The sequence below is a fragment of the Haliotis asinina genome, chromosome 1 (assembly GCF_037392515.1).
Source record: "Haliotis asinina isolate JCU_RB_2024 chromosome 1, JCU_Hal_asi_v2, whole genome shotgun sequence".
NCBI lineage: Eukaryota > Metazoa > Mollusca > Gastropoda > Lepetellida > Haliotidae > Haliotis > Haliotis asinina.
The window spans coordinates 54410437-54482322 of record NC_090280.1 but is presented as its reverse complement, the minus strand read 5'-3'; the positions used below and the strand labels follow the sequence as shown (position 1 = coordinate 54482322).

At 41.4% G+C, this 71886-nt stretch overlaps 3 protein-coding genes across 3 annotated transcripts in view; all 3 read left to right on the top strand.

Annotated features, from left to right (window-relative positions):
- Window positions 1-15806, top strand: part of LOC137273781 (NACHT and WD repeat domain-containing protein 2-like) — a 20692-nt gene extending 4886 nt beyond the window's left edge. The window contains exons 2-27 of the mRNA XM_067806634.1: window positions 94-410; window positions 1212-1414; window positions 1841-1956; window positions 2716-2927; window positions 3037-3165; window positions 3400-3528; window positions 3624-3835; window positions 3971-4113; window positions 5034-5142; window positions 6131-6343; window positions 6444-6774; window positions 7110-7412; window positions 7588-7804; window positions 8126-8451; window positions 8576-8938; window positions 9161-9415; window positions 9819-9953; window positions 10538-10745; window positions 10923-11040; window positions 11232-11400; window positions 11673-11785; window positions 12385-12655; window positions 13654-13815; window positions 14213-14376; window positions 14648-14810; window positions 15254-15806. Coding sequence (XP_067662735.1) covers window positions 94-410; window positions 1212-1414; window positions 1841-1956; window positions 2716-2927; window positions 3037-3165; window positions 3400-3528; window positions 3624-3835; window positions 3971-4113; window positions 5034-5142; window positions 6131-6343; window positions 6444-6774; window positions 7110-7412; window positions 7588-7804; window positions 8126-8451; window positions 8576-8938; window positions 9161-9415; window positions 9819-9953; window positions 10538-10745; window positions 10923-11040; window positions 11232-11400; window positions 11673-11785; window positions 12385-12655; window positions 13654-13815; window positions 14213-14376; window positions 14648-14810; window positions 15254-15414 — 5242 coding nt within the window. The 3' untranslated portion in view covers window positions 15415-15806. The remainder of the gene's footprint in view (window positions 1-93; window positions 411-1211; window positions 1415-1840; window positions 1957-2715; window positions 2928-3036; window positions 3166-3399; window positions 3529-3623; window positions 3836-3970; window positions 4114-5033; window positions 5143-6130; window positions 6344-6443; window positions 6775-7109; window positions 7413-7587; window positions 7805-8125; window positions 8452-8575; window positions 8939-9160; window positions 9416-9818; window positions 9954-10537; window positions 10746-10922; window positions 11041-11231; window positions 11401-11672; window positions 11786-12384; window positions 12656-13653; window positions 13816-14212; window positions 14377-14647; window positions 14811-15253) is intronic.
- A 222-nt stretch (window positions 15807-16028) lies between these two features.
- Window positions 16029-36863, top strand: LOC137273773 (NACHT and WD repeat domain-containing protein 2-like). The gene is made up of 28 exons (XM_067806621.1): window positions 16029-16036; window positions 17149-17253; window positions 19618-19937; window positions 20342-20544; window positions 20792-20907; window positions 21151-21362; window positions 21472-21600; window positions 21825-21953; window positions 22059-22270; window positions 22929-23071; window positions 24032-24140; window positions 24334-24546; window positions 24652-24982; window positions 25413-25715; window positions 26032-26248; window positions 26622-26947; window positions 27309-27671; window positions 27853-28107; window positions 28438-28572; window positions 29113-29335; window positions 29897-30014; window positions 30188-30356; window positions 30969-31081; window positions 31456-31702; window positions 32642-32803; window positions 33295-33455; window positions 33729-33891; window positions 36026-36863. The coding sequence occupies exons 1-28, from the start codon at window positions 16029-16031 to the stop codon at window positions 36307-36309; spliced, it is 5469 nt and encodes a 1822-aa protein (XP_067662722.1). The 3' UTR covers window positions 36310-36863.
- Window positions 36864-42026: 5163 nt separating this feature from the next.
- Window positions 42027-71617, top strand: LOC137281007 (uncharacterized). Its single transcript, XM_067812173.1, has 17 exons — window positions 42027-42068; window positions 52785-53074; window positions 54328-54833; window positions 55471-55582; window positions 56439-56613; window positions 63308-63368; window positions 64126-64261; window positions 65062-65250; window positions 66052-66180; window positions 66627-66700; window positions 67278-67371; window positions 67752-67813; window positions 68302-68428; window positions 69199-69332; window positions 70083-70253; window positions 70450-70572; window positions 70927-71617. The coding sequence occupies exons 2-17, from the start codon at window positions 52858-52860 to the stop codon at window positions 71119-71121; spliced, it is 2505 nt and encodes an 834-aa protein (XP_067668274.1). The 5' UTR covers window positions 42027-42068; window positions 52785-52857; the 3' UTR covers window positions 71122-71617.
- The last annotated feature ends 269 nt before the right edge of the window (window positions 71618-71886 follow it).

Sequence of the window (71886 nt, the reverse complement as noted above, 5' to 3'; positions counted from 1 at the left end):
TGGAAAACCAACTCAATCATTCAAGACAGAGCCACTCAGGGAATATGCATGAGATCTGTCATATCCTTTCAATGACATTACTTCTATTTACAGGGTCACTCAGTATCCAATTGAAGCCCCTACGACAGAAAAGGGAACCAGATTGGATTTTGTCTCTGAGAAGACGGAAACCAGGACTGAAGATGTGGTCAAAGCTAGACCTGCCATCAGTAAAAAGAGATCTGAGTTAAAGTCACGGCGACAAGACGGTAGAAATCCAGTGAGACCTGGAACAAGCCATCGACACAGAGATCAGTCAAAACATCATGGGAAGAAATCAGACACAGATGAGGTCATACGTGGTAATGTGACAGTGGAATGTCCGTCCACAGCCAAAATTGTCCGGATCTTCACAAGCAGCACATTCACAGGTACCTTCAGCTTTTCATCTCTGGCAATGTCAGTGTCAGGTATCTGGACATAAAATTCATTTTAACTTATTTGATGCCACTGTTTAGTTTGACGTACACCTTCATGCTCGTGTTGGATCTTTTTTATGTTCTTAGCATAATTCAGGACGTTGAATTCAGTATATTCTATAGCGGTAACGTATTATCATTTGCAAAAACCGCAGCTCTCCGTGGGCTTCTGTAAATGATAAGGCCCTGTGAAACAGTGTTACAGCTAAAACGGGTGGAATATGTGCTAAAAAAGAAAAACAGTAGTCACAAATTATATTGTAATCACAAAATATGTTTGTGTCAAACAACTCGCTACGGGTTGTTGTCCTGACGGTGTTAGGTCAAAGAGCGTCATGACGTCGTTGTGATGTGACGTCACTGGACAACAGAGCGGACAATAACGCGCGTCAAGGAATCAGCTTGTCATTATCATTTGCATCAATTAATCATCTTTTATTTGTCATTACCATTTCTAATACCTAGTGAGCGGTTTAACAAATACATTAATCCCAACTATATTCTGGACTTCAACTTAACGTTAGCATTGCAGACACAAGGTCAGTAAGCTATCCGTTCGTTACAGACAACCTACAGCTGAAATAGAGGAGTAACAATATCGTAATTTTCTGATAATAGCAATGCAAAGATTCTACTGGTACTACACAACACATTGGACATGTGTGAATAAGCATGTTCTAGTTGATGTTTCTGAACATCTGTTCCTGTAAGTTTTGTTCTTATTAATGCCACTATGTATAACTTATTGCATAGACACATGGCACGAGAGGAACGCCCTGATGGAGAGAGCGTACCCCGCCCTGAAGGAAGTGTGTCAGCAGCAGGGATACGAGTTCCAGGTGGTGGACATGAGATGGGGCATCAGAGATGAGGCCACGGATGACCACATGAGGACAGAACTCTGTCTGCGGGAAATTGACCTTTGCAAGAAGCTGTCTACTGGGCCTAGTTTTGTCGTAAGCGTTCAAACTTCTGTTTGTCGATTTTGCATCAGATGCCGATTACGTTTTCCTTAAATACATTCCGGTTCAGCTTCTTCTGTGGTTGAGCTTCTGGTCCGGTAATTGATGGTGTGCAGGTTATGGATTTAAATCATCTTCAGCTACGTTCCTGTTTATTGATACGTAGCTAGAATCTATACAGTATTAAAAGTAAGCATGATAGGGTCATTTCATCTCCATTGTGGACTTGGGTGTTTAAATGTTTTGAAAGGCATTCACCTGATGAGGTGACAAGAATTAGCTCCGAAACGTCGTATAAACAATTAAAATGAAGGTGTTATCCACAAAAGTAACAGTGGCATGATATAATGACGGGTCTTCTAATGTTGATTTAATTTTTCGCATTATTTGATTCACTTTGTTCATAAACGTTTTTTCCAGACATTTTTAAGTCACAAATATGGTTACCGTGACTTCCCTAATAAGATTGAGGCCACTGAATTTGACAAACTGTTAGCTGCTGTGGAGGAGAAAGAGGCATTGGTGCTCCTAAAAACGTATGTACATGCCAGTTACTTACAGGCTTTGACAGAAATAGGGATGAGCTGAGAATCGAATGCAGGGCATTGGATTGTGGACAGAACTGCAACGATCACGATTGTTGTATCTATATAATGACGAGCACGCGTTGGTGCGTGTGCGTGTGCGTGTGCGTGTGCGTGTGCGTGTGCGTGTGCGTGTACGTTTGCGTATATAGTTTAATGCGCTGTTCACGAACACCGCGGCAGTGTTCTTAACCCTGAAAGGCTGCAGGCCGTATGGAGTCAGAACCATAAATAGTTGTGGTTCCTGATCAGAAAGTGTAGGTACTATGATTTAATATGGAAATAACACTCTTGAGCGACCTTCACTAAAGTTTGGCAACACGTGTTATATTACTCGAATTTGAGAGTGTGAACATTCCAACGACTTGCCACCAATATCAATTTCAGAGTTCAAGAGACACGTAAGGTGTTGACGTGTGAAGCGTTGTAAAACTCGTGTTGTTCCATTCTCAAGTCAAAGAAATTGTTATGTGATGTTTTGGTTGCCAACTCGACCTACGAAAGAGACATGACATGCTAATCACACGAAAGACTGATAACATGTTTTTGACGTGTGAAAACACGAGTTGACAACAATTGAAAATAAAAACAAGTGTTGTCAACTGAAGGTTTCCATGTGGAAGCCCGTTTTAGTTAGTGGAAGTAATGTAGTTTCAAAATATTTATTTTGATGAATTAGCAGTAAAAACTCTAATCTCTGTCTAACATCAGCTGGTTCAAGAGAGATGCCAACGCCGTGCCACCGACCTATATTCTTCAACCCGTCAGTTCCATCCTACCAGACTTCAGAGATGAGAATGAGGCAAAACAGAAGTCCGCGAAAGCAGCTTGGTACGATCAGAATGCTATCATGCAGAAAGCCCTTGCGAAAGCAGCCAATAAGAAACTTGATACAAAGACAGCTCATCGTTACGTCATGTCCGGTATGAAACACTGACTTGTACTCTTTGTGTTTTGTTTCCTGATAACGATTCTCTCATGAGCATCCCCTGGCATTGGGCTGGAACTAACATTGGTCTTGTATCTTTACAGTGACCGAGGCTGAAATCACACGAGGGGTAGTGGAATCTGAAGATAACTCGTCAAGCTGTTTGTGGTTTCACCGAACCATTGATGACATAGACAAACAGGAACCAAGTTACATCCTAAGCAGATATAAGGGTAAAACGTCTTCCCCACTGTGTTACTAATATGATAAGAATATTGACTCTTTACAATAAACAGCTAATTAATAAAACAAGTACAATATTTAGGACAATGAGCGGGTTATCATTTCTTAACAATAGGTTCATTATGGGAACATCACATTATAGGACGATAACATTACAGGAACATAACACAGAAACATAAAACGATGACCACTTTGTGTGATGCACGATATCGTCATTTTTACAGAATGCACTGGACCTGAGGAAAACTTCAAAGAATCTCAGGATCTTTTAGTTGATCTACGAGACACAAAACTTCCAAACTTGTTGTTACCTGACAATCACAAAAAATATAACATCGAATGGACAGAAAATGGTGGGTACTTTTCACTTGGTCAGCTATTTTACATTTGAACCAGGAAACCTATTGTGGGAAGACATTCAAATATTTTTTGTCGGTTTTGTCAACAGGTGTGGATCCCACAAAGAGCAAAAAGCACGAGGCCTATATCAAGCAGTTGTGTCAGGATTTCACGGAGGAAATTTCAAAGAAAGTGATGAAGGCCATTGAGGACAGAACGAGAACCGACCTGGCCAACCCTTTGTACGCAGAGATTGTGGAACATACAGTCTTCTGTCAGTCCAAATGCAAAGCTTTTCACGGACGACAGGAGACACTGGACGTATGTTTGCGTTTCTTTTCAGTTTCAACGTTCCGACTTTAAAAACATTCAAAGATTGGATTGTCAGAATCACTGAATATTTTCATTTGCGTCGATGCATTCCTATCTAAGCACTACCACTGTCTTTGACTTCAGCTCATATCCAAATACCTCAAAGGAACGTCCAGAACCCCTTTCATTGTGCATGGACAATCAGGTTGTGGGAAGACATCCATCGTTGCCATGGCAGCTACATTAGCACTGAAGAGCTTCAACAGGAAGGCTGGGGTGGTCATAAGGTATGAGTACGTGAGAAAGATGAACACTATTGCATATATAATATCTCTAATGTAAAAATGTCTTTCAAGTAAACATTGTTATATTTAGAAGACAGAGAGTGCACAAATGAGATTGGGAACAAATTTAAGTTCCCTCAGGCACTCTTATTGAATCATAATATTCATAGGAAGTATTTAGAAATGCAGGCAAAACTGTTGGAATCAAAGGCACCTTAACAAGAATTCAAAATAGACGGATGTGGTTTAAAGTTACCGTTGTACACGTGCTTGAGAATTTGTGGTCAACTGGCGATAGACAGACCTGCTTACTTTGTGTACTGTCTTATTTGTTGTTCATGTTCCGAGAGACAGGAATGCCTTTTGAAGTATGTCGTTGTTGTGTAAATCACCAAACCGTGGTTCTTTCTATTAATACTGTACAAAAAATTATTGCAAACGTGGTGGAGTGTGTTCGTAGAATTTAAGAAATAATAAAACTGACAACAAATGGTGTGAGTGGGTGAGTGAGTTTAGCTTTATGCCGCACTCACCAAATATACTAGCTATATGGCGGCGATCTGTAAATAATCGAGTCTGGACCAGACAGCGTGAGCATCGATCTGCGCAACTGGGAACCGATGTCATTTGTCAACCATGTCAGCGAATCTGACCATCCGATCCCGTAAGTTGCCTCTTACGACAAGCATGGGTTTGCTGAAGGCCTATTATTCTAACCCAGACCTTCACGGGTCACAAAAGGTGTAACGAACTTTTCAGTAGTATACCTGTTTGATACAGCCTGCTGCACCTGCCCTGAGAAGTAAATGTTATCACCCAATTTCAGTGTTTCAAACTAAATTTTCAAAGGGTCAATAATAGTATATAAATAGCTGTTGCAAGAATATCCCAATGGAACTGATGCGTATGCCCCAACTCTTCAGATTCATTGGAACTACTCCAGATAGTTCAACCATTGGTGCCTTGTTGTCCAGTGTGACGTCACAGATTTGCAAGCTTTATGGCGAGGACATGGATGAGGAGCTGCCTGCTGTAAGTTTCAGTGTCTGCTCCAAATGCTGACTCTCATCTTCGAAATATTTTTGGACTCTTTTTCTCTAAAGTGCACTTTAATAGTTGACAATGTCGCCTCTCTTTCTGGGCTCGCAAATTGGGAACTTAGTATAGGAGTCATGTTCTTTTCAAGATAGTCAAGAGGGAAACGGCTTTTGTGTGTCACCAAACGACTTGTATTTTCTTCTTAGGAACTTCAAGTCCACAGATATGTCCCTTTTCTGCAAAGCTATATTCAGTAAGAGAGATTTCTCTCCTTTAAAGTTCAATATTATGGAAAGAGTTCTGTCTATTATTTATGTTAACTAGTTAGTGTATATCTCCTCTCACAGAGTAGCGTAATTGGAAGATGTTTAAGTCTTCTTCATTAGATTGTGTCTTCTTCAAAGTTTGGTAGCGTCATCTTCTTCATCTTCTTAACAACATCGCAATTGGGTAGAGATGTGTCTGTTTTTCAAAGTACAGTCTTTCTTTTACAAAATCTGTCTCTTAAAAACTCTTTAAAACTCAAACTGCTCAAGGGTTTGCTGAAAAAAATAGAATAAAGGACGAGTCTGGTCGATAAAGTTCTGGAAGTATAATATCATGGGCAAGTATCATTGTTAAAGTATTTCTGAAACTGAACAAATAAGAACGCTTATTAATTCATTGTAGGTGTGGTACATGACAATGCTCTAGATAAGAACATAAAACGTTAAAGGTTTTAATGTAATCTATTAATTTCAATCTACACTTTTGTTCTCTTTCATTCAAGAGATAGAAGAGATGCTTCCTGCTATAAGGACTTGTGTCTGCTAATCTTTGTGTAGTCTAGAAAAACAAGTACTTTGAAAATTGTTATGCAGATGGATTCTCATTTTCACAAAGAGACACATGTCACTGGTAAAAATCAATAATCCACCAAACATTCCACATAATCCATAGTCAGCCATTGGCTGATTTTCTGCTCTGCTCTGTTATGTCCAAGGATACAAAGGAACTGACCAAAATATTCCACGAGACTCTGAATTTGGCCAACAGTGATGAGCCTTTGGTTCTGCTGCTGGACTCACTTGATCAGTTTGACCCATCAGGGGGCGCTCGTCAACTCCACTGGCTACCTCAAAAACTCCCCGACAATGTGAAGATGATCTTGTCAACGTTACCAGAACCTCAGTATGAGAGCTTTCCTCGATTACAGGTAAGTGCAAGCAAATTGGATGAACACTGCCTTTACAAAAAGGAATTATAGACTGATTAACGAATGATGTACATTTTGCATTCTACATATTCCTTTGCAGGAAATGTATTCTCACAGGAACAATTTCCTTGAAGTGCCAAAACTCGCAGACAGAGATGTTAAGGGTATCCTTTCCAAATGGTTGACTGCGAGTCATCGTGCTCTCACGGAGCAACAGAGGCAAACTGTCCTTGAGGCCTTCCAGAAGTGTCCACTTCCTTTGTTCCTGAAACTGTCATTCGATGAGGCATGTCGATGGTCATCCTTTGCATCCCAGTCGGAGACAACTCTCCAAACATCCATTCGAGGAAGTATCAACGCTCTGTTTTCAAGGATTGAAGCACTTCATGGAAAAGTCTTTGTGTCAAGAGCTTTACTGTATCTGACATTAAGTAAGTCTCTTGATAACTCTAAGACTGGGAGTTCGAATGAGACACATCCACTAGAGGACTACACTCTAAACTTGACTGAAAGTATATTCTCAAATACAGCAAATTTTACGTTAAGTCGTTTTTGTTATATGATAGAAGTATCTCATTGGTGTGTGGTGGGGTATCCTAACTTATTCAAAATCCTGAAATGTGAACTGTGTACCGAGTTTGAATTGAATCGGTAGCCTTTTGGAAACAACTTTTGTAGCTGTGCACTGTTATTTGACATAATATAACCTATAATATATAATTTGTACTCAGAACTCAGATGACGGTATGAGTTGTTTCGCCTTCAGGTAAAACAGGCCTAACGGAGAGTGAGCTCGAGGACATCCTGTCATGTGACGATGATGTGCTCAATGACGTGTACATGTACTGGACTCCACCTGTCAGGCGACTTCCACCTCTACTCCTAGTCAGGCTGAAGGCAGACCTTGGGCAGTATTTGGTGGACAGAGGAGCTGATGGAGTGAGGGTCTTCTTCTGGTACCACAGACAGTTCATCGAGGCTGCTGCAGATAGATATTGCTCTGATCCTCAATTCAACCAACTAATACATAGAGCTCTGGCTGAGTTTTTCGCTGGAACCTGGGCAAATGGTAAGCAACAAGATCCAAGTGAAGCAACACCACTGACTGCTTTTATTTTCATTTGTGTAACTGTCATTAACATTTAGCCTTGTACCCCCAATGGGAACTGTTTCGGCAGACATTTCAGACTTAGTATTATCCTGCGTTGTTTTTGTATATTCATAATGGTCATGTTGAAATTCAGGTAAAACTAAACCATATGTAGACAAGAAGGGCAACACAGTAACCGCTGACCGTAAGCCTGCATCGCAACCTGACAAATTCAAGACAGGGTATAACTTAAGGAAGCTAAACAACCTTCCTCACCATCGAACAGAGGCTAGGCAGCTGGATCTGCTGAAGAAGGAGTGTTTGATGAACTTTCCTTTCCTTCTGTCAAAACTAAACGCATCAGGTATAAGGTAAGTTGAATGGCACTCAAAGGTGCATTTAGGTACAAAATGCTTCGTGTGGAATTTTACGTTCTCAGAAAGGTACAAATTATAGTGGTGTGGGGAATCTGAACCATGAAAACTGTAACTAATCAACCAAAAACTAAGCCTAAAGAAATAGGAGTAATATGAGGATATCAGTATTCCTATTAAATACTTCCATGATATCTCCATGAATCCAGGTCTATCTTAGAGGACACTAAGACACTGACACCATGTACTCATCAGCCTATATAAAACAATATGAGTATTATTGTGTTAATATCCGGTTATTGCATCAATTGAATCCAGGCCTATCTTAGAGGACTTCATCGCTGCCAGAAATATGTACCCAGATGACCAAGAATTGAAAACTGTAGGAGAGAGTCTTCAGTTGTCCCAAGACGCTCTTGTATCATATCCCAACGAGCTGCCATCTCAGCTGCTAGGCAGGATCAAAGTATGGGATGGCCTGGAGAATCTCCGAGCTGGTTGTGAGAAGTCACCAGAGTACTTCCTTCAGCCTGACAGATCAGTCTTAACAGAACCCGGTGGACAGCTTGTGAACTGCCTTGCCGGACACAAAAAAGAACTGAATGGAACTGATATGACCAATGACTCAAAATTTATTGTGACATGTAAGTCCTGTTATTGGTTAGTTTCGTACAGTTTAGTGCATAACATTTGGATGTACAAAAGGAGAATGTTAAACTATCTTTAATATATTTTGTTCTCCATGGTCAGTTTTACTCATGTTTCCAGGTTCGTATGACAAGTCTGTGAAAATCTGGGATACGGGCAGTGGAAAACTGGTTCGGTCAATGGATGACATCGGGGAAGACCCAGAGGAGGTTCTACTATGCTGTAATGACTCTGTAATAATTGTTCATCCAGAAGGACACATACTTGGTTATGACTTTAAAACAAGCACCAAACTTTACAATATACATACAGCAAACGGGAGAATTCTCTTCTGTGTTGGAGGAAAGGGCAAGAATATCATTGGAATCTTTCATGAAAAGTCAGTGTCACTTTATGCAGCTGACAGAGGGACTCTTCAACAAACTATTGTGTGTTCTCTGCTTGAAGATGGCCAGGAACTGACAACCAATTCTCAATGTGCTGGTGAGTACCCAAGGCTATATATTTAAGTCGTCTTACAGGCTCTTGACTGGTCACAAGAGTAACACAAAACACATTGTAAAGTATCAATATTACGACATACTTAAACTTTTGCTGAAAAACATTGCAAGACAGTAAAGCAGAAGACTAAAATGACCATGTCATAATTCCAGCGTCTACTCCGAGGGAGAATTCTTTATGAAGGTGTTTTTCATTTTCAACCAGGGAGCGAGAGGTACATGGCAGTGACTGATAGGGACCAGCACTGGATATTTGTCCTTGATCTAGAGACATCACAATTCATTCAAAGGAAACAGATCTTTGAGAAGTTCATATCTGAATTTGGTGATGAAGATCAGTACACAATTGATGCCCTCACCCTTTCCCGCAGCGGCCACCGGCTCTACTTGTCTGAGATATATAAAAACGACCTTTATATATACAACACACACACAATGGAGCAGGAAAAAGTCTATCCGGGTATGTGAAGTATATCCTCAAGAAAAGAAGATGAGACTTGGTCGCAAAATGTTATATTCATGAAAGTGAACATTGCTGAGTGTGCTATAACTTCTTCATCCATTCAATCCTTTAATTCCTCGGCCACTCCTCATTCCTTCACTCATTCACACGTTTATTCGCCCACTCATTTACTCAACCCACTCACTCACTGTATGACTATTCTATTACTCATTGCCCCAGCAGGAAGAAAAGAATATCTAGCGCTTGACCATAAAAATTACCATGGGAACAAATCATTCCTCACATTCACAGGACGAAACTGTTCATAATTACAAGAATGTATGAGTGCCAAAGGAAATTACATTTATAGATCTGCATCTTTTAGCATGCGTTCGATTTTAGTGCCGTTGTATTCTCATAGGCAATGACAAGGACACCTCCGACAAGTTCAAGATTACAAAAGATGAGAAGATCCTGTACTTCCCCAACACGAACCATGTTGTTTTATGGGATTTACAAACTGGAACAAGATCTACAGCTCTTCAACAAGGCCTAAGTAAGTTTCCGTTTATGTTGACATCCGTTTTACTAACGACTGGAATTATCACAGACAGACATATTTTTTATTTAGTTGCCATGAGACCAAAGGTACGGTGACATAATTGTCTTTACAGCGCTGGCATGGAAAATACATTGGTATTTTAGACACAATCATAAAGGATTGTGGATTTTTTTAAACAATATGGATAGGCGTAACATAATATTTGCATTTTGAGTATTAAGTAAATTTACAAACTTCTGTATGTTGGGATTTGCACAGTAATATTGGGGTATATAGCTGATGCACAATTATCACATTTAGGTTTGGTTTCAATGTTATGTGTTTTCAATGCATGAATAACTGCATAACAGAACAAACAGGACACTTCTTTTTTGCCCTTTACAAAATAAATATCAGCATGTCAAAGTACAAAAAGTTTGAATGGTTCAAAGTAGTTTTCTTGATCTTGACCGTTTTAGCGCTTGAACGTTCTATGTATCATTTCAATTTATCACTCCCGTGTAGGGTTACATTTTAAACAAACGGTAACATTTTAGAAACCATGTCTTTGGAGAATGTTCCTTTATTCTCTTTGCCAGGCATTACTGATGTGGTGATGAAGGATCTAACGACAGCTGTGTCCTTCAGCGATGACAAGGTGGTTCGAATCTGGGATTTAACGAGGGAAGCAAAGTCTCATAGCGACGAGGAAGACGTTGTAGACTCGGAGCATCTTTTGAGCAAAGAAGAAATTACTGCAGGGAAAGCTGACAAAGAGGAAAGGAAAGCAAAACCTATTGAAATCAAGTATGTTCCTGAAATAGTTTTACTTACCGTATTATTTAGACTAGCACGTACGGCCTTGTAACCTGTGGACATGCATAACTGATACCTAACCGACTTTTACACATTAGTCCAACGAGACTTATAACATTTCTGGTAGTGTACAAGTAAATACTATTTCACGTTTGTTGTATCTTGTAGGAGTCTCATGACCTTGTCAAACCCACGATATGTGTTGCTGAAAGTTAGTCGATCCCCAGTGAGATATCTTCAAGTTTACGATCTGCCCCTGAAGAAAGTAGTCAGGCACATCAAAGTGGTGAGTACAACAATGAACATTAAAATCGCCTTGTAATGTTTTGACGTTTATATTTTTTTTAAAAAAAGACAACAAACGAAATTCTTCAAAACAATGTCACAACGGGCCTTGTATCACAGTTCAAATGGTATTTTCATGTTGTTTTGGAGCATTTGTATATAATAAGAAATTCTGAATAACTGGCTTTTCAGGATCTCGCGCCTTCAACAATTATCCCACTTGAAGACAGCAGACAAGTCCTATTACGAGTTAGAAGAAAGCTGAAGGTTATAGACCTATCAACTGGAACTATCATGAGGACGTTCAAAGGGAAACTGTCCGAACAAAGTTTTGAGTCCACTCTTGTAGCTGGAAAGAAAGGTTTGTTTAAAAATATGGGAAAATGATTAAAAACAACGTCAAAGCATATTTAAATAATGCAAGATCGTTAGTTATATAGTTTTCTGGATGTGACGTTTTTTGTTTAAATGCTTTTAGTATTTTTTTGGGGGGTTAGTTAAGATGTTGTTTTCTTCTGGCCATGGTTGCAGCATTCTTTTGTCTTACTATGGACGAGTAGTCTTCTACAGTCTTACTTTGTGGTAATCTTCAGTATGATTCGATAAGTCTCGTTTCTTTTTTTCATATACCAGAAGTGGCATGTCTCACTAGAGGACGCAATGGAATCAAGTTATACGATCTTGCAAGTGGAAACACACTGGCCGTTATAACAGCAAATAATACAAAGAAATTTGATGATCTGAGGGTAAGGTGTATTTGACCAATACCTTTGAGTGAGTGATTTATTTTTATTATTCCAGTGACCATTATCACAAGTACAGGAGCATTGCTTGGTTACAATAAGGTCAGAAATTTTCGGACTATTCTTGAGATTCAGCATGCCTTTGAGGAGAAAAAACTATTCTATTGCAGACAACAGCATAAAACGTTCGTTTAAATGTCCTTTCAGAATCCATAACGTTTCAAAAATGGACAATGACATCTTATTGTAGTATGGAGTATGGAATTTCTTCTGAAAGCATGGACAGTTGTACATAGAAACTAGATGACAAGTACCTCAAGTTAAAATCAGGAATGTGGGGGTTTTTTTGTCTTATTTAAACTTTTATTTCAGAATAAATACAGGCATCAATCACACAGTACAATTACATGGATAGAGAATGACAAGAAGACCAAAATTGTGAATCTATTTGACATCTGAAAATAAGGAATGTCATCTTATACCCTCTGGCTTTCGTATCTGTTCAGTTTTCTAACTGTAGACAATATGTCTAGAAGAATATGTCTAGAAGAGTATAGTCATTGTGTCTACGACTTATATGATTGCTATGATATCTCCTTCAGGCTAGTGACAAGGGCACTGTCCTGATAGCGACAACGGATGACGGTCCTTGTTACGTGTTCGACGTTCTGGCAAGGATATTTTTGTATGAAATCAACCCTGAACTGCTCAAAAGTGATGACATTCACATCCTCGACACCGCTATCACCAACGACGACGCCTACTTCGTATGTGAAACACACAAACGCCCCCAACAAGCGCCAGAAGGAGATCGCAAATACTATATACCAGTATGTTGGGACTTTCTGTGTAAGTACAATATCACACCAAATAGTTATTGAATTAATTATGTCGCCGCTTTGTAGCAATATTCCACCAATATCACGAAGCGGTGCAACAGAAATGGGCTTCCCACCAAAATAAGTATCATTTCCTGAATAATAGCTGACTGTGTATTGAGTTATCTGCCCCTTGTTATTTACACGGCCATGGAACACCTGGTCGTTCTGGATCTAGCAGCTTCTTAAACGCTGACTATAGGTACCCAAGCACCCCAAGAATTCACATCTTCCGTATGTTACAACTATACTGGTTCGACTCTGATGGACACGATTAATTAAATACCTTGAAAACTGTCAAACATAAAGATGGAGATATTTTGTTCTTGGGAAGGCTGCAAAAGGAAAATGCAATGGCCGCTTCCAAATATGACAGGGAGTGTTTTATAAATAAAAATACATTAAATGTTGTGAAGTAGATTTGGCGATGTATGGATTGCGTAAGCGCTTCTAACCCATGAGTATTTGTAAACATATTGACCGAACACTTACAATTTAGAATTTTGCGTAAAAGACTTTCTCATTCAATATGTTGCTAAAATTGTATGTCTTTGATGGAAAATGTGATCAAATATTATACTTTGTGAACAATAGGGGTTGATATCTTTTTAAATGTGGACACATATGGCACTGTAAAAACATTTTCCGTAAATGTGTTGCTTATGTTGATGATAAGGTTATAAGGTCATGTTAATATATATACACTCTGTTATTTAGAAAACAAACTGTCAGTTCACGAACAAATGTTACAGCAACGGCTACACAATTTCTACTACACCTGTGCTTAACAAGCCAAAGTGTGTGTCACTTTATATATGTGGGTACATGTGAGATATATATTTGGTGAATATATTCTGTTCTGCGAGTTTGATAGTCTTCATTGAAATAAAACCTGTCTGTCTGTTTAGAAAGTTACGTTACCGACTCATCAACTTCAAAGCGTTTCATGTTAAAATCTACATCTCTATACATAAGTGTGTCTACTATTTTCAGACTGTCAACACAAGGAATTGGTTGATTATGAATACTACCATAAATACGAGAAAGAGGGTGGCAGCGAGGATATCGGGGTTGATAATTTCAAGCTGCTTGACAACAACACACTCATCTCCAATCACGAAGATGCCTTCATTCGAGTGTTCGATTTAAATACAGGTAGATAAATCATGCCTGCTTGTATCAATCATTGGCATTACACAAGGAGAATCAACATTTATCCCCTGCATCGTGATAAAGACAATGAAGTTGCTAAGAGGATTCAGTCTGCTCTCTGTTTGCTTAGGTTCCTCAAACGAAGGTTATTTACATCATAAGGCAACTTAAGAAATTTTAATATGATCATTAATTGAATGATTAACGAATTACATAAATTACAAACTCGTCTACTTTGTTCTACATCGTAGAGGGGTCATTATGATGCCATATTCATTTGATATATTCTGTACAGGAATGAAGCATGCATGAAAATTTAGATTGCATATTGCACTCGGGACGGTGAATACTATCCTTGAGTGTCGCAAATATGTAACCATGTTTCTTTGTAACTTTGCAGGAGAAGTGAAAAGGAGAATTGAAGGTCACCTCAGTGCTGACCTTTCAATCGTCATGGCTGGACCTTACTTGATGTCACACGGCACCTACAGTGAAGACAATGTGATTAAGCTGATTGACAGGACAACGTTTCAGACCATAGCCACCTTTTCACCGGATTCTGACGTTAGTTCATCAGCCTATGCTGTGTACATAATCACCGTTGCTAATTAAAATCTTTGGTGTCAAACGTCTGGACATTGACATACCAAATGATTATTAATGTGTCAGTTATCTGCGGGGTTTCCCTCTCTCATAAATTCCTTAAATTCCTTTATCCATCGGATCTAGCGCTCATTTCAAGCTCACTTTAAGTTTTATGCGAAATGCATGCAAGTTTTCAAGGCACTGTGATGTTTAAACGTTGTGGTGTAAATATGGCCTTATGACATTCCAGGCACGAGATTTGTCGCTCACCGAAGATGGCTACCACGTGGTAGGTTACTTCCGAGAGTTCAGGAAGCCAGTGGTGTGGAGTCTGACCGGAGGATCTGCAGGTGACCCAAACAGGAAAGCTTTCAAGCCTTTGTCCAGTTTCCCTGGCATCTATGGTTCTGAAAGTAAGTGTGCCACACAACTTTATCTTTAATGTACGTATGTATGTACGTATGTATGTATGTATGTATGTATGTGTGTGTGTGTGTGTGTGTGTGTGTATGTATGTATGCGCGAGCGCGTGTGTGTGCGTGTATATATGTGTGTCTGTCTCTTTATCTCTCTCCCTCCTCTCTCTCTCTCTCTCTCTATCTGTGTGTGTGTTTGTGTTTGTGTGAAGCATAGCGAACATAACAGTCCGTTTTACTTGGAGGAATACACCGATTGCACTATAATAACCTTATTATTTGTTTCACCAATAGTTTTGAAGACGGATTATTTAAGTATCCTTATGTCTCTATAATATATTAAAACATGGCCTATGTCTGAATTTAAAAACAAACAATTGTCAAATTCCATACTCTCAACATTATAAAGATTGTCTAAACATATGATTAACTATGTTCAGCGGTTCAGCTGAAACTACAACTGGCAATGGAGACAGACGAAGATGAAGACCCGGATGACCTGGACAAAGACATCGATGAGGAGATCGATGACATCAACTATGAAAGTGATGGCTCGAGCTATATGTCCTCCGTGTCGTCATGGGCTGACTCTGAAGCCTGATTGGTTCCTGTTGGATGGAGATATTCAGACGACATGTCTGATTCAAACTTCAGACAAACTCTGACAATCTGAAACAGTTACAGAGTCAGTGTTGTAATATGAAAAACAAGAACATGTTTCATAATGAGTATATCTCACTTGCTTGGAGACCTTCCTATGTTAGTATTCAGATACCTTTAAATGAATGGAACCAGGTTAATCTTCGTGAATGTGAAAGCCTACATGATGTACAGAGGAAATATCATTAAAACTTTTCATCAGGGATAAGTCAAGCTTTTCAATTTCAGATTTATGACCAGCTACCAATACAGTACTCTGTATTGTACTGGACTGGAACAGGTCACTAATTACTAAACATGATTTCACAACTTAATCGTGCATTGTATATGAACTTTATATTTAAGTGACAAATGTTCAGACAGATTATTCTGTGTTTGTTTCCTGAACACATAATAATCATAATGCTGCATTTGGCTGAAGGATTCGTGGTTTGTTTGTTTTCAATTTCATATTCATCATGTCATTCAACGAGAAAGACTGTGATACATGTTTCTTTACGAACAACTTTACTGCAGGAATAAAATCCATACAGACGTCATGTGTGTTATGTGTACATGACAAGGTTGGTAAGAACCTGTATACACCATATTTTATATCGAATCAGAACCAAATGACCATGTCGTTCAACTTATTTTGCAATTAAAGCAGACTATGAACATATGAAGGGATTTGTTTTTGTTTTGTTTTGTTTTGTTTGGGTTTTGTTGTTTTTGTTTTCTTGGGTTTTTTTTACAAAATCCTTTGTAATTTGAAATATGAATGGAATAGGTGGGCATATTTCATATCAGTGATATACAATAAATAATTGTCAGACTGTATAAAGTAGTGACCCATTTATTGAGTTTTGGTGAGTGAGTGAGTGAGACTTTTGCAGCTTCCTGGTGATATTCAGGAAACATCGCGGTGGGATGAACGAGGAAAGACATTCTCACTTTGTATTTATCTAAAGAATCAATCCTGTGTACTCTTCGTGACGAATGAACCATTCCACTACAGAGTGTCCAACCCCAAGAGAGAGTAAAGCTTAAAAATGTTTGCGTGATTTTGATACTCGAAATGTGCATGCTAAAGGAAATATCTGCATATACCGAAAACATTATTTCTTTTTCTTAAATATATCATTTACAACATTCTCATTTTCTCACATGAGCCCAGTATGACGAGAGGAGTATCAGCTATGTTTTTGAAGATGACATTAGTATTGGGAACTGAAACCCACAATATATGAAATCTTCAGTGCATTACACTTGTGTATCAAAAACTGAAGTGAATTTGCAGTTGGCTTTTCTATAATAAAACGTTTCTTCTCATACTCAATACAAATCAAGAGCTATAACCAACACCAAATCAGCTACAACACTGAACTGAGACACACCTCTAGCTCAATTATGAAATCCTTCGGCACTGTTTGAGTTTGTTTACACGCCCTATCAACGTACGTGCGGACCGCGGGTCAATGACGCTTGACAGAAATCTTCCTCGTGTGAAGGGGAAAGCCTGAGTGGTAACCGTACTGATATGCCTTAGTGAATACCCAAGCAGATTTCAGGTGATGGATAAACATCCCACAGACTGACTACATTTACCTGTTCAAGCGTGTATGATCTAACTTGGGATATTGATCACTCCACGCAGGAGCGAAATGGACACGTGTGGTGGTGACATTATGTGAAGACGTAGCGGCATAGAGTACACCATGTATACCGCGTTATATCGAAGGAAACCAGGACAGTCGCCCGTCGCATCTAACCCTCTCCTCAATCCCACTATCAATGCAAGGTAAGACAGAATTCTTATGGCCGTCGATCTAATTTCCTTCCGTTATTAACATAGTGGAGCACATGGACCACGACAAAACAGCAAGCAGAAGGTTATTGACAATCCAACCACAGAGTATCCTTCCTTTAGAAGTGTATTCCAGATTGTCAACATTCACCAATTATATAAAATTATACGGCATGCGTCACGTACGTTTCATTGTTTTTGTTGTACATGACGTCATGCTATCAATGCACACATGACTGGACGTAACAAATCTCGATCTAAGATATATCAGTATAAATGAACTATTTCCACCACGGCAGAACGTGTTTGTTTACATGAGAGCTCCCTGTTGTCATAGCAGCACATACACACGCGCGTTACAGCACTATGTCTTTCATTCATTGTTATCGGCCTCCGGGTCGGTATTCCATTCAGCCAGCCCGCCATCAGACCAACTACCTCAACACAAGTATAATCGTTCCGGGTGACTGACGGTGTTGTCGTCTACATTTGGTCTGTCGATTCTATGTTCGGCTCACGGGGTAATAGACTTGTCCATTAGGCGCCCGTAGACGATGTCATTGAGCGTCACCAATACGTTGTGGTAACACTGCACAGAAGCCCCACCCCCACCCCCACCCCCACCCCCAGGCAACTGACTCTGGCAAGACGGAGTAAAAGAACCAGTGAACGTGTCAGTAAAATGATGGGCCCAAATGGCGTAGCGAGTGCCACAATTTTCACCAGAAGTCTGTATCGGGATATACAGTTTGATATTCAATTCATTTGTGTGTGCGTGCTTGCATGGATACGTGTCAGTGCACCGGGCTGTGGACCTTACTCACAACATAGGAATTCAGTTGTAAGAAAAGCAACATTGATTTCTATCAATCGTTATTTCCGTGTAATTTCACAGTGGTATCTGATCTACCCCGGAAAAAATGTAAATGACAGTTTCAGAGTACGTATCGGAGAATACTCATACTTTTTCTCAGGCATTTTCAAACAGTTCCTTCACAACGCAATGTATTACTGAATGTATGACTTCGTTGTTCTTCATTTGATTCAGGTTTGTCAATATATATGACAGTAACCTAAAACCCGTAAAACAGGAAAATGTTCTGTTAAAAATACTCAAAACAGACATGTTTAAGTCCTGTGTAGCATGTGTGACTGCAATACAATGCTTCCATTATTACCACTCTTCTTCAACAAGACGTATAACTGACGCCGGTCAGTTGTACCCAATATAAATATCTAAGGAAGTAAAGTTGACAGTTTGTTTATTGATTTCAACAAGGAAGGTCAATGCATATGAATGCCTAGTCTCGATTATCCTCAGAAACAAATTCGATTGGTCTAAAGTGAAAACTGGCTGTGTAAACCAGCTTAGGGAAGGTTTGATGCGGCTGAAATGAGATCAATACGGTATTTACACATTGCATCCATCCACTGAAACGTATATAATCCAATAGAATATTCGGATCACAGTGTGAAAATTTTATTTGACACGACGTATGGTGTTTGATAAGGTTGTACGCGCTCATAATTACTGTTACTCTCTGAATATAACTGAACTTTACACCCTGGCCGCGCTGTGTGGTATATGTTTATATCATTATCATGTTCAAAGTTTATATGTTATATACACGTATGATACAGAAGATGGTAAATGGTAATATATACATATCGGTTGGTTGCGAAAATAAACTGTCTGTACATGCATTGAACCAGTCAAATTATTGATGGTATGCGTTATTATTGGTTGGTTGGTGCTAAAAGACATTATTATGTTGCAAATAGTCCTAATTTACGAACAGTTCCCAGTTTATTAGATTGAAAGGGTTTGTTCGTGTTGTGCGTATTCGGGTTTCTGTAGCAAAGGTTGTTGCTGTCCTTCTGTATGAACTATTTTGTGGTTCTCGTATACACAAAGGTAAAAATATAGATGGAAATTATGGGAATGGATCACTGAAAATCAGCAATTACATAAGGGTTTCCATATCCGCCCTCAAACGTTGAACCAATCACTCACCCATGTTTCATATATAGTACGTGGTCGTTGCCAAGCGTCACACCCAGCGACTCGCCTACCATTCAGTGTCAACAATCCAGGCGGGTCAGTTATCAAGAGCAAACGTCGTCGTTGTTGTTATGATACAATGCCAACTCTGATCCATTAAAATCCACTACGTTAAGTGCAATTGAATAATGATTCGAAACACACTCTATGAAAAGGTCCTGATATAACTGAAATACTGTTACAAATCAAAGCTGTTACACTCACGCAATCACCCTTTCACCCACCCACACCCACGAACCCAAAGATCCACTCACTCACTCACTCACTGAGATCGTCAGTGTATTTTATCATTCCAGGGTTGATCGTGACCCAAATGCGAACGGGAAGACAGCCTCTGCAAGAGAGAAAGGAGACACGTTGGATAAGGTCTCTGAAAAGCCTGCTGAAGATGAAGCCAAAGCTCGACCAACTATTATCAGAAAGAAAACAGATTTGAAATCACGGCGACAAGACGGTCGACATGCAGGTAGACCTGGAACAAGCCATCGACACAGAGATCACACAAAGCACCATAGGAAGATATCAGCAACTGATGAGGTCATACGTGGTAATGTGACAGTGGAATGTCCGTCTACAGCCAAAATTGTCCGGATATTCACAAGCAGCACATTCACAGGTACCATTCAGCTTTTCAGCTCTGACAAATTCAAAACGACATACGTGAAATTCCTTCCGAATAACATCCAGTTATGACACATGTGAGTCATTTTATTGTTAATGCATCACGAAAGAAACAAGCCATTGCGATATCAGATTTAAAATCCAGAATTTAAGAGAGTAAGTACAAAACTGCGAGGACATTTTAGCAATTCATGAGAATCACATGTTTTGCGCTCCGATGTGCGTTTGGACTGCAAGTGCATCATGGTCGGTTTGGTTGCTGGAACCAGTAAATGCATGTGCTTTGAATTGATGCTTGGATTGACTCCACCTTCTTATGGATGTCACATTTATTTCTTATCATTGCTAGATTATGGTACATGCATAAGTAAAATATGCTGCACATCTCTTCCTGCACAGACACACGGCACGAGAGGAACGCCCTGATGGAGAGAGCGTACCCCGCCCTGAAGGAAGTGTGTCAGCAGCAGGGATACGAGTTCCAGGTGGTGGACATGAGATGGGGCATCAGAGATGAGGCCACGGATGACCACATGGGGACAGAACTCTGTCTGCGGGAAATTGACCTTTGCAAGAAACTGTCTACTGGGCCTAGTTTTGTCGTAAGCGTTCAAAGTTCTGTTTGTCGATTTTGCATCAGACGCCGATTACCTTTTCCTTAAATGCACTCTGGTTCAGCTTCTTCTGTGGAAGTGATATTTAGCGTGTGTATGTTGTACCAAACTGTTCCACAGTGCGGGTGGGAACACTTTACCGTCTACATTTGCTTCAATGAGAATCTGTCTTCTACAGTCACTGTATAACTCCTAAGTATTTACTACATATTAATACTTACATTTTCTTTTCCAGACATTTTTAAGTCACAAATATGGTTACCGTGACTTTCCTAATAAAATTGAGGCCATTGAATTTGACAAACTGTTAGCTGCTGTGGAGGAGAAAGAAGCACTGGTGCTACTTAAAACGTACGTACACGCCGGTTGCTTACAGGCTTTCATACTAGTATTATAGGTGTGCCCATTTACCTGTAATTAACATTCACTTTCCTGTTTTACAATGGTGGTTTGTCGTTTTTGCAATATCTGTCACTTCAATTTGGTGTCGTATATTTTGCCCGTTAGTTTATATTTTAGTGAAAGACAGTGCACAAACATATGACAATACGGCAAATGACCAGTATCATGGAAGATGTCTCTGTTTAACATCAGCTGGTTCAAGAGAGATGACAACGCCGTGCCACCGACCTATTTTCTCCAGCCCATCAGTTCCAATCTACCAGACTTCAGAGATGAGAATGAGGAAAAACAGAAGTCCGCGAAAGCAGCATGGTACGATCAGAATCTCATCATGCAGAAAGCCCTTGTGAAAGCAGCCAATGAGAAACTTGATACAAAGACAGCTCATCGTTACGTCATGTCCGGTATGCATCACTGACGTGTGCTCTTTGTCTTTTGTTTCCGGATAACGATTCATTCAAGAGCGTCCACTGGTTTTGGTTGGTACTTGTATTGGACTTGTATCTTTTACAGTGACCGAGGCTGAAATCACACGAGGGATAGTGGAATCTGAAGATAGGTCGTCAAGCTGTTTGTGGTTTCACCGAACCATTGATGCCATAGACAAACAGGAACCGAGTTACATCCTAAGCAGATATAAGGGTAAAATGTTGTAGGCAAACTGTCATAACATTTAGTTGCTATTCAATACAATGTTTGCTACAAAAAACCGAGATTCACTTATTCAGGCTTTAAGTGGAACCCGACATTTGTTTTTATAATATTCCCATACGCCAGGGTGCACTAAGGAAGATGTTGGGAAATTGCTATTATGAAGGTTACAAAAGGGACATCATAAGAACAAAACATAAATATGATGATTACAGAATGCACTGGACCTGAAGACAGACTCCAAGAATCTCAGGATCTCTTGGTAGATCTGCGAGACAGAAGACTCCCTAGTCTGTTGAGTTCTGCAAATCACAAAACATATAACATCGAGTGGACAGAAAATGGTGAGTACATTATTTTGTTCATATATTTTGTATTTTGAATCTGGAAACCTCTTGTGGAAAGAAATACAAGGGTTTTTATCTGTTTGTCTGGTTTTTTGTCAATAGGCGTCGATCCCATTAGGAGTAAAAGACACGAGGCATATATCCAACAGCTGTGTCAGGATTTCAAGGAGGAGATTTCAGACAAAGTGATGAAGGCCATCGAGGACAGGAAGAGAACCGACCTGGCCAACCCTTTGTACGCAGAGATTGTGGAACATACAGTCTTCTGTCAGTCCAAATGCAAAGCCTTTCATGGACGACAGGAGACACTGGATGTATGTTTGTTGCTTTTATAACGTAAAACTCCTTTTAAAAACAGCCGTATAACTCAGAAGATATTTTACGATATTGGAGTCCACAGTAGAGCTTGTATCACACGCATAGTGACATTTCTAAATGTGAAACATCAGCTGACCAACGAATGTGTCTATGTTTGGACTTGTTCCGGACTTTATAAACAAACAGTTGACTTGTCTTTGCCTCAGTTTTGTGATGAATGCCACTGATAAAACTCAGATACGTTCATCTGCCCGCGGACACCTGCCACATCATTAGCGGAGTGACTGAGGGTAGGTTGAGGCCGACTTTAGCAATATTCCATCAATATCAAAGCCAGGGACACCAGAAATGGGCTTCACACATCGCACCCATGGGAACTGAACCCGAGTGTTCGGTGTGACGAGTGAACGCTTTAAACACTAGGCTACCCCATTTGAAAGGTGTACACTCCGTGAATCAAGTCGAGATCGTACAATCCACTCAGTAGAGAGTTTGCATGGTGGTGGAAACGGTTTTCTTAGCTGCAACAAGATTGACGTTAATGTTTCTCAGCAGTACACTTCTTGTATTAAAGTAATGAAAAGACTCAACAGCTGTGTTTAGACTGACGTCCATGCGTGACTATATGAGGATCATGCCTGCCTTTAATTCCAGCTCATAACGAAATATCTCCAAGGAACGTCTAAAACTCCTTTTGTTGTCCACGGACCATCAGGTTGTGGAAAGACATCCATCGTTGCCATGGCAGCCACATTAGCAGTACAGAGTTTCAACAGCAAGCCTGGGGTGGTTATAAGGTAAACTGAAAACTGAATTCACCAAAGGTTAAATATTGAAACATTCGGAACTGACATTATTTGTCATTTTAGAAAACTTTCTTTTTTTTACGTACCACAATGTTTACCACAATTGGTATTCTTTTTTCTCTAAATTGTTTCGAAGGAACACACTCCAGCGCAGCGATTACTTAGCATAACATCACTGCCACAAGCTGATTTGCATATCACGTGACCGGACTTTTCCCTTGTTTGTAAACAAACGCGCATATTCATATGTAAGTAGAGACTGGCATAACGAAAGGGATTCGGCTCTGTTTTCATATTGCTTTACACTGTTGCGTAAATATTCGACAACAACTGCGACAGTAAAGTCTATGATAATACATATTTCTATTTCAAACCAGCTGCATCGTTTCCACTCCATAACGCTGCGATGACAGCACATGGAGCCGTACAATCATGTAAACAAAGGATTGCTGTGCAAATCGAAATAGTGTTACACGTTTTGGATAATTTGTCAGTGAAACCAAACCATTTTAACAACGTTTAATCAGAGGTGTAGGCTTATAAAAATAAAGAAGTTAAGAAATTGTGCACATCATATCAAATGGACTGTGTGAGCTGTGAGGAATCGTCACATCTTTCTGGCCTGTGACAGAGGTACTATTCTGGCTCGGCGCATGGAACTCTGGGCACAACAGTGACCAAGGAAGTATTATGTGAAAAATGTGAGAGAAACATCTGATATTGTTTTATGAATATCATTTTTTTCTGGAGACATTAAGTTAATTCCCAACATACAAAATGAATAAAAACATTTGTGGCTAAGTAAACTGTTGTGTTGTGTTAACTTCACCAAGAACGCGGTTTCCGCACGTGCCCTTATGCAAATGCAACATTGAGACTAAATATACTGTACAGAGGATGAGCACCTTGACTCAGTACTGGTGATATGTATATTCCAACGCTATATTCCAGATTCATTGGAACTACTCCAGACAGTTCAACCATTGGTGCCTTGTTGTCCAGTGTCACGTCACAGATTTGGAGGATTTATGCGGAAGAGATAGAAGAGGAGCTTCCTGCTGTAAGGACCGGTGTCTGCAACCTTTGTGTAGCCTAGGGAAACAAAGTACTTTAGAAATTGTTATGCAGATGGATTTCCATTTTCACAAAGAGACATATTTCACTTGTACAAATCAATAGCCCACCAAACATTGAAACAATACACATAATCCATATTCACCCTTCGATTGACTTTCTTCTCTTTTATGTCCAAGGATACAAAGGAACTGACCAAAATATTCCATGCGGCTCTGAATCTGGCCAACAGTGATGAGCCTTTGGTTCTGCTGCTGGACTCACTTGATCAGTTTGACCCATCAGGGGGCGCTCGTCAACTCCACTGGCTGCCGAAACAACTCCCCGACAGTGTGAAGATGATCTTGTCAACTTTACCAGAACCTCAATATGAGAGTTTTCCTCGATTACAGGTACATAGACACTGTCTCAAAGAAGAGTTATTGACCCAAAATCAGCAATAAACACTTGACGTCCGTCTGTTACATGTATTTTGCATCCTACGTGTTCTTTTCCAGGAAATGTATTCTCAAAGGGAAAATTTCCTGAAAGTGCCAAAGCTTGCTGACAAAGACGTTGAGGGCATTCTAACCAAATGGTTGGATGTAGGTCGTCGAAATCTGACGGACCAGCAAAGGCTTACCGTTCTTAGAGCCTTCCAGAAGTGTCCACTTCCTTTGTTCCTGAAACTGTCATTTGATGAGGCGTGTCGGTGGACATCCTTTGCGTCCCCGTCAGAGACAACTCTCCAAACATCCATTCGAGGAAGTATCAACGCCCTGTTTTCAAGGATTGAAGCACTTCATGGACAAATCTTTGTATCAAGAGCTTTAGCATACCTAACGTTGAGTAAGTAGCGTATTAGTATGCACATGTTAGTTGGCAAGTTTTAATTTCTTGAGGTAAGGATATGCTCACGGTGGGTTAAGGTGCCGGGTTCGACCTCGTTTTGCATATCAGTGAGTGAGTTCCAAACCAAATTTGTTCGTTTCCAAGTCGTTGCAATATTCTACCAACTGTGTTGCCTTCGTCTGTTCCGAGATCATAAAGATATAAAAAATGAGGTCATTCAGTTACATATCCGAAGTACAAACTGATAGTTCCTTTGTTTGAAGAAATGAACACATACAATGTATATGGCCCGAAGCCGTATGTCAGAAGTTAGACGCGCTAATGAACATCTAATTATTAGTCTGAGGTAAATAATAATCATCATCAAATATAAAAAATAAGATTTTCTTTTGCGACGTGATTAGATGATTCATTATCTCTTCTTCAGGTAAAACAGGCTTGACGGAGAGTGAGCTCGAGGACATCCTGTCATGTGACGATGATGTGCTCAATGACGTGTACATGTACTGGACTCCACCTGTCAGGCGACTTCCGCCTCTACTCCTGGTCAGGCTGAAGGCAGACCTTGGGCAGTATTTGGTGGACAGAGGAGCTGATGGAGTGAGGGTCTTCTTCTGGTACCACAGACAATTCATCGAGGCTGCTGCAGATAGATATTGCTCTGATCCTCAATTCAATGAACAAATGCATAGAACTCTGGCTGACTATTTTGCTGGAACCTGGGCAAATGGTGAGCAACATAATGCAATTGAAGCAACGTTCATCATTTCACCAGTCTTTTACTTAATGTTGAAATCGAAAATTTGAAAACATACTCCTAAATCGTATATAATGTGGTTATGAATATGTTGACTGAATTATGATCACATTTCCATGTATACCTTTCTTGTTTCACAAACCCCTTTTCTCACCACTGACTGTGGATCCTGTCATGTAATTTTCACTGCCGTTTAAACCTTATCCCCAGTGAGATCTGTTTAGGCAGACATTTGAGATATATTATTGCCTGGAGGTTGTACATTTATAATGCTCTTGTTGAACCTCAGGTAAAGCTAAACCATACATAGACAAGAAAGGAAACACAGAAAGTGCTGACCGTAAACCTGCCTCACAGCCAAACAAATTCAAGAAAGGTTATAACTTGAGAAAACTGAACAACCTGCCTTATCAGCGGACAGAGGCAAAGCAGTTGAATCTACTGAAGGAGGAGTGTTTGATGAACTTTGCTTTCCTTCTGTCAAAACTGCATGCATCAGGTTTAAGGTAAGTCGAATGACACTCAAAAGTGCAGCTTGGTATCTTTGACTTTCATAGTTTGTTTTGTATGTGCTGATATAACATATGTTTTCTTTGTAATTTCACATTCTTTGAAAGCTATGAAAATAGTATTGTGGGGAGTTACACCCGGGATCCGAACCTTGACAACAGTACCTAGTCACTCTAAGACTAAGTCTAAAGAAATAGGAGTAATATGAGGATATCAGTATTCCTATTAAATACTTCCATCATATCTCCATAAATCCAGGCCTGTCTTAGTGGACGCTAAGAAACTGAAACACTGAAAACATATACACGAATACATAAAAACAGTATCAGTATTATTTTAAAATCCGGTTATTGAATATATTGAATCCAGGCCTATCCTAGAAGACTTCATTGCTGCCAGAAATATGTACCCACATGACCAAGAACTAAAAACTGTTGGAGAGAGTCTTCAGTTGTCCCAAGATGCTCTTGTATCATATCCCAACGAGCTGCCATCTCAGCTGCTAGGCAGGATCAAAGTATGGGATGGCCTGGAGAATCTCCGAGCTGGTTGTGAGAAGTCACCAGAGTACTTCCTTCAGCCTGACAGATCAGTCTTAACAGAACCCGGTGGACAGCTTGTGAACTGCCTTGCCGGACACAAAAAAGAAGTGTATGGAATTGATATGACCAATGACTCCAGCTTTGTTGTGACATGTAAGTCCTGTTATTAACCTTGTGAATGTCAAGAAACGTCAGAATCAGATTAATATGCAACTACTGGTTCCATTTCAGTTGATCTCAATCCTTTAAACCTTATCAGTCTTCAACAACCCTTACTTTTCGCGAGAGGCGACTTAACGGGATCAGGTGGTCAGACTCGTTGTCCTGGTTGACACACATCATCGTATCCAAACTGCGTAGATCAATGCTCATACTGATTACTGGATTGTATGGTACAGACTCGGTTATTAACAAATCGCTGCCATATATAACTAGAATATTGCCAAGGACGCCCTTAAACACCGAACAAACGAAAGAAACTCAGCTTTTAATTGACGGATTGTGAATCTTGCAGGTGCTCATGATAAGTCGGTGAAAATCTGGGACGTCGGCAGTGGAAAACTGGTCCGATCAATGGATGATGTTGGGGATGATCCGGAAAAAGTTGCACTATGCTGTGATGACTCTGTAATAGTTGTTCATCCAGATGAACACATTCTTGGTTATGATTTTGAAAACGGCACCCTACTATACGACATACACAGAGAAGACGGAAACAGTCTGTTTTGTGTTGGAGGAAAGGGCAACAGCATCCTTGGAACCCTTAATGAAAAGTCAGTGTCACTTTATGCAGCCGACACAGGGACTCTACAAGAGACTGTTTCGTGCACACTCCTTGGCAAAAATCAGGAATTCGGTTCCAGTTGTCAATGTGCTGGTAGGTTGCTAAAGGTAGAAATATTCACTGGAATGGAACTGGTATATCTCCAGTAATGGAAGAACACAAAAATACTAATCCAGGTAATGTCAACGGACATAAAGTAAAAAGCTCACATCAGTTAGAGAGTACCTCTGTATGTTAATTGATTAAGGTGGCTTCTGTTTCTATTCTAACCCAGGGAGCCTGCGGTACATGGCAATAACTGATGATGACCAACACTGGATATTCATTCTTGATCTCGAGACGTCACAATTCATTAAAAGGAAAAAGATATTCGAGAAGTTCAAAGATGAAGATGGAGATGAGAAGCAGTACACAATAGATGGTCTTGCCCTGTCCCTCAGTGGCCACCGACTCTACCTGTCCGAGATGTATAAAAACAATCTTCAAGTATACAACACAAGAACCCTGGAACAGGAATGCATCTATCCAGGTAGGTTAGTCAATTTTGTTAAAGTGTTAGGCCATCCCATTGAATGCGATGCTGAAATATTGGCAGCAGCGTTAAAAATACAGCATATATATACTACTTTAGCTGAAGCAAAGTGGGAAGACATTAAGACGTTAAGCACGCACACTTAAATGTAGCATGGTTGAAAGTAAATTCACAAAGTGTCACAAATACAGGATATAAAGTGCACAATCAAAAGGAATGGCTCGCATTTAGAAGGGACAAATACTCATGTACATCTTCATACTCCTATATATCAGTGCTCCATAACCTGCCCAATATGTCGATATCATTCTCTTTGCACTCTTACAGGTAGTGAAAAAGACTCCTCTGAGAGGTTCAAGATTACAAGAGATGGGAAAACCTTGTACTTCCCCAACCATCGCCATGTTGTTTTATGGGACTTACAAACTGGATCCAGATCAACGGTTCTTGAACAGGAGCAAGGTATTTCGTCTGCTGACACACGTTTTCATTTCAAGAAATGCACAGAACAAATGCATTATATTTAAATATCTTTACATATGTTTTGGAAGATATCAAATGTAAATGTTTTAGTTGTAATATTTTCAGTCAGTGATTTTATCGACTTCAAAATAATAAACAAAATGATAACCTGTCTGTATGTACACGCCACAAAGTGTCAACGTTCGTCTTATACGGTTTGTACCAAACATCTTTTAGGAAGTGTCACTTTCATTATTGTTTAAAAATAATGTGAAGTAAACCAGGATCAAAATTAATGTCCTTAATGTATAAATCAATGGATATGATGAACCCTGGCCTTTGCCGTGACCTCTTTCTGTTTATGAACAAACTGCTGACTTATCAAAAAGTAAAGGCCTTTTTAGGTTCGTATTCAAATGTACATATATATCATAAACCACTCATGTATGATTGTGTGTGTGTCTGCGTAAGATGCGGGTTTAGAAGTACATGTACACATCAAAGACCTCAGAGAATGATCAGGCTTTTATTCTTAACCAGGCATTACTGATGTGGTGATGAGGGAGCTGACGACAGCTGCGTCCTTTAGTGACGACAGGGTGGTTCGAATCTGGGATTTGACGAGGGAGGCAAAGTCTCACAGTGACGAGGAAGAAAACGAGGATGACACAGAGTTCTCTGAGATCAACGATGAAACCGATATTGTTGAAACGCCCTCCGATTCAAAGAAGGACGAAAAGAAACAAAAACCCATCGAAATCAAGTATGTATATTTACGTAGCTCTCATACATGGAATTAATAAAACAAATATGAACAAATATTAGTAAAGCTACTACGTTTACTTTTAATGTAACATAAAGCTTATCATACAAATGCAATCTGTTCTTATTTTGATGACAGATTTGTTTATCGACTCATCTAAAATAACAATATTATGTCAATGTATAGTAATATCATGCAAAATTTCCACGTACAAATGTGAACAAGGCATGTATTCTGGAGAGGCATTAACATAAGCCATACAGCCTTGTTTGCCAATCCATTCAAAGTGAATAAATTATGTTTAAAGCACATGGAATTACACACACAGCAAATAACGCTGCAATCTCTATTACAATCCTGAATCTGTCCACAAAACACTGTCACTGTATCATGTCCTTGTCGGGCTCTCTGACTCGTCTACCATTCTCAGATTAAAACTCTAGTGTGTGATCTCACACTGTCTACTACTTATACTACTTATTAAAATAAAGAAAAAACTCAAATTTGGTTTTTATCAGTCAATAAGATAACAAGTCTCCCACTGTGGTTGTGTTTCTAAAGGAAGCTGATGACGCTGGCAAATCCACGATATGTGTTATTGAAAGCCAGTAGATCCAGGGAGACGTATCTTCAGATTTATGATCTTGCCCTGAAGACGGTAGTCCGACATATTAAACTGGTGAGTCCAACAATAAACAGTATTAATTATTTTTCAAACTTTCCGATATGATAATGTATAGAATCAAGCATTCTTTAAAATATCATTTGTTGTATCACGTTTCAATAATACATATGGGGGCTGTTTATGAAAGTCTGTATCTGAAACAAAGCATTTATTTGAATGTCTTTCAGGAGTTTTGGCCGTCAACAGTTATCCCCCTTGACGACAGCAAGCAAATTCTTGTAAGAATTAAAAGGAAATTGAAGGTTATAGACGTATCATCTGGAACACTCCTGAGGACGTTCGAAGGGAAACTGTCAGAAAATAGTTCAGAGTCCATTCTAGTTGCTGATCAGAAAGGTTTGTTGGAAAATTTCATACAATAATTAAACTATAATATGAAATAATTTAAGCTATTACCGTAAAGAGTGAGTTGTATCTTCGGTAGGGATAAACTGAAAGTGAATAAGTATGTTGGTGATAAATCTAGAGGCAATAACTGGACCCAAACTCATATGTTCCCGGAACAACAAAGGGGCGCAACTCTGAAATTCGAATTGCAGTTCCTCTCATTGTAATGAGAAAGTAAATACCATTCATTTATATTCGCATTATCATGTCATCTGGGTAAGACAGTATGTTAACTAATCGAGGTGTTGGTAAAATGTATTTCATTGCATCTTCTGAGTCAGTCACGGATTGATTTCCACTTTGAACTTCTCCGAGTGAGGATGATTTTACGACAGTTTTAACACTATACCAGAACTACAACCGCAAGTGACACCAATTGAGCTTCATACATAGTACACATGTGGGGAATCGGACCAGGGTCTAAGCTACTCCATCGCCCCTTCTAAACTTGGACAATGGTAAAAGCGTTTACCGGTGAACCCATATGGGTAGAACTCTCTCCCACTGTGTTAGAACAAAATACAACACAAAGTGTCATTCCATAACTATTTCATTCTTCAGAAGTGGCATGTCCAACAAGAGGACGCATGCAAATCAAGTTATATGACGTTGTAAATGGAAAGACGTTGGCCATTATGGATTCCAACAATACAAAGAGATTTGATGACTTAAAGGTAGGCTGGTCGTTTTCGAACGTGTGACTTAATGTTCAACAAGTTCCACAGTATGGCTGCTGTGTGATCATCTGTAATGTTATCATTGCATTCTTAATGAATCATACATGGGTAGATGATCACCGCTACCACGAATGAATGTGGATACGTTTTGAAAGCAATCAAGAACCATCAAATACTCATGTGAAAACACACACAATTGCAATGAAAGCAACGAACAATTGTCGACATCATGGGTACAATGTACATTCTGTCAAATTGTCTTACCCGTAACTAGAAACTAGAAACTGTTGCAAAAAGGAATTTCATTGGACACCTGTTTGTTTTGTGTCTTCTAAATCCTGGACAATTTATATTCATGAATATACTTGCAGGCTGGCGAGAAAGGCACGGTCCTGTTGGCGGGCACTGATGACGGCCCTTGCTACGTGTTCGACGTTCTCAACCGGACGTGTCTGTATAAAATCAGTCCGCAGCAAATGAACAGCAACTACTTCTACATCAACGACGCTTTAGTCACCGATGACGACGCCTATTTTATATTCCAGTCAAACACACATCCTCAACAGATACCTGAAGGTGGAGAAGACTACATAGCCCAGTGCTGGGACTTGCGTAACAGTAAGAATCAGTTTAGATATGAATGTGTAGAAAGGCAGATTTGAAACAATAATACAAGAGGAAGGTGTGTTAGTTTCATGACGTCCAGAACCAAAACTTGACAACAGTGTGCTTGCCTGACCTGAAACAACTCAAAACACAAAACTGCTTCGTTTGAGTAACCAAGAACTGATCCCCGATAACTGAAACTCTCCAGCTAACGATTGAAAAACTTGGGAGATGTATCGGAGTCAATTAATGTTGGTATGATAATAAATGTTAAAAGAGTGCATCATATTAGATGCGGTTCGTTCATAAGATGTTAACGCTAATGCTTCCTGTCCTAATTACAGGTTCGCGTTCCCCTGCTTCTTTAGGAGTATATTTCGTCCTTTACAGAAAATGAAATGTGTTTCTGATGAGAGCCCAAACTGGATGTTATTTCCGACTCTGGTTTCATGTGTATGCATATTTTTTCGTGAACTTTTTCGAGGGTTGTGCAATATAACCGGTTCACCGGTATTTACGATACCGGTATTCAGACGATACATATTGCGCTCAGCTGATCGAAAACCGGTATTTTGACATGCATTCCAAAATCTTCGTCACACGGGGATGTTTTTCACTCTGGAAGTTATGCGTTTTTCTTAAATGGCAACAGTCTAATGCGGTGCCCGTCAATACTATGGATAAGACTTCCTTATAGCATCATTTTGAGTAGAAAAAGTTCAAAGTTTTTAGTTTGTCATGATGAAAAGCCTTTTGTTAAAGCTTAATCAGACATTGTGATTTTGTTGTCTTTTTGCTTTATGAATAAAACATTAGTTCAATTATGAGTATTATTTTGTTTTAAGAAAACGTCTTGCGATATATTGCAATACATATCGCATTATATGGTTCGCATCGCAATATAGAGCAATATGGATATTCTCTACAATGCCCGCTCCTGTTGTTTTTCAGACAACCTCCACAAGGAATTATTTGACTATGAAACCTACCACAAGTATGAAAAGGATGGGGGCAACGAGGATCTCGGGGTAGATGTTTTCGCACTGCTAGACAACAGGACCCTGGTCTGTAATCATAACGATGCCCTCATGAGGGTGTACGATCTGACAACGGGTAGGTCAGGCTTGAGTACACATCCACCTGAACACGGTAACACGATATCGTGGATGATGACACACCTATATGATTCTGTCAACAGAGGCGTGCAGGATATATCCTAACAGACGTATTGTCTTGCTTGTGTGCTGACAATGACAATAGTGTATGGTTTTATCTCATATAGTGGAGGGTCAATATAATAAGCCACCTAAATATGATTACTGTGTACCCGAGTAAATATGCATTGGTGCTAGTATATTGGAGATCAACCCAATGTCATTTGTACAGAAATCGAACACACATACACAAACACATACACACAGACGCGCGCACTCACCTACATTCTCTCTCTCTCTCTCTCACACACACACACATACACACTGACACACCCATACAGAGAGAGAGATAGAGAAAGAGAGAGAGAGAGATGTGGGTCGGTGGATGAATGATGTACTTGAAAGACTGTAATCCTTTTATATCTGCCTTGTTTCTCTCATCCGTCCCAGGAGAGATGAAGAAGAGAATTGAAGGACACCCAAGTGCTGAGCTTTCAGTCAAGGCTGGGCCTTACATGATGTCCAATGGCACCTACAATGAAGACAGTGCAATCAAGCTGATAGACAGGACAACATTTGAGACCACAGCCACCTTTTCACCAGATTTTGAAGTTAGTTTCCCAACAAATACACCATTTATGAGCAGTAGAAGAGTATATAAACATCTCAAGTGGTATACTTTAGGTATTCAGTATCTACCAAATGTCTAAGTATTGAGATAATCCAATAAACATCAATAAAATCAAAAGTGTGTTCAACAGACTTCAGTCTTCTATTGGTTTAATTTAGCCACACTTCGAGGCTCTTCCATTTCCACTGGGCCAAATAACATTTTCAAGGAAACGCTTCATGGTATAATTATGACATTATGCCATTCCTTACAGATACGAGATTTGTCGCTCACCGAAGATGGCTACCACGTGGTAGGTTACTTCCGAGAGTTCAGGAAGCCAGTGGTGTGGAGTCTGGCCGGAGGATCTGCAGATGACCCAAACAAGAAAGCATTCAAGCCTTTGTCCAGTTTCCCTGACATATATGGTTCTGACAGTAAGTCTGTAGTGCAATGTCGTATTTAATCAACATTTCATTTTGTCGTACAGTATGTTTGATCGAAATGCACACCGAACACAACAGTCTGATCGACAATGATGAGTTCAGTTTCAGCGATATTCCAGCAACACGTGGTGGTGTGATATTGTGCATGGAGCTCGGGTCACAAATCAAATGAGGTTAAACAATGTTGGTCTCGGAATTTCTTTGAATGCGTAACTGTTTGGCAGCTTGACTACTGAGTTTCTAATCCTGTTCTGCCCAAAAAAGAAGCACACGTAACACGTGTATTCTCACTTTAGGCAAGTGAGTTTGCCTCTGTTCACCCAGCAGAACATCGGTACCCAGTGGAATAAGTCATAGGACCAATAACCTTCTTGTGAAGCTTGGGCTATACAGGACGGTAATGTCCAGTATGCTCTCAGCTCTTATAGCATATCTGGGCATGCAGGTCAGGAGCCATATTATACTCTTCAAAAAAGTACGGATAATGAATTTGGATAGGAAGTGTAAACGTTTACAAGCGTTTCAAGGACAGACTTCTTATGAACGCACCACCAATCCCCTCTATTACCATCCCTAAACAAAACGCATGATATGCACGTGCACAACGCAGTAGAACCATACACGGGGTCCCATCCTTGATCGAGAAGGTCACGAAATCACTTAGAAAATTAATTTTGACAATTATCTTGCATCACATATTTGGTAGTGTTTGTTTCTAGTCGTTTGTTTTGAAAAGAAAATCGTATACATGCAAATTACATGCCACACACCAATCATCTTTCAAAAGCAACAACATGTACATTCAAAATAGATATGGTTGTAAGGAAGTGCAACTGGTGATGCACTCTCAAAACATTCCATTATGTCACATCAACAGTGATTGACTCCGATAAATCTCCTACATATTTTTTAATCGTAAACAAAAAAAATGAATATCCCCTACTTTTTTAAAGAGTGTAATATCACTGCTTGAGTAACCAAAAGAAAACGAGAACGTGTACCTTAATACTTCACTTTCCCCCGAATTCAAAAAGTGAGACTATACTATAGCTCTTCAAAACGTAGGAAAGAACACTGACGATTACGATTAAAAACAATGCGAGATATGCTGGAGTCACTCAATGTTGATATGTCATTAATGAATGTTTTGAGAGAGCATCACCACTTGCACATCCTTATGACCTCAATGTTGTGCAGTAATCGCTCTTGGAAGATGATTGATGTGACGTGATATTTTGCATAAGTACGATTTTCAATTTTAAACAAAAACACAAAAAACAAACACTAACAACGTGTGGTTCAAGATGATTGTCAAAATTCATGATCAGCTGTGATTTACTGGTTTCTTAAAATCCATCAAATCATGCATGTATGGCGCTACTGCACGTGCATCACATGTCGGAATGCCACGATGCATGGATACTTTTCTAAGACGTTACAATTATCGATACATTCACAATTGTATCGATATTAAGTTTGGAAAGGATCGGTTTACGTATGTTTATGTATCGTTTACATTTTGCAATTGTATCCTTTTTATGTTGTCAGAGTTATAAATGATTAAAGATATAAAATTAAAACTTTTAATATCTCAGAATTTTAAAAATGTACATCTTTTCATGGACAATTATAAAACATGAAATATTAATGTTCAAAATGTAACTAAATTTATGCAGTAATGCCGGGAACATAGGTATCATAATAAGTATCGATTCATGAAACTTATGTATTGTGACACCCTTAATCACATCCGTTGTGTTGGTGGTCATAAAGAGAAATGGTGGTGCGTTTACACGACTGTTTGTTGCTAAGTTTGTGAACGCTTATGCTTCTTATACAAATTGAAAGTTCAGGTTCCCCGACTGTTTTGAGTATATCTGACACTTGTCTCATCCAGAAATTATATATACTAATGTTTGGTAGTGCGCGTGTGTGGGTGTCTATGTGTGCGTGCGTGTGCGTGCGTGTGTGTGTGCGTGTGCATACGTAGGTCCGTGAATGCGTATTCGTCTATATGTCAGTCTGAGTATGTATCTGGCTGAATTTCACAAACAACGTTTCGCAAACTACCTTTAAAGTGTCATCACTATATATTCCTTCTAACAATATGATTACACATATGCAGCGGTTCGACTAAGCCTACAACTGCTAGTGGACACGGATGATGCCGAAGATCCTGACGACCTTGACAAAGACATCGATGAGGTAGAGAGTGACTCCAGTGATGATGATGAATCTCAAAAGAAGAAGGATCTCGACGCGATATCTTCACTGTCCGGTGTGTCAGATTTGGACCTGAACTCGGGTCTGTCAGATTTGGAGCTGAACGATGACTTATCAGATTTGGACTTAGACTTGGATGATCTAGGGGATGTATTAGAAAAGTCAGAGAAAAAGCCACCCGCCTGAATATCTAATTCAAATTTTGGGAAACCAAAAGGTCCATGTAAGGTTAAATAAGAACATGAAATGTTTCTCGGATACACGTGTTAAACTTCCCAAGCTATTTTTCTGAGAGAAATGTGTTCCTCCCTCGTCACTTTTTTCTATCAAAATACAAAAAAAAAGCCTACCGACCTCGTCACTTTTGAAATAAATGTTCCCGAGAAACATTTAATGTTTTTATGCAGCCTAATATATTCAGTGTTATATAACCTGGAGGATGGAGGGGTGTTAGTGGAGACTTCATGACATGCCTCAGAACATAGAGATGAATGAGCTTAATGAAACAGTGGTTTTAATATCTTATCTGCGTTGGGGTGGAAACCCTCTGTTTGGGCTGTTGTGTGTAGACATGGTGGAAGTAACTATCCACAGCCATCATATATAATTAAGTCACAGCTTTCAGTTATTCAGATTTGTGATTCGCCTCTTCTGTGTTTAATTATTTCAATTTATTAAAAGTTGTTGACGTAAGTATTTTTTCATGCACTAAAACATGTTATAACTCACTATTTAATAGACTCCGGCATGGAATATATTAATCACTAACGAATATTCAGGTTTATGACCAAATAATTTGTGTACTTCCATCTATATTTCCTGATATTACGGATGTTTAAGATTGAAAATTGTTTGTTTTCAATTTCACATCCATCGTGTTGCTCAACAAAGAAGGCTGTGATACGTGATACTTAGCCTTAGCAATGAAAAAATCCTAGAATAAATATCAAATTGAATGAAATAGAACATGTACAATCACTGTCTGCGTTTTCATTGGAAATGGGACCCTGCCTTCCAGATGGGATTTATGCTTCCATCATATTTTAGTGACGCCATATTCTTAGATAGGGCCGGTGGGGTAGCCAAGTGGCTATAGCGTTTGCTCGTCACGCCAAAGGTCCGGGTTCGACCTGCTATTTTATATTTTAACGCCGAAAGGAACGTGGTTCTGCGTTTAATCGAGGCTGGCAAATTTCTGGCTTTAATTTTGGCGTTTTGTCTTTACCTTCCATGGGAACTCGTGAAGATCCCGGTTAAAGTTTACCTTTTAACCCATGCTTGTCGTATAAGGCGACTAACGAGATCGGGTGGTCAGGCTGGCTGACTTGATGGAAATATGATATCCCAATTGCGTAGATCGATATCCATGGTGCCGATCACTGGATTGTCTGGTCCAGACTCGATTATTTACAGACCGTTGCCATGTAGATGGAGTGAGTGAGTGAGTTACTTTTTACGCCATACTTAGCAATATTCCAGCTATATGGTGGCGGTCTGTAAATAATCGAGTCTGGACAAGACAACCCAGTTATCAACAGCATGAGCATCGATCTGAGCAATTGGGAACCGATGGCATGGGTCAACCAAGCCAGCGAGGCTGACCACCCGATCCCGTTAGTCGCCTCTTTACAACGAGCACAGTGGCCTTTTAATGGTAAGCATGGATTGCTGATGGCCTGTTCCACCCGGAACCTTCACCGGTCCCATATAGCTGGAATATTGCTGAGTGTAAAACCAAAAACCAAAACCTTACATGGAATACATTGTTATCATAGTTCAGGGGTGTCCCACAAGGATAACGTGTATTGTAAATTCCTGTCAAACACCTCCACATTGCACTGGCATACAGTCGATAAACAACAAAGGTGTAATCTCAGACAAGAGAGGAGCAGTTGTCTCCCTTGAGCAGAGTAACAATCGATAAAGGGAATACCTTCACTTATGGAGAGTGACATGGCAACGGCCTTAATCAACAACATACACAAATATTCCACAAGGGATGAGCACTGACACAATACAAATACCATGATCGGCCCAAACGCACAGTTCTGTTTTGAGCTTTGACATAATGCTCCAATATAATTATCGCGTTAAACATTATCCAAGTTGAGAAGGGTAGACTCCGGCACTACAAATATCCGCTCCTGGCCGGCTTTCTGCTGTCATGGCAATACGTAAACAGAGACATGCCCATATTACAAACACTTGTGAATCTGTGAGTAGGTGAGTGAACTACGTTTACGCCGGTTTTGGCAGAGGCGGTCTTCACATAGTGTACCCATGTCTTGTTGATTGAGTTTCACAGAGACATTGTAATATAAACTTTGGATCGAAACTTTGTAAAAGATAAGCGTATCATGGAGGGCGCCATTGTCACCTACAAAATAAAAATACCAAGTCAACCTTTCCCCTAAACAAACACGAGAACATCAGGTACACGTCAAAGTCGACAATTGCAAATGTAATCTAGTTTGGGCAGACCTACATTATCAATGATCACTGTTTTACTTTGAGCTGGGGTTTTTTCGGCAACCATGTTAAGGAAAATGTTTTAAACACTTAAGTAATTACATATACAGACTGGGTGGTCAGACTTCCTGGCTTGGTTGATGCATGACATAATGTCCCAACTGTGTACGTCGATGACCTTGGTGATAATCTCTGGATTATCGGGTCCAGACTCGATTATTTACGAACCACCATCATAGCAGGGATATTTTTGAATGTCAGTGTGAATATGCTAATATCGTCATTTGTAATTCCGTATTTACAAATACAGTTTTAGAACCAGAAAATATCGCCATTGCGTCAAAAGAAACTTGTGTAACTGATATTGCAGAAGATTTAGGCACGATGTGAAAGCGTCCCTTATGGTCCATTTAGAAAATGGTCTTGGCCATGTTAATCACACACTGTGTGAATATGCTAATATCGTCATTTGTAATTCCGTATTTACAAATACAGTTTTAGAACCAGAAAATATCGCCATTGCGTCAAAAGAAACTTGTGTAACTGATATTGCAGAAGATTTAGGTGAAAGCGTCCCTTATGGTCCATTTAGAAAATGGTCTTGGCCATGTTAATCACACACTGTGATGTGTCACGGCGTTTTCACCTTCGACACCGTCAATATGTTACTATCTACTGGCACACAATGAAACGCTGGACCGACGCAGGGAATGCGTTTACGGGAAGTAGGCGGTGCATGGCAATGAGCAAACCCATTTGGTTTGTGAAAGGGAGAGCAGATTTAGTCTAGTGCAGTGAAGAAAATGACGATGAAATTGATTCCGCGCGTAGCTGCACTCCTTGTTCATAACACTAACACGTGGTTGGTATGGCAACTACACTTGATCGCGGACGTACTGGGGACCTTCGCTAACAAGGGAAAGCGCCCCAGGGTGGCACTCATACATGCAATCTACTCTCAGTTGTTTCAGTAGTTTTAATTCTAACTGTGATAATACAGTTGTTTGTTGTTGTGTGTGTTGCAGGTACTAAGTGTACAGTTATTGTGGCTTTCTCATCCTAACGAGGTACTCATTAACAGCTGGGTGGACTGGGACACGGTGTTTTATCAGAGTCACGTGGACCAATCAAAACTCGACATTCTTACATGACGCTAGATACTGCTAGACACATATTAGATGATCCTGCGCACTAAACGCATTTGTGACAAGAGAGGCGGTACAAGGAATTGGGTGAGTACACTTGGCTGCTACAGGTAGCCTGACGATTATGCACGTGCAATACATGCTAACTGTGGCATGCAATCAATACCGCTACTGATTAACACCCGTCTCGCTACTGTGTAACACCTGTCTTGCTACTATTTTACACCTGTCTCAATACTGTTAAACAGATTTCGATATTTATCAGACAACCTGTCTCCCTCTTGTTTCAAGTGGATCGTTCTGTGGGGCCTTCCCAAGGATGCAAATTGGGGTCATTTGTCAGGTCGTGGATCATCTTACATGTGTTTACCAGTAAATTGTCTAAATTCACTGCCCGTTGCTGTACCCGCAAGTTGATGTTTGCACGTATTCGTGTGGCCACCCTCTGGTCATATACCAACGGATTCGTGGGTACTCAGGGCTGTGTATTGTACACTAGGGGTTGTGAAAGAACACTGAAGGTGTCTGCACACAAAGCTGACTTCAAGGTTTTTACACCCAGTCACAGGTGGATTCGATCGCGACACCTCAACCTCGCAATACAAGATGCACATACCGCTGCGTCACTGTCAAAACTGAGTTCGTTTCGTCTGTTGGTTGTATAACGCCACACTCAGCAATATCCCAGCTGTATGGCGACGATCTGTAAAAAATTGAGTCCAGACAATCCAGTGATCAACAGAATGAGCATCGATCTGCAATCTGGAACCGATGACATGTGTCAGCTAAGTCGAAGTCCTTGACTACCCGACCCCCTTAGTCGCATCTTACGACAACCATAGATTACTGGAGAAGATTTATAAACATTAAACATAAATGACAGAACCAACAACGCTCGAAATGTTTCTCTTGGTGTTTGATTTTCCGCTTATCGAACGGACGTCATATTGGGTCTACTATGTGTTGTCGTTATTTTCCGAAACAAAAACATATCTCAGGACAGTTAACACATGTGCATCGTAAATATCTTAGTTATCTTAATTAGTTATATTTATGAAAGTTCATCATCAGTAATGTGGACCTTATTTCATGGCCCAAGTCGCTCTAAAACCATTCAAAATGACAAAAAAGTATGAAGCGTCTGTAAAATGGTAGAAACACGTCAGGTGACAATGTCAGGTGACACTGCTTTACGTAATCGTTGTCATAGCAGTAACTTGTACTACTTAAAAGACGACACAGCATTTCAAGGGTAATTTTACAAAGTAAAACGGAAAGCAAATTCTAATCACTGCCCAAATACCAATACGTTTAAGAAATTAATGCAGTGTAATGAAACTAGTATTCGTCTAAAACTGTGCAGTTTAATAATTAGGTATGCCCTACTGATCACATCAAAATTGTGTAGATACTGTATAATACGTATATTGCCTTGCCAAAAGTAGATTTTGCGTCATGTAACTGTACATAGGGCCGATGACCTACTTACAGAAATAAACTGATTCTGTTTTATATGATATCGTGCGAGAATAAAAATCAGATAGGAATCTATATCATGATGAAGAAACGTTTACTCAGTCAAGTGAAAACTGCAAGACAGATTTATAACTTACAATATTTTAAAAATATTTAATTTACCTCTAAAACTGGCTCAAGCCACTCAGGGAGACAGATAAAAAAGTAAGAAAATACTATTTTGCGTGCGTATTTTGGACGTACAGATTCTGATAAATTTCATTTCAAACGGTACCTCAAAACAGCAACATATAAAACAAACAATATACTTTGACATGATTCAGGATTGAAATGAAAATTTCAAGCGCAAAAGTTTTGGACTACACGTTGACAATTATATTTCTACACGCACTCTCACAAAAAACAAAACCAACCGCGAACACTATATGATGTAAGAAAAAAGTATCATTATCCTCTGATTCATGATAAATTATCAAAGACAACTGCAAGACAGGTTTATTATCTAGAATATTTAATAAATATTCAGTTTGTAAACCTCTTTACTGATTCATGCCACTCAGGAAGTAAGATTTAATGTAAGGAACAAAGCACAATTATCATCGATATCCGTTGAATGAGTGTACATTAGTAAAGACCTATCAAATTTCGATAAGTTACAAATACCTTTCTTGTCACTATGCCATGGGAACGAGGTGATATTCATTTTAATACACCTCTGCAACGAAAACATGTACCACCTTTTGTCGGAAGACAGTTTGTTTGGACCCGGAAATGATAAAGGGCAGGTAACTCTAATTTGGGCAATGTCAAATATTTATGTAACATTGGACTCTCGAACTGTGGAAGGCTGTTCTGGTGAATATATTTATGTTATAACTCAACATTCCGTGCATTGCATGATATGCTGACAATTAAAGTCGTGACTGAGACAAAGAGCGGTCAATATTACAAGTACCGTGTTTACAAACATATGACACGGCAGTTTTACCGGCACCGCCATGCTGACACAAGTGACAGGTCATTCTGAATCGTTTCAACGCCCTCAGTTGTTTTGTTTGAGATAAAATCCAAATGATTTCTTTCAGTCCAGTCGTATAAAATTGAGCTTGGCGAGAATAAATACATCCAACAGTCATGTTTTCTGATGAAACTTCACAAGACGCTGGAAAATTCGATCCGGGGTCAAAAATTGGGAACACATGATATAGTCCGTTCGGACTCAGTGAATCCGACCAGAAAATGATGAAACGTTTCCTATTCTTAGAATATGAGTATATCGCACGTCAGCATTAAACGTCCCATTTTGAAAACAGACGTTGCTTTGAAGGTAGGTCGTGTACATGCAGCTTTTTAAATTCTAGCAAAATAATTGTAAGATCCATGTTAAACAGTATCAGGTATTTTTAGGTCGGAATCAATGCCTTGTGTAAACATCAATCTACATCAAGACATCACTGGCCAGTTAGCCTATAAACTGTTTGACTGAAATATTGTAGATGCCAAGTAGTATATGACAGTTCAGCAAGGGTTGTTTTATCCAGGTACATACAGAATTTAAAGGGTGCATTTTTAAAAAAATTGGTTCTTATGGTTTCAGCAAGGATAGAATGTGTCATTAAGATTGTCAAATACTGATTGGTTAATCACCAAAAGCATATGAGTGAATGAGTGAGAAAGGATTTACGCTGCTTTTCGCAATATTCCAGCAATATCAGGGCAGAGGACACCAGAAATGGGCTTCACACATTGTGCCCATGTGGGGAATCAAACTCATTTTTTTTGCAGCGACAAGCAAATGCTTTAACCACAAGGCTACCCCACCATCCTCCAAAGCATATGAAACCAAGTGGGCAGATTTGCCAGAGTGTACCATCTGCACCCCATCAAATTTGTCATGTGATGCACTAAACGGGTTGTACAGATGAACTTGTCCCTAGATGATATATGGCTGCCAAATGGCTGTGCATTTTAGCCCATAGTTTGTCGATGATTTGCTTTGGGACACACTGACACAGTGTTTTTCACCATAACATGACTGACAGATAACCATAAGCATGCAGGACGATTTATCTGTTATTCTGTCTCAGACATTGCTGTATATAGCTGTCAGTGTTATCACTATGCAAGGTAACAAAGTGATATCATGTTTGTGGTCATAGATAATTACAAATGAGCAAATGATCCTTGCAGCATTGATTGTAGCAAATGTATTCTTAATAATTCATGAATAATTGTTTCATTAAAGAATATAGCTTATATGTATAGGAACAGTGTATAAAACATAGTCCTTCCCTCTGTCTTCGACAAACTATTTTTGTGAAAGATGGTCTTTTAAATAAGTAAAGACGTCCTTTGTTCGGGGGAGAAGTTTTGAAAAATAAACTGAAGTGACAGGAGCATTTTGTTGATTGACATAGTATTTGTATAGTCAAGGTACACTGCTTGACACCGAGGACAAGTCCATGGGCTACTAGATAATTGCCACTTGCTGTTTCAAACTGCAAATAAATTTGGATTTCTTGTCTATCTGCTCAAAATTAGCTGTTAAATTTCACAAAGATACTAAAGGAGGGTTATCTTTCTTGACTATTTATCACTTTTCAATAAATTGTCCAGAAAACTTGACATTAAATACTGTGTTGATTTATTCTGTTATAATTTCCTCATCATCATTATGTCACAAAAATCAGAGCAAGTCAAAAATTAGTCAGGACAAGTTACTTTCTTGAATTCACTTGCCTTGGAAAGTGGCTTTTGAAAAAAATTGTTAAAAGTGGCTTTTGAAAAATATTGTTAAACCCCTGTTTAATATTTTGGTTATTCTGAGTTTATTGGTCTAAATAATGAAATTTGTTACAAATGTGACAAACTAAATATATGAATTGTTTTGTGATCAGTTTGATACTAACCTAGCAATAAAATGTATATTGTTCTCATATTTGTTAAATTTTAATCACAATTCAAATCGAATTTGTGAAACACACATATCTGTCTCTAAAAGTATCTGGAGGGTAATCTTCCTTCATTGTTGTGTTTATCATAGTATAGAAACTAATACCCTTAAATTGTGCTCCTTTATGCGTCTCATTTGTAAATACCATTCAAAGTTGGGCAGTTGGGTAGCCTAGTAGTTGAAACATTGTCTTGTCACTCTGAATACCCGGGTTTGATTCCCCACATGGGCACAATGTGCAAATCCCATTTCTGATGACCTCAGCCATGGTATTGCTGAAGTATTGCCAAAATTGGTGTATAATCATACTCACTCACTCAAAGATGTTCAAAGAGTGGAAATCAATCCTTGAACTGTGCAGAAGATGTGTGATGAGATAAATTTATAACAGAAACTCGAACAAACCTGTAGAGGTTGCAGATTCTTTGAATAGAGTCCTCCTTGGGGTACTTATAAGCATTTAAATGTTCTTTAAATTCTCGCGACAGTTGTAACTATATTTTTTCAATAAAATATACACAAAACAAAAAACATCGTTTTTGTCTTGTGAGACCACCCCTACAGGGCCCCTGGCCCCGTGACAGCCAAGAGCAGGTAACTCCTCAGACTATAGCCTCCAGCAAAACACTTCCGTTCTGTAAGCAATACAGACAGAATGTGGGGAGGTGGGTGGCCTTACCCCAAGGAGGACTCTATTCAAAGAATCTGCAACCTCTACAGGTTTGTTCGATTCTTTTTCATAGAGATCCTCCTTGGGGTACTTATAAGCATAAGACAGACTCCAAAAGACTGATCTTAGGGAGAGGCATTCTGTCTGCACATAAACCTGACATAAGATGATAACCTTTATTACGTTTAACTGAAAGTAACAAGGAATCAAACTTACCTGGTCACGTGACCTTCTATGCCTTGCGGCGTGGGTGCGGACCAGGGCCAGGCTATTACACGGTCTATCCCTACATTTCTATGAGAAAGTCGTAGGGTGCTTAAAAAAAATGCCCCCCCCACACATTTTTTTTTTTTTTACAAAAAACGGGAGTCGAGACAGGCGACCGATATTTCAGGGTCCATTCTCGTGCACTGGCCAAGGTGCTAGGGAAGGCCTGAAACAGTCTAGACCGGTAAAGAAAAAAATACCACCACCGTAATAGAGCCAACCACAAAGATGGAAAGTATACAGAAAGACACCACCACCAGTCTACTTGTTGCAGCTACAATGTCAAATGATCGTTCGTCAAATGCAAGGGTAGCTCAATCGGCTAGGGCACTCGTGCCCTGCCCACTGGTGAGAACTGACTGGGCAAACCGAGCACGCTCGCTTGACAGTCTGTCTAACTGATAATGACGGATGAACATGCTTGGTCGGCTCCAAATAGCCGCGGAGCAGATCTCCTCAATGGGCAAGGCAGACGCATATGCTTTAGACGTCGCCACAGCCCTAACCGAATGAGCTTTCAAACCTTCAGGGGGCGTACGACCTTTCGAGGTGTATCCCATACAAATGGCAGAGACAAGCCACCTAGATATGGTCTGCTTGTTTGCTGAAAGGCCAGCCTTGCCGCCACCGTAACAGCAGAACAATTGATCATTCGTCCGAATGTCTTTTGTTCTTTTGATATAAGCCTTAAGGGTCTTACGGACATCTAAGACTTGAGCACGTCGAAGAGAGGTACCGGGCGGCGAAGGCTGCGTGAAAACTGGAAGCTCAATACGCGCCGTAATGTGAAAGGTGCTATCTTTCTTAAGACGGTAAGTATCTGGCAATCGAATGCTCACTCTGTCTTTGTGAAACACCGTTAATTCAGGGTTGGCGGACATAGCGTGTATGTCGCCTACCCGCCTGCCAGAAGTTACCGCCACAAGAAAAGCAGTCTTCCATGTCAACAGCTGGAGGGACAGAGCCTACAGGTTGTGAAAAAGAGGACCGGACAGCCAATCAAGAACGACTGGCAAGTCCCATGGGGGACTAATCCGCCGGACAGACGGACGGATTCTGTCCACGCCTGCAAGGAAGCGCTGAACTAGAGGGTGCTGCCCCAATAATGCACCATCGACAGGAATGTGGAAGGCAGAGATTGCCGTGGAGTAACCTCTAACTGTAGAAGCGGCCAGACCGGCTTCCAGTTTAGATTGCAGAAACTCCAACACAGATACTAGATCTGCAGAAAAGGGATCGAGAATCCCCCTGTCGACACACCAGCGCGCATAACAGGCCCATCTATCCTAATATTGAACGTTCGTCGAATCTCTCCGCGAAGCCAGAATTGTGTCTGCAATTGGTGCAGGAATTCCTCTCGCATGGAGGCGACTCCGGACAGCGGCCAAGCCACCCACTGAATCCTGGGATTGGGGTGTGGCGCTCCGTTCTGGGATAGTAAGTCCGGTCGAAAGGGTAATAGAACAGGAGGCAGAGCCAGAAACCTGAGAATTACCAGAAACCCGCTTTGAGCTGACCAAAGCGGTGCCAGAAGCACAAGCAGCCAAGCCGGTTGTGCGGTCAGCTGCAAGAGGACTCTTGAGATCAGAGGAACTGGTGGGAACCCCACAGTACTCTGTCTGTCCAATCGAGCAGAAAGGCGTTGTTGGCTTATCGCTCTCGGATCTGGTATCCTTGAGCAAAACACAGGAATCTGATTCGTCGCCCCAGAGGCAAACAGATCTACCTGGAACGACCCGAACAACTGGGAAATAATCCCGAATATCCCCCGATGCAGCATCCACTTGTGTGGGGCTAGTATACGTCTCGATAGCGCATCTGCGCGGACGTTGTCTATGCCCGGGAGAAAAAAGGGGAGTACCCGAATGTCGAACTGGTCGCACCACAGCAGAAACTGCCACGCCTCCTGAAGGAGGGACGGAGACACTGTACGTCAGGATACGTTCAGGATATACGTCATAGTGGTCTGGTTGTCCATCTCTAGGCGAACCACTTGACCCCGCACTGACTCCATAAAGCTCTCGAACACCTGGCGGACTGCTCTCAATTCCAACACATTGATGTGTAGGGTAACTTCGTCCTCAGCCCAACGGTAGTTCGCCCAGGACGCCCCCCCAGCCTGTGAGGGAGGCGTCCGTCTGAATCGAGAGGGAAGGTGTCGGTGTCTCTAAGGGGATCCCCCTGGACAGATTTCCGACTTCCGTCCACCACTGCAGGTGAGGAATCAACCAAGCGGGAGTCTCGAGAACAGTCTCGTAGCTTTCCGAATGGGACCACAACTGGGCTAACGCCTGTTGAATGGGTCGCATCCTCAACCTCGCACGCCAGACCACATCCACTGTAGCCGCCATAGTGCCCAGCAAATGAAGCCAAGTTCTTGCTGTGGCCCTGGGGAACTCGAGAAACTGAAAAACATTTCTCTAAACTTTGACGATGCGGTCTGGGGCTCGGGAAACAATCCCCTGAGCCGTTTTGAACCGTGCCCCCAAGAACACCAGATCCTGCGTGGGGGTCAGGTCTGATTTCTTGAGATTGATGATCCAGCCGAGCTTCAACAGGATGTCCATCACATGGTGTGTGGCATCATGTGATTACAGGAGCCCGAGGGCCCTCAAAAGCCAATCGTCCAGGTACGGATGACAACACCTGCCCTGTGACCTGGCTAGCTGAGCCAGAATCAAGTTTGGTGAACACCCTCGGCGCTGTGGAGATGCCGAAGGGTAGAACCCGAAACTGATAACACTTTCCGTCGAACGAAAACCGAAGGTATTTCTTGAACTCGGAGTGTATCGGAACAAGGAGGTAAGCGTCCTTGAGATCGATTGACGTGAGCCAATCCCCAGTCTCCACGGAAGGGATCACTGACCGCAGTGTCTCCATCCTGAAGGACGGAACCTCTATGAACTTGTTCAGCCCCTTGAGATTCAAGATAGGTCTGAACCCTCCGTCCTTCTTGGTCACAAGGAAGTACGTGGAATAAAACCCGTCTTCTTGTTGACCTTCCGGAACAACCTCGATGGCAACCTTGTCCAGTAACGACTGGACCTCGGCACGGAGGACCTCTGCTTTTTCCCGGGAGAACGGCACCGGCGTGTGCCGAATCCCTGAGAAGCGTGGAGGGTCTCGCTTCCACTGTGGCATATGGCCATCCCTGACTGTGGACAGGACCCAGGGATTTGAAGTGGCTGCCTGCCATTCCGAAAGGAATAGTGACAGCCTGCCGCCTACAGGGACTTCTGGTGCAAGGCAATGTACCCCCACATTCGGCAGTTCTCCGCCTGCTTGTGTGGGGGACACCAAAGGCTCTGGGCAAATGTTTAACGGGAAGCCGGGGCAGGCTTCCCTGTGCCCCGAAAAGGCTGCTGTTGCTGCGACTGCTGCAATGCAGGCCCCTTGCCTTTGCCTTTCGCCCTCTTGCTTCATTTGTGCAGCAGCGGAGCAGTCCACTTAGCACCTTCCTTCGCCGGCGCCGAAGGGTAAGCTGAAGCAAGAGTGGGAGGCCGTTGGCGAGACGAGGAGGGTTGCTCTAACAAGGGCTTAGAGTCCTTGAAAGTGCTAACAGCCTCCGCGGCCTCCCGCACAACCTGTAGTGCCCCAGGGAAGAGGGAAGATCCCAACCTGTAGGGCAGAGCCAGGAGTGCCTGCTGGGTAGCGGGAGAGTACCTGGCTACGGATAGCCATAGCCGACGCAACCCCCTGACGGCCCCCATCATCTGGCTAGCACAGCACCTAATGCTGTCCCTCGCCAGATGAGAGTGCAAGTCCGTAAGCTGCCGGCCCAACACTGCCGACGGAGAGTCGTCAGCAGTGCTCCCATGATCCAACAGCTGCCCCAGCAAAGCAGAAAGGTAAGCCGAATGGACCACTACTCTCAGCTGCTGGGCCGCACACCTATATTGCTCCTCAAAGGAATGATAGGCAGACCTCAGTGCTGGAGCGGCCGTGGAGAAGGGCGGCAGCCGCCGGCCCTGCCTGACCAAGGCCAAGGAAGAGGAGGATTACCCCTCCAGGGTGACCGAGGCGTACACACACTCGTCCACCATCGGCGGTTCGAATAGCGAATCCTCATCCAGCTGATACCGGCGGCTAATCTCCGGGAGATCAAAGCGCGACCAGGTACCCGAAAGGAGCGGATTCACTACCTCCCCGACCAGCGATGGCAGCAGGCGCAACCTCGCCTCGGCGACCTTAGTAGGCGCGAACGCCTCCCCGGGGAGCCGAAACTCCAAGGGGTCAGGCTCCGACACAGGAATAGAAACCTGAGGTAAGACCTCGATAATTTTCTCTCTAACCTGTTTGAGAGACGAACCGAACGAGTATGTGACCTCAGACTCACACTCCTCCCCAATCCCCTCCCCCTCGATATCCATCTCCTCACGCTCCTCAGACAAGGAACGTTCACCATGAAGCGAGCCTGTCGAGGGTGCTACTGAGACGGAACTCGAAGGAGCAGAGAGACTGAGAAGGGCCGAGCCGCTAGGTTCGCCCCTGCCAGAGCCCGAACTAGGTTGCCTGGGCAACTGGGGCATGCCCCTCACCGCAGGGTGGCCCGAGAGCCCAGGAAATGGATAGGATGTCGATGCCCCCAGCGGCTGGGCAGCACTAGGCTGCCTGCCCACCGTGGCACTAGGCGCGCTGACCGAGGTCAAGCTGCCGACACCGGACGTCGTTGCCCCACTTGCCCCACGGGACAAGCTGGGGCCGACTGCCCTAGGCACATCTGCCTGAACGCCCGAAGCACAGGACGGCTACCCAGAGGGAGGAGCGTTCTCCGAGCCTAAGCCCGGGCCGCGGCCTCCCTCAACTGAACCACCATGGCCGCTCAATGAAGATCGGGCGTCCAGTTCCTTTCGGAAACCAGACAGCACCGAATCTATCATTGATTGGACCGATGACATCTGTTGCTGAAACAAGGCATTTATTGAATCAACAGAGATTAATGGTGCTTGCGAAGTAGGGGTAGGTGCTGAGGATACAGCGGCAGGAGAAGGGGAAGGGTCCCTAGACACCCTGGCCTTCTTAGCCAACCCCTCCGAAGAGGAAGCTGCGCCTTTCTTTTTGTGGGAGCGCTTGGATGGAGGGTCCTGAGCCCAGATATCTCCCCCCCCGCCTTAAGTAGGTTGGAATAGAACAAGAAGTCCGCGTGTCTAGACTTTCTGGTCTGAGGGGTAAAACCCGCACACACATCACAAGACTGATCGTCGTGATGACATTCCACTAGGCACCTTAGACAAACATCATGCAGGTCTTTGGCCGGAATGGAGGATTTGCATGTTGAGCAGGATTTAACTGCAAGGCAACAAATAGCCTCCTAGTGTTGCATAATACACAACAAATGAAACAAGACACGCATGGGCGCAAAGCTAGATAACTAAAACTACCTACATAGTTAAGGTAAAAGCTAAGTGCCACTACACCATAATTTACGACATATTTTACAAAAAATAGTAATAAATATGGAGATAATATGAATAAAGTACATAAAAAGTATAGCTACACAAGCTTACTTTGAAAAAAAAACGCCATAAAACTGAAAAGTTTTGGCGGGGAAAAAAGGGTTGCCTTCCACCATTATGCTAACCACGTGGCTACCAACAGGGACGGCAAAAGTTACAACATTTTGACAAGTAAACTGTAAAAGAAAATGATTCCTGAGGCGCCCATGCGTCTAATAAAGAAACCATACATACAGTTTGAGTCTCTGTGTTACTCATCTTAACACTTGTCAAGTCAATCTTGGAAGCAAGAATTGTGAACGCTGTAGCACGTCTTCACAGGCGGGCGACAGAAAAGGAAGTGTTTTGCTGGAGGCTATAGTCTGAAGAGTTACCTGCTCTTGGCTGTCACGGGGCCAGGGGCCCTGTAGGGGTGGTCTCACAAGACAAAACGATGTTTTTTGTTTTGTGTATATTTTATTGAAAAAATATAGTTACAACTGTCGCGAGAATTTAAAGAACATTTAAATGCTTATAAGTACCCCAAGGAGGATCTCTATGAAAAAGAATCGACAATTGTGAAACATACCATGTTACCCAGATGATGTTATAAAGTGGATTGGAATTTGGATAAATTATATTTATGTTCTCATTATAGTGGAAAGTAACACAGGACAGATTGAGCTTCAATTATTTCATATTATAGGTCAATTATTTTATGAAATGTTCCAACAAACCTTTGTGGTCAGAAACGGAAATGAACTCTGAGCTATTTTCTGACAGTTTCCCTTCAAACTTCCTTAGGATCATTCCAGAAGATGGGTCTATAACCTGAAACTTTCTTTTAATTCGATGTATGATGGCTGGAAAATTGCCAAAGTAGCTTAAAAGCCAAGTCACTCATTCACTCACCATTCAAAGAAGTTCTTGAAAGGAATTTAGAATTTGGACAAACTTGAATACATGACATGTTTTATGGATAACAGCTTCATTTTTATCATGGCATAAAATGGCAGATGATGATGACATATACATATGATGAAGGAACAAGATGTAACTCTGAAATGTCATGTGAAATGTACGTGTCATGCATTCACCACACAAAAACATCTACAGCATGTCTAGAAAAACATTGCAAGCAATAAACTTTCAAATATAGTAAATAATGCAGAAACATTGTCATATCCTGGTAAAATTAGTAAAACAAACAACTGCAGTCAAGTCTGGTTTATCCAATCTCCACTCATCCAACAATCAGCTTTATCCGATGCTTATGTTGGTTACAAATTGAATAAACATAACTTGGTCTCATTTATGTAGTCCGAAATCCTCGTTAATCCAACAATTTGCTGTGTAACGGATGATGTCAGATTAACAAGACTTGACTATATTCACTATGCTAACTGGTAATGAGTTAATAAACGAATAAATAACGAGTTAATAAAAACAAAATTGATCATATTTCCATCAATTTAAACAATTATAGTCAGTGTATATTTGGACTCAGTTACTATTACCTCAAAGTTGACAGTGTGTTAGCCCAGTGATTGCAGTGTTCTATAGAAACATGTAGACACCTTGCTTCTGTTCTCCATATCAATCAGTAGGTGATGTATCCTGTACTTGAGACTGTTCCTCTTTGTGCATGTACGTGACAACCAGAGAGAGATTCACTCATTCCCATAACTGCCTCATGACCACGAACAAAAAAATTCTGCACACTATACAGAAACATGTTAACAAGTGTCTGAAGCTAAGCAATAGTATTCTTCACTCAGGGTTAGAACTAATCTTTCAATGCTTGTTGTTAGAGGTGACTTACGGAATGGGGTGGTCCGGCATAGATCGATGCTCATGCTGTTGATCACTGGATTGTCTGATTTAGCCTTGATTATTTACAAAACTCTGCACTATATAGCAGAAATATTGTTGAGTACAACATAAAACAAAACTCACTCCCTTACTCCACTATCATAATATACTGAGAGAAACAAGTAAAGGAACACATGAAAATTCACGCGTTCCTTTAATCTTTCCAGTTTCATTACCAGCTTTGAAGAGAGAAATAAACAGAGGACAACTTCTATGATGAAATGTTCCATTATTTCTTTCCCTCAGTTTATTATGACTAAGAATCTGGTTAAGATTTATTCATTATTCACATAGTATTGCATAGATGTATAAAGTTAGCGTACAATCTTAATTGCTAAGATGGCTTCAAAACCTAACTTCTTCATATACTTCAGGTATCTTAAGGAAAAAGGTCACAGAGAAAGACTTATAATCCAGAACTATTGCGTCAATTGTCCATCCACCGCCATGACAGACGAGACAGGCACATCAGTGAACAACCCCGATTACAGTCCCAAGAAAAACCTGATTCCCAACGGTGACATCGAGGTCGCTGTTATATCTGATTCCGACACCAAGGTCAATTACCAAACATGGTACTCTCTGCCAACACTCCGGTTCATCAACGTGGTCCAGGCTGTAGTCTTGGTGGATGCACTGGTATCCATAATTCTGTGGTTGACAGGTAAATAATGGGAGTCACCATTGCGCGCACATTGTCTCAGGAGCAGCATCAGCAGAGTTGTTCCCCTTAGATGAATAATGATCCCATGACCGTGCCTGTTAGTGTTGGGTATTGGTTGAACTCTTACAACTGATGATTGATTTACCGACAAGCAATCACTGAAAAAAAAATTGGTTAGCATCACTTCGCTGGCTTTCCTGCTCAGGTTGTTTATGCACATTAGTATACAGAAAAAGACATGAGGTCTTCTGTTGTTTTTTGTTTTATGTAGAAACTGTGCAAATTTCACATCCAATGTAAAGTGATGCAGCATGCCCCTTTAAGTGATGACTAACATATCATGATTTTTTTTTATATACATTAAACACATTTTCAAGCTCTGTCAACCTCAAAGGTAAGTAGTTCCAGAGTCATTTGTGTTTGATTATGAGGAAATGTGAATGATTGTTTGGTCATATGGTCACTGCGACCAATCCTCGATTGTTTCAATTAGCTTGACGACCACTAGTGCCAATGCCTTGGAATCCCAAGCCACTATACCTATATAGGATAATAAGTTTTAATAATAATGGTAGTAATTGCTTTGTATTGCCCCTATATCCAGCTATATGCTGCTGCTCAGTGGTGCTTTACACATTAGAAGTCACTTTTTACAGTTTAGTCAGTAGATGAGAAAAGAAATGTTTTGACTTTTCTCTTAAACGGTGGGAGAGTGTTGCTGTTCCTGATGTTAAGGGCGTCCGCATTCCAAACGGCGTGAGCTGTAACTGAGAAGGTTTGATATGTATACAGTCAAACTGAAGTAGAGAAAATTGAACTTTAGCTTCACAATAATAGTTCATGTCTGAAAGAGCTTGAGAAAATGCTTCTTTTATACCAGAAAATATAAGTATCAAGGAATACACTTATGAGAGTAGATGACATCGAAAACAATGTCAAAAGGGCTTGATGTGTTAGAGCAGCACAAATTGAAGGACCTTGCTTATGTTACACTTCTGGCAAGAATTTCAGTCGAAATGAATCTTTGTTGGTCAAGTATTGTGAGGCTAGACTAATTCAATCCTTGGTCAGTGTGTCACATGGCAGGTTGCAACATAAAAACAATGTAATTGAAGAAATAGTTGTTTACCATTAGATAATTTGAATTTATTTTAAGTCTGATTGAAAAAATATTTATGTAAGAAAAAGATGATCAACAAGGCTCGAAATTATATTGATTGTTGTTGATAAAATTCTTCTTTTCTATTTTTCAGGAGGAACATCTAGTTACTTTATTGACAACATTTTAAGCTTTCATCTGAGACAATCAGTGTTTGACCTGGCCCTCATTGCTGCTTGTAAGGCTTTGTTCCTGGTCCCATTCTACAGACTTCTAGAAGAATCATTTTATCGTCAGATTCAGCACCCATTCCAGCAGAAATTCCGCAGAAATGCACGAGTGTTTCATGCATTGGTTGTGTTCCTTTCCCTTGGGTTCCTGGCTTTCTCGGCCACCAAAGGTGGACTTGTGTTGTATTCCTTCCTTAAAGATCCCTCTTACCCTGGAATGCACCCCACGTACTACGCCCTCGTGATCAGCGCCAGTTGTTTCAGTCTGTTGGAGTTCTTCATGAGTCTGTGGAGTTTTGTGGCGTTGCGGAAGCTGGAGGCCATCCGTATTATCCACAGAGTCAACGAAAAGGGGGAGGAGCTGGATGAAGAAGGGAAGCCGATCGAGAAAGCTGTGGATCTGACACGGCTGATCTCATTAGCGAAACCAGTAGGTATTTTCATGTATCCCATGTTTTGATCAGATCACTACCTAGTTATGCAGGGGCCCGTTTCACAAAACTCTCGCAAGCCTAGATCGTGTAACTTTCCTTGTAGCTTCCTGCTTCCTATGTTTCAGTATAGGAGGTATGAATGTTTCGAGAAACGTTACAAGATCTTAGGCTTGCGAGAGCTTTGTGAAACAGTGCCCAGGTTCTCACTATATCTCAGATGAATTGTCCTTAGTATTCATCACATGTTGAATTTACACCAGGTGAAAGGAATCAGAAGCAATATGTTGGGACATATTGTATTGTTATGTTATCATTGTCTTTTTTATATAACTCAGGTGAAAGGAAACAGGTGTGACATACTTGAACTTATTATGATATTACTGTAATATTATTGCCATTGTTATTACGTCATGTTATTTTGAGTTTTTACCTGGTGAAAGGAGTCGGATGTATTATGATGGTCCATGTTATTATTTGTATGTATTATTATCATTGTCATACAAGTCGGATTGGAATTAGGGCATAAAATATGAACATTATGAAATCATGACGATAAATTTATGAATAAGAGCAGGAAATATAGATGATAGGTTTTAATCATGTAGAGTCACCACTTGCTGGTCTGTATTTCAGGAAGCTGGGCTCCTTGTGGTTGGAATCCTGGCTTTGCTGGGGTCCAGTGCAGCAAGTATGTTTGGACCGTTGTTCTTTGGGAAAGTGGTCGATGCTGCCCAGAGGAGTATGGGTAAGTGCAGCTGCATTGGTCTACGATATTGGTCTAAGATATAGATAAAGGGCTAGGATCAACTTTCACAACAAATAATGATAATTAAATGAATAGAACACTTTGTTTACAGAAGTTCTCAAATTGTTTACACAAAAAAAGTATTGCATTACTAGCTGCATTCATGTAAAACATTAACAAAATACTAAACGAAATTGTCCAACTACCAGTGTATACCAGCTTTCATGTTTTTCACATTTGGCAAAATGTAAACATTATTCATAGTGTCTTCAAGCCTGTATTGTGCATTTCAAACTCTGAAAGGTAGTTCCCAAATATAACATGTTACAATTAACGACTTCTTGAAAGACAATGTGTGTTTACAATGGTAGTGGTCCTATACACTGAAATAATTAAAGATTGATTGTAGTGCTTGAAAGACTGAGCAACTGATAATGTTGTCTCGTAATTGAACAACAAACAATTTTGGAACACTTGTTTGCATCATCAATATTTTTTCAATGTTGTTTATCTGTGTCATTAAATTTACATTTCACAAGCACTACGAGATTGTTCCAAGTCATGATTGAATTTATGTTAAAGGTTCCTGTAAATCTGAGTTCCTAATTAACATGCTAGTCTTCTGTGTGAAATTTACAGGAAAAAAACAAAGAAATGTGTGTTTTTGTTTAGTTGTTCTTTTTGTGTGTGCATTAACAAAGATAACAGGAAAATTTGACAAATGGCACTGACCAATTATTTTCATTGATTGATTGGTTATGATGATCAAGTGATCAATTATGTGAATTTAACTCATTTCCAAGATGAATTTACAACCACAGACTTGATGTAAGCCTCCTGATCGTGTGTGTTGTAGATGAACTTAACAGAACTGTGCTGGTGCTGCTTGGGATCTTCATAGGGGGTGCTGTTGCTGGCATGGTGAGGGCATGGTTCTTTGTGCTGGCAGGACAGAGACTCGTGGCCAGGCTTCGGAAGGATCTCTTTGGATCAGTTATTAAGCAAGATGTTGCATTTTTTGACCAAAACAGGTAAAACTTATAATATTGAAAATTCATTTATGTAGCGCCAAATTTCCATCTAAATAGTTGCTCACAGAACACTGTAGTCAGAATTGATTATTATTACCCCAGAGAGACCACACAAATGACTTGGAAAATACACCTGTTTCCTTAAAATTATTTTAATAAGTTAGAAAATATTATTGGTTTTGGACATTGTAAGTGACAGTAGTAAGTGAGTGAGATTAGTTTGAGCAATATTCCGGCTACAGGGTGGTGATCTGTAAATTATCAAGTCTGGACCTCACATTCCAGTGATCAACAGTATGAGCATTGGTCTTACCAATGACAAGTGACAACCCAGTTAGAGAACTGACTACCTGAACCCTTTAGTCACCTCTTATAACAAGCGTGAGTTACTGAAGATCAATTCTAATTCGGCCCTTCACAGTGAGTCAGTGAGTTTAGTTTTACGCCGCACTCAGCAATATTCCAGTTATATGGTGGCGATCTGTAAATAATCGATTCTGGACCAGATAGACCAGTGATCAACAGCATAAGTATCAATTTTTAACTTACCTTACCATAGGTCTTATGCATATTACCTCAAGCTTCGCTAGAAGAGATCAGACAGTCGTTGATTCGCCATTCCCTGGATGGCTACCTCATGTAATCTACGAATGTAGTCACGGAAGTGACGTGATCTCCCCTCTCGTGCGAGAGCGCAGAATCCAAAATTCACTTTTACCTCTAGCGTTCGTCTGTTCGGACGTGTTTGGTTCGCTTAGTTTAGCTACTTTGTGGTTCAATAAATTTATTTCCTCACGGGTAGGTATGGTTTGTATCCCTTAGGTGTGCGTGTTAAGGTAAGTTATTTTTTAACTGCACTTACTTTGCTACCTCGTGTTGTTTTTTCTCTCACTTCGGGGTGGGTTCGCCCGTGTCGTGTGTGAGTGCGGCATGGCGTCCGTGGGGGTATTATATCTTGCTGGTTTTTTCTTCCTCCATGTGATTTTCCATGTCGATTAGTATTTTTGCCCATGTTCCACAGCATTTATATGGGTTTTTTTCGTGCCACGTTGCGATGTACGCAGACAGCCATTTTGGTTGTTTGGCCTTCGCTGTCACGAGCTTACGGGCGTGCCTACTTTACAGTGGGGGTACGTTGGTGCTGCATTTCTGGTATAGGGGTGTTTTTTCTACCTCCTAGCGTTGGTTTCAACGCATTATGTTTGTTTGTTGCACTTAACTGTGTATGTCTCCCCAGTTTTGCACTATCTGCTAGGGGCAGGAATCGGCGAATATCCCCACCCTTGGTGCCCGGATTGTGCGTCTCTAGCCTGCTCTTTTGACGGACACTGCCAGTACTGCGAGGCGTTATTGGTGGCGGATTTCAAGACTTTTATTGCGGCTAAGAGGAAATTTTTTTTTTTTTTCACAGCGGAAGAGAAGGTTGCCATTTCCAGCGTTGTCGTTGGGATCTCTGCCGGACGACCCTGACTTACAACCGCCTTCAGCGCCTGTGCCGACGTCTGGGATGGGGCGTTCGTCTGTGACGCCTGTACGTTTGTCCCCGGAACCACCTCGCTCGGATTCCATCGTGGTTTTCATCCAGATGCCTTGTCTCATCCGGAAGTCCAGAGGTTCCTGCGCTCTCTCCTGACGCCCGGTGCTGCTGCGATGCCAGCGTCTCGACATCTCGACACCAGCGCCTATGCCGACACCAGCGCCTTTGCTTACGCCAACGCCTATGCCTACGCTAGCACCTGTGTTTGCGCCTATGCCTATGCCTACGCCAGTGCCTATGTCTACGCCAGCACCAGAGGCTGTGCTTGCGCTAGTGCCCATGCCTACGCCAGCGCCTATGCCGACGCCGGACCCTATGCCAGCGCCAGCGCCTGCGCCTTACCGTATACCCAGGGTGTTGCATACGTTGTCCAGGGAAGAGGTTTTACAACGACAGTTGGATGAAGGGCGCGCTCGGCGCTTGGAGGCAGTTCGCTCTCGGCGCAGATCGCGCTCCAGGTTCCCAGGGAGTCGGCGATCCTGTACCCTCCACAGTAGTCTTTGTCGGCGCTCTCGGTCCCCGCGACGCCCTTTGAATGAGGACTCTCGCTTTACTACCAGGTGAAGACGTTACTTGCGCTCCCAGCCCATATCACCTCGACACTCCTCTAGAACTCGACGTTTGCGGTCGCCGGACCCACCTTGGATCCCGTCCAAGGAATCTGCTGCTCATGCATGGACTTCGTCTCCTACACTGCGGCGTGATTCGAATTCCGTTTCCTGGGAGGACCTGGAAGAACAGGTTTTTGGCCCGGACTTCGACGAGGAGGCAGGAGGCGACGGCGATGGTGAGGGCACTTAACTACCCTTATCAGTCGTCTTCGAGTGGGATTGCTGACAGGTTACCGTACTGCCCTTCACCTTCGGCTCATTCCAGCAACCCTGCAGCACTTCATTTATCGCCGGAGCTACTCGTCCCGCCTGATCCTATGGTGGCGGACGCCGTGGCTGTATTAGATGCGGTCTTTGAAAAATTGTCATCTAATCCGAATTTCAAAGCGTGTAAATCCAAGAAGTCAGATTACAAGATACACAGCCTGGTTTTCGCGGACAGCGTGGCTGTCTTGGTTGAATCTATGTAGCGGTTACTGGGCTCCTAGCAGCTCTCTTACAGAGTGCAGGATTCTAAGCGGGTGACCATTGAGACTGAACTCAAGCGGATGCTTAAGCCGTTGTCTGCGCTGGTGTCAGCTACCTCGGCGGCGGTGATGGACTTGTCTGAAGACAACGCCTCGAGGATTGATCACCGTACCAGATATTCCTATGCTGGTAGGCGTGAGACTGGGTGTCCTTTGGAGGGACTGGCTGCATCCTCGAAGATCCTTACGTTACAATTTGTCTACATATACTTCAAGCGGAGAAAGTTTTCTTTCACGTGCTTTACGCATTTTGTCACGAAGATTTTTCGAGACAACTACAAAGTGCCACGCCTAACTACACCTCTTATTACAAGAGAGGGCAGCATTTATCTTCGGGGAAAATTCCAACACATATACATGGGAAGCAATTTGTCTACATCAGTTTCAAGCGGCGGAAGGGTTTTTGCGCGCTTTACTCATTTAGACACGTGCTCGCCAAACAGCATGGTTACTGTAAAGCATACAGGCTAGCAGGGTATCACCGTTTAAAAGATTTCATGGTGATCAGTTACCTGCTACACCGGTGACGTCACGTCTACATTTTGATTGGTCCCCGAGAGACAACACCTTGCGAAGGATCCCAGGGGGCGTTACATCTACGATCTGATTGGTCATCGAGGGACAATGCCCTGCGCAGAATGTGTTGTTATTATTCTAGTGTAAGGAAGCTGTCAGCAGTGACTTAGTCATTTACGATGGAAAGATGTCGTTTACACTCTAGACTAGCAGTCTACAGCAGCATTGGATTTCTCTAGTCGGCATAGAGATCCTCTAACAGTAGTCTCAACGCTGCCTATCAGGAGGCGTGCAGCGATGTATGGCAGTTTCTGATCGGACAGACAGCCAGCTATAAATAGACTTCCTTGAAATGTCAACACATTCATAATGAACAGCGTGGTTATTCTGAAGTCGAAGAATGACGCATCTTTACGGCATACAAGATTATCTTGAGAGAGGTGGACTTCATTATCAGGCTGTTAAGTCAGCTTGGATGACTAACTAACTCCGCGGGATTTGATTCATCACATCGCCGTCCCAGGTTCGGGGGTCGAAGTTCAAGGCGATGTTAAAAGCAAGCTCTACTCTGTCCGTTATCACTATGTCAGTGATAATGTCTACTCGATTTGCTCATGTCACCTTAGGACATCGACATTGGACATCTTGACACCACACCTGTGGTAGGCTCGCTGGTCAATGTTTACGTAGGAAGTTACATATTAGAGCCGTCATTCAACAACCATCTTCAGGTAGACACTTCTCTCCAAGGATTGAGTGCCTATCTAGTCAAGGAGGTTGCAGCAGGATTCTGGAAGAGTGGAGCTCAATCTCTTCACATCACCCAGTTGCAGATGAAAGCGGAGATGCATGTCTATCATTGGTTGACAGCACCGAGAGACAAGCTACTGATGATCCATACGGTCAACTCAATAGTAGCTTTCTAGGTAAACAAGGGTCAAGGAGGCCTCGACCTCTACTACACTTGTCGTTTCTACCCTACGACGTGGTCTAGTCTGATCCTCCAAAATAAAGTATCTCACATACCAGGAACCTGCATCTTCATGGCAGACGCCTTATCTCACCCCCTACGTCTATCACCAACGGAGAATATGTTGTGTCGAGAGACGTTTCAAATAGTCGGCTTCCAGAGTGGGACCAATTGTTGTACCATCCTCACAATTGGACACTGCACCTGGTTCCGTCGCGGTTTCATCTTTGTGCCTGGACCATCTGTGAAAGTCTTGAGGGCCAAGGGGTACTCATCTCAAGTGGCGAAGTTTATCGCCCGGGAGCACAGGGTTTCCACTCAGTCACTTTATGGACCTGGTGGCGTGAGCAATCGACACGATGTCCCTGTCGTGGGAAGGTCTGGATGCTTACACGTTTCCACCACCAGCCCTTTCTCTCAGAAGTGGTCGCTAAGGTCAAGCAGACTCAGAACCTGTGACTGCTTTTGGTCGCACCTTGTTGGCCAGCCAGGCCATGGTTCCCCGACCTTCAACGGCTCGCAAGCGGAGAACCATACAAACTTCCAGAGTGGTTGCATCTACTTCGGCATCCACACAGTCGACAACTGCATCCGGATCCACTGCGATTCCATCTTCACGCATGGGTCATTTGCAGAGGGCGTTAATAGCTAAGGGCTACTCCATGCGCGTGGCGAGCGTTATAGCTGGCGCGCATAGAGTTTCTACCCGATCCCTATATGACGACAAATGGCGCTCGTTCGAGAATTTTTGCGCACAAAGATCTCAAGATCCTATGGCAGCATCCCCTCAGTTTGTGTCAAAGTTCTCTTTCTACGGAACTTTAGACATCTCTGAGGCAGTACCCTAGGCACCTATCTGTCAGCATTGAATTCTGTCCTTGTGATCAAGTCAGATAAACAGATCTCCAAGGTACCGGAACTTATTGCGCTTCTCAAAGCTTTCAAGCTGGAAGACCAGAAGGCCAAGTTTCGTCCTCTAGCCTGGGATCTTAATGTCGTTCTACAACATCTTAGAGGACCGCCGTATGAGCCGTTAGAGGAAGCCTCTTTTGAACACCTATCCAAGAAGACGGCTTTCCTACTAGCATTGGCGACAGCGGCTAGAGTCAGTGAGATCCATGCTCTTGACGTCACACAGATCCACTTTGAACAGTCAAGGCATGGACAAGTCCATTTGGGTCTGCTCTGGGACTTTGTGGCTAAGAACCCGCTTCCCAGGCAGCCCAACAGGTTATTTTCCATCCCTCCTTTGTCTACGATCCTTGGTCATCATGACTTGGAGGAGGAACTGCTATGTCCGGTCAGAGCTCTGAGATGATACATTAAAAGGTCAGCCTCTAGGAGACGGTCCCGCAAAAGACTATTCATCCCATTTGCGTCGACCTGCAAAGGAGAGGTAAACAGGAACACGATTGCCCTTTGGCTCAGATCGACAATCCTGGCTGCCTACGACGACAAGCTCCTGCCTCATCCGGTAGCAAATAACCCGCACGAGATCAGGGCCTTGGCGTCTACAATGGCCCTTCATCGAAATTGCACGGTAGCGCAGATCATGGAGGGCTGTTTCTGGAAATCATCAACTGTCTTCGCTTCCCACTACTTGAGGGACCTGGCAGTTGAAGATGTGGAGGGGTTACAGTCATTTGGTCCACTGGTAGTTGCTCAGCAACTTACCCGATCGTCCGCCCATTAGGTAATAATGCTGTTACTTACCGTTGGTCTTAAGATTAACCTCACCCTCAGGGTGCGTCGTTTTTTCTTTGGAGTACTATTGGGTTACTCTTTGCCCTGCTCCAGGTGTTATCCTGAGACCGTTGGCATTGGTTTCCCAAGTTCTCCTGATGCATGTGCACTGTTTGCTGAGGGATGGTCCTCCGGAGTCCACACCACCATCCATCTGTCGAAGCCATATGCATAAGACCTATGGTAAGGTAAGTTAAAAATTTATTAAAATCTAAATATTTTAGATATTTAAATACTTACCTTACCATAGGGCGGTGACTCCCTCCCAACGCTGGATGCTCCTCCCCACTTTGGACTCTTCAGACCTTCCGGTTGGCGGTAAAAGTGAATTTTGGATTCTGCGCTCTCGCGCGAGAGGGGAGATCACGTCACTTCCGTGACTACATTCGTATATTACATGAGGTAGCCATCCAGGGAATGGCGAATCAACGACTGTCTGATCTCTTCTAGCGAAGCTTGAGGTAATATGCATAAGACCTATGGTAAGGTAAGTATTTAAATATCTAAAATATTTAGATTTTAATAAATCTGTGCATGTGGGAACCAATGACATGTGTCAACCAAGTCAGCAAACCTGACGACCTGATTCTGTTAGTCGCCTCTAACGACAAGCGTAGTTGCCTTTTATGGCAAGCATGGTGTGCTAAAGGCCTATTCTATCCCAGACCTTCATGGGTTCGGATCTTTACAGGCTTTGGGGGCTGTAAGACAAAGTAGGAGAAACATGTATATTGAATATATGTCCTTCATCAACAACATGCCACATCACTGAATCCTTGTCTGATTACAGAACTGGGGAACTGTGTAACCGTCTGTCCTCTGACACACAGGTCATCCAGAACTGTCTGACAGTGAGTACTTCAAAATGTTTTTTTATTTAGGTCAAACGCTTTCTTTGATTTGGTTTACAGATTTGAAAATGAAATGTCTGTTTGTCTGTCTCTGAAAAGCAGTGTATTGGACAGGACAGTTTATGTGTCTTAAGGTTTGATTTGAGTGAGTAAGGTGACTTAACAAAGACTGTGATTTCAACATTAGCAGTATAAGAAGATCCTTTCATTTGGTTTTCTTTTCCTGGATTTTCTGGTTTGGTAGATCTGTAAGTGGAATAAGGATGCAGTCTTGGGTCATATATATTGGTCAGTGTGGTCTGAGGTGCTGTGTCAATGTGTAGATATGGTCACCTGGGGAATTAGCTCACAATTAAGACGAACAATACGTTGACAGAGACAAAGGATAGGTTGAGTTCAGACTTCTATAGTTGGTTACAGAAGAAAAGACAAACACATATATTTGAATGGGGTGAGCAGAGTTCCAGCTCAACCACAGGTCGTTTCCTATCAGAGGCATTATCCTGCTTGCAGTTGTCCATATAAAAGGATTTCAAAGGAATCGGTTCAACCAATCAGTTTCCAATTGTCATACATAATGATCTGATACGTCTCAACATCTGGAATCACATTGCAGTAACACTGCTGGCTCATTGTATTTTAAATTCATACCGTTAGAATATTTTTTTAATAATCACTCAAAGTAATTTGAAATTATTGACCTTGATTGTATGATTCTCATGTATATTCAGCCAGTTTGTCTAATTATCTTTTTCAGGTTAATGTGTCCATGTTGTCAAGATATTTGCTGCAGATCATTGGTTCCCTGGCACTCATGTTTGTGTTGAACCCATCTCTGACTGGCGTCCTTTTAGCAGTGGTGCCAGTCGTGGCCATTGGCGCTGTCCAGTATGGTAAGTGCAACTGACTGAGAGTAAAGTTAAGTTGGGCAGGGCTTGGTTGGGGATGGGTGTCCAATGGATCACTTAATCACTGGAAACAAGCATCTTTGTTCATATTGAGAGATGTTGCAATTGGATCACTTGATGCTTTAGAAGACAACTGTGACATCATTATCAATTACTGTGACATCACCATCATATGACATCACTAACCTCTCTGTCAGTGACGGGTTGGGCATGTATTGTGTACAAACATGAAATGTTTGCAGAAGTGGAATTTGAAAGCTGAAATGTTAAAAGAATTAGTTTTGATGATAATAGAAATTGAATTTCATACCAAACCTGTCAACACTTTTCAGTACAGTTTTGACATTCTTAATACGCCACTCCGTTTCAAACTTTATCAACTCTTGTTAAACTGATTATACATGTAGCAGGGCGTGGAGTCATCCCACAGATGACATCCTTACCTTGTCAGCTTGCTGACGGGGTTAACCTCTTTGGTCATGTGGACAAGGCGTCCGACTTCGGATCAGAGGGTCCGTCGTTCGAATCCCAGCACGGGACTCGGAAATTTTGTGGCCGCTACATTGGCGCCCAACGCCCGTGCTGGGATTTGAATGACGGACCCTCTGATCCGAAGTCGGACGCCTTGTCCACATGACCAAAGAGGTTAACCCCGTCAGCAAGCTGACAAGGTAAGGATGTCATCTGTGGGATGACTCCACGCCCTGCTACATACACATGATACCCAAAGACACCACAGGGTGTGTATGTAGGAATGGTAATATCGGCATTGTTTTATCATACAGGAAAGTACATGAAGAAGTTGCGAAAGGACTTCCAAGATCGGTTAGCTGATGCTGGAACTCAAGCCGAAGAGGCGTTGTCCAGTCTCCGCACTGTCCGAATGTTTGTTGGGGAGCGTAAGGCTATAGACGAGTATGGGGCTGAGATTGACAAAAGTTACAGAGTTGGCAGGAAACTTGCACTGGGTCAAGGTAGGTAATACATCCCAACATTAATAGCTACATTTTTCAAAATAAAAGCTACATCCCTCAGATCTGCTCCTGTTTGAAGGAACATTAATATATTCACATTTCCTGTGTCCATTGTTCTTTAGCTAGTCATGTTTCTCACAAGAGGCAACTAAGGGGATAGAGTGGTCAGGTTTGCTGACTTATTTGATGCATGTCATAAAATTCCAGTCAAACATACTGATACTCATGCTATCAATCACTGGATAGACTTGTGCAGATTTGATTATTTATAGCTTGAATATTGCTGAAGGCAAGGTTATGTGTCAAAACTATTTTTCTCACTTCTCTTTTGACGAGCATGGCTTACTGAAAAGTTAATTCCTACTTACCCTTGAACAGGTAATGTTTTAGTTTGAGTGTGGACATCAAGACAAGGTTATGTGAAAAACTAGGAATTGAAAATTTAAAACTGTAACTGATGAGAGGATGATGACTTGATGATAAGGAAACCAACTGCTGAGTGTGTCATCATATAACAAACAAGAAAATACAGAGCAAACTCACCATCACTTTAGTCGTTTGGAGTACTTTGTCAGTTCCGGAAGATAACAGAAGGTTTCTTTGTGGTTGAGTCAGAGACAAATGTATACTGATCAGCAAAAGAAATGCAACACTGATTTTTGTCAAGTTTTTAATTGGAAGACTTAAACATGTATGCTTACTTATGAGATTTCATTTTTTTCAAAAACTTGCATTTCTTTTGCTGTGCAGCATACTTGCTTATCTATTCATGCATCCTGAATGTACCCCACTGTGATGCAGGCACGTTTGAGGGTGTTATCGGCATAGTGGCCCAGTCTGCTGTGGTGACAGTGCTATGGTACGGTGGCAAACTGGTGTACGAGAACTCACGTGATGCTGCACAAGGGATAACCCCAGGCATCCTCACGTGTAAGTATAACCTGGCAGTGGTCAGGGTCAGGGTCAGGCATATACTCATCTTGTCTGTCTGTTTCAAGATGTTGACGGAGCAGACATTGAAAACTGTACAATATTTCTTAGTTGGCACATCAATGTGTCAAATGGTTAACTTTTGATAGCTTGTGATCTCTTCATAGAAATTTTCCAAATTAGAAAAATAAAGGGGAAAGCCCTTAAAATTGGTGATTTCCATTGTAATTGATAATCGTTCACCACAAATCCTCCCATATTCTATGGTGGATTTGGTTTTCGATTCCCATCATGACTGGAAACTATGGTAGTGCATATATCCAAAGCAGGTCTTACTCCACAAATACCATTGCATTTGACATGCAGTCATAATAACTGGTTAGTGTTTTCAAGAATTTACCATTGTTAGGGTATCAATTTACTTAGTCCTCTTGTTTCTCTTGCAGCCTTCCTGTTGTACACTCTGCAGGTAGCCATGGCATTTGCATTGCTATCTTCATTGTATGGGGACTTCATGCAGGTGAGATGTTCCTATTTTTTTTTCATTTTTGTGTGTGTGTGTGTGTGTGTGTTGAGAGAGAGGGAGAGAGAGAAAGAGAGAGAGTTGAGAGTTTGTACAGATTTCATCATTTCAAGTATACCTCTGTTCACTCAGCAATGAATGGGCACCTGATGGGAAAAGTTGTGAAAGAAGAATTATGCATTGTTGATTTAATATGTGACATTGTATGATTGAATATAGGACATTGTATATGCTTCATCAATAAAGTTTGCCCAGTGAAGATCAGGGTTACAACTGATCTTCAGTAGTGCTGCACGCATGTTGTAAGAGCTGACTAATGAGATCTGGTGGCCAGACTTGCTGACATGTCATGTCAGCATATCCCAGTTGTGCTCATACTGTTGATCACTGGATTGCTTGGTACAGATTCAGTTATTTACAGACCACTTCCATATAGCTGTGATATTGATGAGTGTGGTGTAAAACTAAACTCACTCAATAAAGTGCACTTTACAACTCTGAATGATAAATAGTTGGCACAAATGATCCACAACTTCACTTACGGTGACATTATTATGGTGGCATTATTGTCCAGGCTGTTGGTGCTTCTGCAAGAATCTTCAAGCTGATGGATCGCTGTCCGGAAGTTCCGCTTGAAGGTGGAGTAGTGCCCTTGACCTTTGATGGAGGTGAGACCCAGGATACGAATCATCTTGGCATTTTGATTTAATATACAATGGAAGCTGTCGAAACCGGCACTTATCTGGACTGAGGAAACAATCCAGTTTAAACAGTGTGCAGGATTGTAGAGCTGGTCATAAATGGACAAGGCACAGACAGGACTGAGAGTATATGCTGGAGTTGACATCTTGCCGGATTGGACAGATGCCAGTTTAGACAGCTTTCACTGTATTGGATCCAACTTGAAACCTGCTGTCAGAATCAAGTATACTCAATGGCGAGTATGAGATGTATTTCAGAGTTTCTTGATTTAGGTCACAAAAGATAGTTATGTTTATTGATCCTTGGTAGGAAATGGTGTAAATGATGTATGTTGTTTTTGTTTCAGAGGTTGAGTTTGATAATGTTCACTTCACCTACCCATCCCGCCCTGATACTACAGTCCTCAAGGTAAGAGGAGGACTTTGTTATGTTTATTGAAATTATTGGGTAGGTGATAACTTTCAGAAGATTAACAACTGAGAATTTCTAGGTCTTCAGTCCCACCCGACACTGAAGCACATGTGGAGCATGTTCTGCCTTGTTAGGCAAGTGACATTGTTTGAAATAACTGTGTTCACTAAGTAGTGAATGGGGTGAGATCATCATTTGACTATTATCATGCTAGCACCTCATTGACAAGGTTTTGTATTCCCAAGGCAGCATGGTATTTAACTAAAGAACACATCTATCTCCTCCTGAACACCTCATACAATTGTGGTTCTCCAAGTGTACAATGACCGATGCCTAGTCGTGTTTCCTCAATCAATATATCGATTCACTGATGCACTGTCATTGAACCAAACTGGATATTTGTTTTCTATTTGATAAACTGGGATGTGATTACTGCATTCTTTCACATCCTATGAAATGTTTTAACTGGTGATCTACTTCCACAGGACTTGTCATTCAAAGTGCATACTGGCCAGATGGTGGCGCTGGTTGGACCATCAGGGGGAGGTAAATCTACCATCGTGAGTCTCATTGAGCGCTTCTATGATCCAGACAGTGGCAGAATCTTACTGGGTGAGTCTAGAAGCCTCCAGCACAGTTATATAGTTCAGATCAAGGAGTATGGATCCTACACCTCAATGAAAGCAGCAGTGAAGAATACCAACTGAACTCACAATATTATGCTCTTTGACTCACGGTCATCTCTGTATCATGGATACTGTGGATGGTTTCTGATGTTGTTGACAACACAAACCATCCAGGAAGGAGTTGAAGGCACACTGTTTCAGACATACAGAAACACTGTTGCCAGTTTCATTCTGGTGGCAAAATAAGAGGCATAGTGTTGTACTCCTATCGTAATGAATGGCTTTTGGTCTTTAGTCTTTTTTCTGCAAGATCTTGCTCACTACACAATCCTCAAATTTGTCCACTTCAAGAACCTCACAATGCCTGTATATTTTACTGATTTGTTTGGTAAACAAGTTGATCAACTGAATGAATTTTGTGGATATAACTCAAAAACGTAATGTTACGTCTGCAACAAATCATTTCACCTTTAAATAAGTCCTTCCTTGTGAGGCATGATACATATCAATCAACAATTGTACCTTTGCATCTTGTTTGTTTCTAAGAATACCACAGACCAGAAATCAAACATCAGCTGTTGCAGCCATGGCACTGGCGGAGTGACTTTGTGTGTTAGTGATTAGGTTCCTGACTGTAAGAGCTCTGGAAGTCCGCACTACAAATAGTACTAAAATATGTAGACTACTGAGAGAGTTTTATCCCAGATATAGATGTTGCATCACCTGTATTTTATCAATGTAATTACCTGATTCCAGGAGGGCATGACCTGAAGACGCTTGACCCGGCCTGGTGCCGCCACAAGATGGCTATGGTGAGTCAAGAGCCCACACTGTTTGCCTCCACCATCAGAGAAAACATCGCCTACGGTAAAGTTGCTACAGACACAGAGGTAAGTTCAGTATTGCAGTAATCATTGTTAGGTGTTCCTTCCCCAAGGCTTCATTCCTTTAAACAAAGTGGAATGGTGGAGTAGCCTAGTGGTTAAAGCGCTGGCATGTCACGCCGAAGACCCAGGTTTGATTCCCCACATGGGTACAATGTGTGAAGCCCATTTTCTGGTGTCCCCCACCGTGATATTGGTGCTAAAAAGCGGCGTAAAACTAAACTCACTCACTCACTTTAAACAAGGCATATGACAATCCATTCTCTTTCTCCTGAACACTGCATAATACTCAACAATAACATATTGGGAGACGGTCCACTGGCAGCAATTTAGTCATTGATACATTATCAAATACATACGATATCCACATCGTCAACACGAACAAAGTCAGCAACCACTACTTCTCCAAAATCACCACCATCACCAACTCATGCCTCGAATACAGCAGCGCCAAGATAAATGAACACTTTCAGTGTCATCAAAACTTGCAAGATGCATATTTCATCGTTGTATCAATGAATATTTTGAATAAAACATCAACTGGGGACTTGTTATTGTATTTGTATGCAATATTCATAATAGATTCCCAAGATTTGTACTCATTAGCCAGTATTCATGATATGTGTCATATTCTTCACATTGTGAATTCATTGCAGCTCTAGTACACCATGCTGAAACAGTTCTAGATTAAAACATGGGCATCTGTGTGTATGGTATCTTTACCTTGATGTCTCAGAATCATTGTGTTGATTCCAGGTTGAAGATGCGGCCAAGCAAGCAAACGCTCACGAGTTCATCACGTCTTTTGAGGATGGCTACTCCACTAAGGTGGGGGAGAGGGGGGTGAGACTGTCCGGGGGCCAAAAGCAGAGGATAGCCATCGCTAGAGCCCTCATCATGGACCCGGTTATCTTGCTGCTGGATGAGGTGAGAACAGCACTGGCTTCATAATCTAATGGCGAAGATCAATGCTTGTGTTCAGTCATTTACTGACCACCATCTTTTAGCTGGAAAAATGCATGAGAGTAATGTTAAGCTAAAATCTCAGTCTTCCTCACTATGCAGGTGATTTCATCATGAAGTCATATTTGTTTCATCTCTGTACATGCGTATCATCTTACAGGCCACCAGTGCCCTAGATGCTGAGAGTGAACACCTGGTCCAGGAGGCCATAGACCGCGCCATGAAGGGAAGAACGGTCATCGTCATCGCTCACAGACTCTCAACTGTCAGGAATGCCACACAGGTGCATAATTCTTCAGTAAATGTTTGCATGGAATGTTTGCATGGAATGTTTGCATGGAATGTTTGCATCTTGGAAATGTCTACCAGAGTTTTATACAACAAAGAAATTTGCCCCCAACATGCACAACTGAAATAAAACGATAGAGAAAACCTTATATGTCACGTCTGGAGAGACGCACTTTCAGTACATAGAGAGTAGTTTACTGTGTCTGTTATTTCACCTTCAAGAGTCATGACCACTGTCCACCAGATCAGACGGTCCTCAGACCCCCACCTTTCTAGTCAAGGTAGCACCAACCCTAATCCAACTCTTGCTATTGTTCCTGCCATCCAAGAGAATGTTCCTCTGTTCCAGGTGGTAGTTATTGACAAAGGGCACATAGCTGAACGAGGGACTCATGACGAACTCCTGGAGAAAGATGGTGTTTACAAGCGTCTTGTCTTGCGGCAGCTTATGGCAGCTGACATGCCAGGACAAGTTCCTGAGACTGAGGAACAGAGCGAATCGAACGTCATTGAAGGCAACTCACAGACAGATGTACAAGTTTAATTGTGGACATCAGTCAGTACTTCACAGGTTGTTGAACTGCTTGTTCCTCATTTACCCGTGAATACATATGTCCACTTGTGGTGAAGCTGTCTAGAAATGAAATGAAGCCTTGTAAAACTGATGGAAGCTGAATCCCTAATCAAGAGTTTTTGTGAACTGACGTTGAACTGATATATGAATCAGGTCACGACAAGGTTGCAGCAACATTTTGCAAGGGGAATATTTGTTAGTGCAAATCAGAAGCTATGGCTTGATTTGCTGTTTTAAGCACCTACAGCACCTACAATGCAAAGGAAAATGGCTTGTGTAAATCTGTGAAGTGTTGACGATGTGAACAAGGTCAGCCTTGACTGTGATATTATAAATGTTGGACTTGTAGATATTATTGACAGCACTGGTTATGTCACTAGTGTTATTATTTTGACAGACACAGGATATATTTTGAGATTCTGTCAAATTTGTCAGTGATGAAGCTATTAAAGATGTCTTATTTTTATACTCTCTTCCCATTTCTGTCCTGTGTGCAATATATATGCATCTATTTTGTCCACTGGGACTGATTACACTTACAGTGCACCATTATGTTTCACAACATCACGTTTTGTTTTGGATTTCTATTTCTATTGATGTTATGTCTTACAGGTGCAGCTATGATTTTGTTCAAATGGCAAATTTTGTGTACGATGAATTGTTATCTAGAAAGTATAGCATTCTTATGACATGAGCATAAGGTTTGGGAAGCAAGGTACTATTACTTGTACAAAT

Coding starts and splice junctions, on each gene's coding strand:
- LOC137273773 (XM_067806621.1), top strand. Junction 19,938..20,341: donor CACAAGCAGCACATTCACAG/GTACCATTCAGC, acceptor CTTCCTGCACAG/ACACACGGCACGAGAGGAAC. Junction 28,108..28,437: donor ACAGGAATGCATCTATCCAG/GTAGGTTAGTCA, acceptor GCACTCTTACAG/GTAGTGAAAAAGACTCCTCT.
- LOC137281007 (XM_067812173.1), top strand. CDS start 52,858: ATGACAGACGAGACAGGCACATCAGTGAACAACCCCGATTACAGTCCC. Junction 63,369..64,125: donor TCATCCAGAACTGTCTGACA/GTGAGTACTTCA, acceptor TATCTTTTTCAG/GTTAATGTGTCCATGTTGTC. Junction 69,333..70,082: donor AAGTTGCTACAGACACAGAG/GTAAGTTCAGTA, acceptor TGTTGATTCCAG/GTTGAAGATGCGGCCAAGCA.